This window comes from Electrona antarctica (genome assembly GCF_951216825.1).
Source record: "Electrona antarctica genome assembly, contig: scaffold_25, whole genome shotgun sequence".
NCBI classification, from domain to species: Eukaryota; Metazoa; Chordata; class Actinopteri; order Myctophiformes; family Myctophidae; genus Electrona; species Electrona antarctica.
The window spans coordinates 12,618,580-12,690,668 of record NW_027637034.1 but is presented as its reverse complement, the minus strand read 5'-3'; the positions used below and the strand labels follow the sequence as shown (position 1 = coordinate 12,690,668).

General features: G+C 43.8%; 2 protein-coding genes across 2 annotated transcripts in view; both read right to left on the bottom strand.

The window, feature by feature from the left end:
* Window positions 1-26,996: 26,996 nt before the first annotated feature.
* Window positions 26,997-62,000, bottom strand: LOC306919436 (uncharacterized protein). The gene is made up of 9 exons (XM_079532220.1): window positions 61,928-62,000; window positions 46,033-46,157; window positions 43,061-43,162; window positions 39,231-39,383; window positions 38,786-38,913; window positions 36,354-36,497; window positions 34,036-34,103; window positions 33,229-33,419; window positions 26,997-29,281 (listed from the first exon to the last, which is right to left on the bottom strand). The coding sequence occupies exons 2-9, from the start codon at window positions 46,094-46,096 to the stop codon at window positions 28,116-28,118; spliced, it is 2,016 nt and encodes a 671-aa protein (XP_079388346.1). The 5' UTR covers window positions 46,097-46,157; window positions 61,928-62,000; the 3' UTR covers window positions 26,997-28,115.
* Window positions 62,001-66,686: 4,686 nt separating this feature from the next.
* The window catches only part of LOC306919342 (uncharacterized protein), an 18,456-nt gene continuing 13,053 nt past the window's right edge, over window positions 66,687-72,089 (bottom strand). Inside the window, exon 3 of the mRNA XM_079532137.1 lies at window positions 66,687-67,970. Within this exon, the coding sequence (XP_079388263.1) occupies window positions 66,820-67,970 (1,151 nt within the window). The 3' untranslated portion in view covers window positions 66,687-66,819. The remainder of the gene's footprint in view (window positions 67,971-72,089) is intronic.

Sequence of the window (72,089 nt, the reverse complement as noted above, 5' to 3'; positions counted from 1 at the left end):
GCAAAGGTTTTAAATAGCAGATCTACAAGCTCGTAGCGCGCCACTCGGTGTAGTGGAACGTTCGCGCGCGCCATGTCGACTAGAAAGGTCGCCCGAGGACGTACTACAGTTCCACGCGTGCGTCTCGTGGAGCTCTATAACATATCCGTAAATCAGACCGGAAGGCCTTACCGTTGTGGCGTTCTACAGAAGCAAAGGTTTTAAATAGCAGATCTACAAGCTCGTAGCGCGCCACTCGGTGTAGTGGAACGTTCGCGCGCGCCATGTCGACTAGAAAGGTCGCCCGAGGACGTACTACAGTTCCACGCGTGCGTCTCGTGGAGCTCTATAACATATCCGTAAATCAGACCGGAAGGCCTTACCGTTGTGGCGTTCTACAGAAGCAAAGGTTTTAAATAGCAGATCTACAAGCTCGTAGCGCGCCACTCGGTGTAGTGGAACGTTCGCGCGCGCCATGTCGACTAGAAAGGTCGCCCGAGGACGTACTACAGTTCCACGCGTGCGTCTCGTGGAGCTCTATAACATATCCGTAAATCAGACCGGAAGGCCTTACCGTTGTGGCGTTCTACAGAAGCAAAGGTTTTAAATAGCAGATCTACAAGCTCGTAGCGCGCCACTCGGTGTAGTGGAACGTTCGCGCGCGCCATGTCGACTAGAAAGGTCGCCCGAGGACGTACTACAGTTCCACGCGTGCGTCTCGTGGAGCTCTATAACATATCCGTAAATCAGACCGGAAGGCCTTACCGTTGTGGCGTTCTACAGAAGCAAAGGTTTTAAATAGCAGATCTACAAGCTCGTAGCGCGCCACTCGGTGTAGTGGAACGTTCGCGCGCGCCATGTCGACTAGAAAGGTCGCCCGAGGACGTACTACAGTTCCACGCGTGCGTCTCGTGGAGCTCTATAACATATCCGTAAATCAGACCGGAAGGCCTTACCGTTGTGGCGTTCTACAGAAGCAAAGGTTTTAAATAGCAGATCTACAAGCTCGTAGCGCGCCACTCGGTGTAGTGGAACGTTCGCGCGCGCCATGTCGACTAGAAAGGTCGCCCGAGGACGTACTACAGTTCCACGCGTGCGTCTCGTGGAGCTCTATAACATATCCGTAAATCAGACCGGAAGGCCTTACCGTTGTGGCGTTCTACAGAAGCAAAGGTTTTAAATAGCAGATCTACAAGCTCGTAGCGCGCCACTCGGTGTAGTGGAACGTTCGCGCGCGCCATGTCGACTAGAAAGGTCGCCCGAGGACGTACTACAGTTCCACGCGTGCGTCTCGTGGAGCTCTATAACATATCCGTAAATCAGACCGAAGGCCTTACCGTTGTGGCGTTCTACAGAAGCAAAGGTTTTAAATAGCAGATCTACAAGCTCGTAGCGCGCCACTCGGTGTAGTGGAACGTTCGCGCGCGCCATGTCGACTAGAAAGGTCGCCCGAGGACGTACTACAGTTCCACGCGTGCGTCTCGTGGAGCTCTATAACATATCCGTAAATCAGACCGGAAGGCCTTACCGTTGTGGCGTTCTACAGAAGCAAAGGTTTTAAATAGCAGATCTACAAGCTCGTAGCGCGCCACTCGGTGTAGTGGAACGTTCGCGCGCGCCATGTCGACTAGAAAGGTCGCCCGAGGACGTACTACAGTTCCACGCGTGCGTCTCGTGGAGCTCTATAACATATCCGTAAATCAGACCGGAAGGCCTTACCGTTGTGGCGTTCTACAGAAGCAAAGGTTTTAAATAGCAGATCTACAAGCTCGTAGCGCGCCACTCGGTGTAGTGGAACGTTCGCGCGCGCCATGTCGACTAGAAAGGTCGCCCGAGGACGTACTACAGTTCCACGCGTGCGTCTCGTGGAGCTCTATAACATATCCGTAAATCAGACCGGAAGGCCTTACCGTTGTGGCGTTCTACAGAAGCAAAGGTTTTAAATAGCAGATCTACAAGCTCGTAGCGCGCCACTCGGTGTAGTGGAACGTTCGCGCGCGCCATGTCGACTAGAAAGGTCGCCCGAGGATGTACTACAGTTCCACGCGTGCGTCTCGTGGAGCTCTATAACATATCCGTAAATCAGACCGGAAGGCCTTACCGTTGTGGCGTTCTACAGAAGCAAAGGTTTTAAATAGCAGATCTACAAGCTCGTAGCGCGCCACTCGGTGTAGTGGAACGTTCGCGCGCGCCATGTCGACTAGAAAGGTCGCCCGAGGACGTACTACAGTTCCACGCGTGTGTCTCGTGGAGCTCTATAACATATCCGTAAATCAGACCGGAAGGCCTTACCGTTGTGGCGTTCTACAGAAGCAAAGGTTTTAAATAGCAGATCTACAAGCTCGTAGCGCGCCACTCGGTGTAGTGGAACGTTCGCGCGCGCCATGTCGACTAGAAAGGTCGCCCGAGGACGTACTACAGTTCCACGCGTGCGTCTCGTGGAGCTCTATAACATATCCGTAAATCAGACCGGAAGGCCTTACCGTTGTGGCGTTCTACAGAAGCAAAGGTTTTAAATAGCAGATCTACAAGCTCGTAGCGCGCCACTCGGTGTAGTGGAACGTTCGCGCGCGCCATGTCGACTAGAAAGGTCGCCCGAGGACGTACTACAGTTCCACGCGTGCGTCTCGTGGAGCTCTATAACATATCCGTAAATCAGACCGGAAGGCCTTACCGTTGTGGCGTTCTACAGAAGCAAAGGTTTTAAATAGCAGATCTACAAGCTCGTAGCGCGCCACTCGGTGTAGTGGAACGTTCGCGCGCGCCATGTCGACTAGAAAGGTCGCCCGAGGACGTACTACAGTTCCACGCGTGCGTCTCGTGGAGCTCTATAACATATCCGTAAATCAGACCGGAAGGCCTTACCGTTGTGGCGTTCTACAGAAGCAAAGGTTTTAAATAGCAGATCTACAAGCTCGTAGCGCGCCACTCGGTGTAGTGGAACGTTCGCGCGCGCGCCATGTCGACTAGAAAGGTCGCCCGAGGACGTACTACAGTTCCACGCGTGCGTCTCTGGGAGCTCTATAACATATCCGAAAATCAGACCGGAATCAGGCCTTACCGTTGTGGCGTTCTAGTGAAGCAAAGGTTTGACGTTCACGTGCGCCTACGTCGATGATCGTAAGTCTGTTCGGGGTGGGCCTTATATCTCTGCGATCGCGGAAACGAGACGATCGTCGTGATCGTCTTTCTGCGACCTTGGGAACCTCAAATCTAACCCGTACACACAGAGAAGTCTTGGGCTATTTCTATGAACACCTTGCTGGGTTAATTTCGTTCAGCCATTATTCTGGTTTATTTGGTTACTGTAAACACACTGCTGGGTTGTTCTGTCTACCCATCACCCTGGGTAACCCCTGGGTCAAAGCGCTGGGTTATTTTAACCCAGAGGTTGGCTTTATTGATTTTCCCGCTTGATTGATTGATTGATTGAAATATTTATTAACAGTTTGCAGAATTACAGTACATTTCAAGCACAAACTCAATACAAAGGCTGTTAAGTGTGTGAGTGGACGACGACGGGGGGGGTGGGGGATCTCAAGGTTCGGGGACCCCTAGGGACCCCCAGGGACCCCCCAGGGACCCCCCACATGGTAACTTAAGGCACTTCTGGTTGTCGGGTTGAGATATAACCTACATATTCTGATTCAGCGCCATTGGTTTAGTGGGGGTAGAAGGAGTTTTGGAGCAAAATGACTAAAATTCGAGAAAATATGATTTTTTTAAACTTTCAAACAGCAATTTGACCCATTTCTAAGTCTTCTAGACAGTTAAAACTAACACCATTAGATTTCCCTTACTTGACATAGGGGGGAAGTGTATTTAGAGGAATCCTTAAAAAATTGGATTTTTAGTGGCCTCCAACGCGTTAAAATCAATTAAAAATCCAAAATTTGTCAGTTTGTTTTGAGCAGGCAAATTTCTTCTTCGTCTCATCAAGCTGAATCCATTGAACTTGGTCATGAGTCTCTACGACACTTCTAACTATTAAAGGTCACGCCCATGACCCCTGTGCGGCGTCGAGCCCCTTTTAAGCTATAGACGACAGGGAAAAACCAATTTTTCTAAAACAAAGGGTGTCTATCCATGTCTGAAGCACGGGGAATCCAATGGAATTGGTTTCAAGTCTCTACGACACTTCTAAATATTTTAGATATCTTTTTTAGACACGTTTTTTGGACCCCACAAACACAAATATTTTTTTATTTTTATAAAATCTACTTATTCTGACTCACTTTTTCACGCTGGATTTAATGGAATTGGTCCCGTTGAAAAGAAATGTTTTGTTATTTTTCTAGCCTCTCTAAGGCCACTAAGTCAAAAATCATTAGATATTAGAGGCCCATATTTTAGTATGTTCTATAGCTTGTCAGGACGAACAATCTGATATGTGTTTCTCCACACACGGTCATGTGGTTCTGAAAACTAGGGTTAGACTTTGAGGCGCGATAGCTCCTCCCACAAAGGTCGAAAATGGGCGTGCCTTACATCCACGCATAGCTATCGATTTGACGAACGCGCCAATATGTGTCTCCCCGCACACGGACCTGTGGTTCTCAAAATTAGGGTTAGCATTTCACCATTCAATACACTCTAAGGTTTACCATGTCTATAAAGCTTGTGGATTACAGGTCAGAGTTGGAGAACTCTTGCTACGGGTGTCGCACGAGAAGGGCGGACCTATCGGAGCGTAGATCTTGGAGAGCTGTACGGGCCCATGTGAATTACTTGGCTGACGGACCTATCGTTCCCGAGCTATCGCACATTGAAAACTAACCCTAACGCTAGCCAATTAAGAGAACCGTAAGTCCGTGTGCTGGGAAACACATATCAGCGTGTTCAGCTTGTCGTGCTGAGTCCGAAAATGGTCTCACTTTTTTCCAGACGTGTTTCGAGGGCAAGGGACCGATAGTAGGCGTTTACACCCACTTCCTGACATTGTAGAGAGATGAGACCACAACCATTGGAATCGGGTCGAAAAAGTAAGTGGGGATACATACCCCTTGATTATTTTAAAACATTTGAAATATATCGTTTCTGGGTGCATTTGTGACACTGGGTGCATTTGTGTCCAAAACGGTTGAGAAATTAAAGAGTTACCATGTGGGGGTCCCTGGGGGTCCCCAGGGGTCCCCAAACCTTGAGACCCCCAAAAACGCCCCCAGCGGGGTGACACGATTCCAATGAACCCACCCCCGTCAAAAACGGTTGAGAAATGAAAGAGTTACCATGTGGGGGTCCCTGGGGGTCCCCAGGGGTCCCCGAACCTTGAGACCCCCAAAAACGCCCCCAGGGGGGTGACACGACTCCAACAAACCCACCCCTGTCCAAAACAGTTGAGAAATGAAAGAGTTACTATGTGGGGGTTCCTGGGGTTCCCCAGGGGTCCCCGAACCTTGAGACCCCCAAAAACGCCCCCAGGGGGGTGACACGATTCCAACAAACCCACCGCTGTCCAAAACGGTTGAGAAATGAAAGAGCTACCATGTGGGGGTCCCTGGGGGTCCCCAGGGGTCCCCGAACCTTGAGACCCCCAAAAACACCCCCAGTGGGGTGACACGATTGGATATGTACTGTAATTCTGCAAACTGTTAATAAAACAATCAATTGATTAATTGCGTACAAAAGGAAACAAATTAACAGCCTGAACAGAAAAACACATTTGTGACATTTGCCAGTGGGACTGTGTGTGTACCTTTAAGTTCCCAGTATGCCACTCGCGCGCGCTTTGGGATTTTCTGTTTATTAGATCTAAAAGCTTTTCTTCAATATAGCTGTTGTCTGAGGAGGCAATATAACTCTGTTTTGTACTTTCTACGTCACTTCCCAGCACCCGCGCGGCGCGCGCACACAACACACGTGACACACACACACACACACACACACACACACACACACACACACACACACGTTACAGAAAAGCGCGGGCTGACTCGGCTGAGCAGTGAGTACAAACCACCACCACCAACAACAACAACAGAGTTCAGCTCAGTTCACCCGACCGGCGTTTATCCATCGTGAGTTTTCTTTTTATTACTTGTATTAAACTACTATGAGGCCTAGCTTTGCTTTAGCCTCCATGTTGGCAAAACAGAAACGAGACGTCATGGGATAACTATCATAGCATATGATAGTTATGATTCATAGGCTACTATGAGCAGAGGGGCTAATGGCTAGCATGGTTAGCATGGTGTTATCCTCGGTGACCGGCAGTGTTGACAACATAGCATGCATGGTTAGCATGTTGCATGCATGAGAACAGGGACAATACACCGTGAATGATTACATTGACTTCATGTAAAGATAGTTATTTCGTCTGCTTTATACTGCTTTTACTATATACGGCTATATTTTTGTATTCTACCGGCAGTTAGCCTCGGTGACAGGCAGCGTTGTGCCTAAACTAGAATAGGCTTTGCAAGCTAGAACCAATTTCGATAGTTATTTGTTTTTGAAGTGCAAACGCAGGTTGCCTCTGTGGTATATTTTGGAACCACATTTCATTAATATCGCTTAATAATGTTAAAACTATAGACAGACTAAATTCACATCTAAAATAGTAAGCCTGATAATACTATGGTCTCACCTACAGGACCAAAAGGCTAGACATTCAGTCACCATTCTTCACAGCTGGCACCTATGCTAAATAGCCAGGCCTACTTTGATTTAGGAGCATTCAGACCAGAGGTCTCCTGTTGTGCTTCCTGTGACCTGTCCAGACATTTTGGTTGAGTGTTAACGACTGTCTGTTTCAAATGTGTATTGGGATTTGAGCTTGTATAAGACTCCACTCAAATGTTGAATCTGTAGTAGTGTGTCCTGCCGTCAGGCTGGGTGCATGCATGGCTGAGGGAAGTAGGGGTGCTGGGGGGGCTAGAGCACCCCCTCCCCCCAGGCACAGCCCCCCCTCGGACGGGAGGGGGAAAATAATAATAATTTTAATCAAAACAGATTTCTGTTACTAGGCTTAATAAATATGCTGTATCACAGTATCAGCGCCTTATCCTGGTTAATTGCCTGTGTCAGTTTTCTCATGCGTGTGGAGAGGGAAAGTAAAAGCCACATTTCTGCGTGAAAATGCGCGTGCACGAGGCGCGTGCACGCACATTTTGCGGCGCGCGCTACCGCACGCGCACCCCCTACTGAACGTTCAGCACCTGCTAGTGTAAACATCTTCCCGCGGCCCTGGGTGCATGCATGGCTCCGGCCATGCATCTGAGCTGTACTTTGTCTCTGCAATAAACCTGGACTCCAAAACCTTCATTCATCTGTCTGCCTCTGCGTTTATCCTGAGTACTTTTGCCTAAGTATTAGAAGTTTGTTCATGGGCTTTATAGAGAGAAAAGCACTCTCTCTTTGGAGTTTTTATACTTCAATTGGTGCGACGTAACCGGTGTCTTTGATGCATTTTTTTGCGTCAGGCAGAAGAGAGCCGGCGGGGCTTTTTGGATATTTCAGTCTAATTTTGGCGGTTGGTGGTTGGTTTGATTTTTTGGCGAAACGGCGTTCAGTCTACAGCGGGAGGAAGTGGTCTTCTCTTCGGATGGGGAACAACGGCGCAAACGGTGCGCTCCGGTTCTCCGATGTGGACAGCAACCTGGACTCGACGGAGTGCAGCGGGCCTCCACAGCGCGTCTACGGGAAACGTGCTTCTCTTCACGTCTCGGCGGGGAGCAGCGAGTCTCCTACCAGAGGGGCGGCGATGCTCAGCGGCGATTCGAGGGGGATCCTTGGCTTCATCTACTCGGCGATCAGCGGTCGAAGGGAGGCGGAGGACCCGCTTCTTCGGCTCTGCTCGGCGACGGCGAGGCGAGGCAGTTGCTCTACGGGCTACGCGGTCTGCTTTGGGGGCCGTTGCGGTTCTCGTGAATTCGCTTTGTCAGTCATGTGTTGTGATTCATGACTGAAGGAAGGGAGGAGGTGTGTAGAATTCATTTCGAAATGGACAAGAGGACAGTGTCAAACAGCGGCCGTGTAATATGCAATGTACTGATCACACATTTGCAGACGACACGGGCCGAAAAAGGACACATCTCCGTGGCGGCGCGTCGAGGAACTGCAGCCTTGACTGCCCGTGCGTGGTGACTGATGGACAAAGAGGTTATGTATTATTGTGAAAGTGTTTTTAATTGCATACTAGACAAATTGGAAGAGAAAATATATTGTTTTCAACATGAATTAGTAGGCATTATGTTGATTGTATGTTTTTGTCGTATAATTTGATAAGTTGAGTCATGAGTAGCCTACTTATGGAACAATGAGGTAATTTCCTAGAGACGTGTAGAGAATATTAGTTGAATATTGCTTAGACTCTGGCCTGTTAACGTATTTTTACCTGCGTTATCAACTGGACGTGATGCGTAGTACTACCTTAGTAGAGCAGAATTTTATTTCAAGCATTATAAACTTATATGTTATAGCATGTCCTAAATTAAGCAGTGTAGTATAGGATGTTTTTTCGCTTTATAGTGGTGTCTAGTTTTTAATGTGTTGGTTAGCAGGGTCGGGTCTTCTCATAAACACGCCCGATCTCGCTTATTTGTAATCAATCAACATTTCAGATTAGATTTTAATAGAACACTAAAAGATTCTACTGATGCTGAACCGAAATTTAGTTATGTGTAAAGTACGTAATGAGAATTGCCTGAAGAAGTTATGTAACCTTGATTCCGTTTGTCTCTGTAACCATTTGAATTCTAATATAATTGTTTGTTTGTCTTAGGCCTATCTGTTGTTTTTAATTTTATCTTTTCGTAGTGTCAAGGGAGGAGGTCCAAATGTGGTTCCTCTTATTTTGTGATAAACGTGTAGTACGTTTAGCAAGGGAGGAATGTGGTATATTTTGGAACCACATTTCATTAATATCGCTTAATAATGTTAAAACTATAGACAGACTAAATTCACATCTAAAATAGTAAGCCTGATAATACTATGGTCTCACCTACAGGACCAAAAGGCTAGACATTCAGTCACCATTCTTCACAGCTGGCACCTATGCTAAATAGCCAGGCCTACTTTGATTTAGGAGCATTCAGACCAGAGGTCTCCTGTTGTGCTTCCTGTGACCTGTCCAGACATTTTGGTTGAGTGTTAACGACTGTCTGTTTCAAATGTGTATTGGGATTTGAGCTTGTATAAGACTCCACTCAAATGTTGAATCTGTAGTAGTGTGTCCTGCCGTCAGGCTGGGTGCATGCATGGCTCCGGCCATGCATCTGAGCTGTACTTTGTCTCTGCAATAAACCTGGACTCCAAAACCTTCATTCATCTGTCTGCCTCTGCGTTTATCCTGAGTACTTTTGCCTAAGTATTAGAAGTTTGTTCATGGGCTTTATAGAGAGAAAAGCACTCTCTCTTTGGAGTTTTTATACTTCACCTCATCACAAATTATTACTACATTCGCTAAGTTTACAATAAATGTCAAGTCATTCTGTTTTCTAATTTAGATAATCTGATTTCATTCTAGTCATGGAGTTTCACCATGGACAGTTTTGTTGCAGAGATGCTGACTGCATGGCAACTCTCTAATTTAATTGAGACATTTAAAGGTAAATACATTTTTATTGAGGCAATGTTGTACTATAAACTATTTTGATATATTTTAAGGAAGCCATATCCAGTTTGTTACTAAATCCACACCATTTGTTGCTAAAAAACAAAATTGCAGATTTACAAGCTCACAACAGATTGCATTGTGAGCTTGTAGATATTTCTGGCTGCTAATCCTCCCAAAAATGTGGACGACTATGTAAATAAAATAAAAAAATCATTGTTTTGATTTTTTTTTTTTTTTTATATTAAAAAAAAATCAAAACAATGATTTTTTTTTTTTTTTTTTAATACGTGGTGCCAAAGTTTGTTTTCGCCATTGAGAATGCATTTGGCGTTTAAATTCAATAACTCAGAAACTATAAAACATTTCAAAGTAAAAAGTTCCAGCATGTGTCTCCACAGTCAGCTGAATTATAAAAAATGTGAATGGATTTTCTAGGTGAAAGTGATTTTTGGGCAGTTTTGCATGGGCTCTCAATGTGTTTTAAAATTGTAATAATTGTGACTGGCCTACATTTGTAACAACATTTACTTATTTCTTTATTTTCATTCTTGAATTTCAGAGGAGGAGGTTGATGAGGAGAGTTTCCTATTGTTGGACACCAATGCCATTGCAGCACTAATACCAAAAATCGGACAGCGTGTCAAGTTTCAGAAACACCACAAGGAACTTGTGAGTAAAACATTTTAGGTTTGATCGGAAGTTTTTGTAATGATGGCATATACATGCTTCCGCTGCAAAGAAGCCATAGCTTGTAGTTCTGCTATTTTTGATAAAGAGAATTTGAGTAGAGATTTAGTGTTGACTGGAAAAGCGGTCCAATTACATACAGGTTACATTTGTGTTTTTGTATGGACATAGTGTTGGGTGCTGGCACATGCACACATGGCATCAACGCATGGTGTTGTGTGCTGGCCCACTACGTCTTTCTTTTATCTGTTCTGTGTTTTTATATGGACATAGTGTTGGGTGCTGGCACATATGCACACATGGCATCAACGCATGGTGTTGTGTGCTGGCCCACTACGTCTCTCTTTTATCTGTTCTGTGTTTTTATATGGACATAGTGTTGGGTGCTGGCACCAGGGCTCCAGCGTGCGACCTATTAGGTCGCATATGCGACTTAATTTATTAAGGGTGATACTTAAAATTGAATGAGGTCGCACAGGTGCGACTTGCTGGAATGATGAGTGGAGGGGAAAAAAAACATCCCGCAGTGCTTGCCCGTTCCATTGATTGAAAACATTGGACGTTCGCCTGACGCCCAGTGTTCAAAGAACGATCATTCACAAAAACCCACAAATAAGCCCTTCAGACTTGGATGGTCAGAGCGGCGCGATTACATACAAAGTCAATTCAAAGACGAGAATTGCGCAAACGGGCGCGGCGCGACCTGCCGCGGTACAAACTGGACGAACCGAGGCGAATATATATTCAGGTCTGAACGCAGCTTATTCTACACAAATTAACTAATCTTTCTCAGCTGTACAATTTCACTGGAGCGCGCAGCGCGCATATCCAACTGCATGATGATCAGTCATGATCTACACAGACAGCCGACTCCCGACCCAAACACTGAGTGAAACTTAGTAAACGTGTTGTTTGATTAAACATGTGCCACGAAAAATAGCTTCCAAAGCTTGTTATGTTTGCATCGAGGAGGTAGTGTCCATACCATACGTCCATACATGATGATCGGCCAACAAAATACATTAATCTCCCTGATGCCTGATTTATTCTTCGTGTTCCGTGCTGAAAATAGCTGATCTACAAGCTCACAACGCGTCGCGTCCGTGACGCGTTGTGAGCTTGTAGATCAGCTATTTTCAGCACGCGGAGATATGCAGGCTCTGAGAGCATTCAGAAACTTTTGCCTTCACAATAAAAGCATGCAGCTTTCACAAGTTGGCCCATAAAGAAAAGGATTAAGAATTTGGTGGCATTTCACAATGCAAAAGATGTTTTCCAAAATGTAAAAATATTATAATAAGGAATTCATTTGGATAATGGTAATGGAGATATTGTACAAATTGTCACTTTATTAATCCAAAAGGTTTGGACTGCATTTAATTTTCAACACAAAACCTTAAACTGACTTTCTGTGTGTGGAATATAAATATTGCCTTTATTGACTGAGTGACTTTGTGGTGGGTTGAAACCATCTACAGTGTTTTGAAGTATAACCAGGTAGGTTGCTGTTTTTTACACAGTGACCGTTGTAGGGGGTTTTATGATTCAAACCTTATGGTGGAAACCACTACATAAATAAATGGCGACCGATGTGGGGGCATGATAAGATCATGTATTAATACCACGCTATACAAAGAAAAAAATGGTGCTACCTAATTTGTGGTGGCGCTACCAAATGAAAAGGTAGGTGGCACCAGTGCTACCTGTGAAAAAGTTAGTCTGGAGCCCTGGCTGGCACATATGCACACATGGCATCAACGCATGGTGCTGTGTGCTGTCACACTATACACTCTGTCTTTCTTTTATCTGTATTGTATTGTATTGCATTGTACTGTATGTGTCATTGTATGTTTAGTTTTACTACCATTTTAAGAGCCTGCTCAGGGACTACAGATGTAAATTAGCTTATGGCCAACTCTGGCACATTTACATGGAAGTGAAAACTGAAAGCACTGCTGCTGATTACTTATACTGATTACTTACTACTTAATTACTTACTTACATGTGGCTAGACAAATTTAGGACATTTGTGATGGCATTGCCTGATCCCGCAACTGTGAATACAGTTGACGGAAGTCGGAAGTTGGCTCTGTCTCATCTGTATGTAAAAATATTTTATAATATTATTTTTTTTAATTTTACAGTACCACACAGTTCTTGTTGTCCTAGTCTAGTCTTTGTCTTTTTTCTATGCCCTTTCTCTTGTCTTTCTTTTCTTTCTGCAGACTGCACTCCTGAGCCAGTGTAACTCCTGAACCTAAACATTTGAGAAAGAAAAAAGTCCTCAAAAGAATTTGGCAGTTTTTCATTGTGATTCATTATGTTTTATAGTCAATACGCCAGATTCTGCAAGACACACTTCAGGGGAGGGAAATACTACGGCGTTTGGATGTACAGAGCTCCATCAACACCAAGCAGAGAAAGTCCCTAGCGAGACTTCTTGTAGCTCACCTGATTTCCACCCATGGTGAAACGTGAGTGAGCTGTATATGAATTGTTCTGTGAACATACACTTTTATACATTATGTTATTGAATCGTATATTTGACAATGATAACCGTCTCATCTTTACACTCTTCTTTGACAAACTTCAACCGTCTATTTTAACAGGCCAAACAGAGACATCAAGAAAGTCCTTGCCATGGCATTGGTGCATGACTTTCCCTGTCTTCTAGCTGCTACAGGCAGTGGCTATGTAAGTTAATCCGTCAGCACACAAAACAGAACACACACACCTACCAAGTTTTTCCTAGTACACAGTCCCGCACACATTTGTGGACTGCTCATCAAAATCCCATGTAACCTTCATGGTTTATGCCAATTTAAGATGAATAAAATCTGTTTTACAGGGAGCTTGGTACGCAGTTGCTCGAAAAAATAAACCTGCTACAGGTTTCCTGGAGGAGCGCTTAAGGAACATAAGGAAGCGCATCAGAAAACAGAGACAGCTTGCACACGCCCATGAGCATCAGGAGGAACAGACCGTCCCTGGTGTACCAGGTAATATTAATAACCATGTAAAGTATTCCCAGCAGGCCAGAATGGACAAATGCAAGTGATTATATAGACTTCTGAACAGACCTTATACACTGATGTGATGTAAACACAGGTGCTGCTATAATTAATCTGATGACCCCTGTACTACATTCAACAGAACCCGATGTGTCCTGTGAAAAACTGAAAGAAATGGTGGAATGGCTGAAGAACAATAGATTTCCAGTGTCTCAAGTTGAGGAGTACATGAAACAGACAGCTATACAAAGAGGCAGGTGGATTAGGGATGCCCCGAGGAGCGTCCAGGAAGTCTTGACGGAGTTCCCTAGGCTTGTAGATCCCGGCATGGTAAGAAATTATTTGAACTGTTGAAGTCTGTTTAACCACTCCTACAGTATATACTTTGTAGAGTCTGCCTGGGATCTATACTTGGTCCACTCCCTCTACACCTGCCGAATATTTGCAATATAAATGTGCATCACAGCATGACACATTGTGAACTTGTTTCACTGAATGTTCACCTATTTTTCCAAAATGTTTACCTATTATGACCTGACCAGAAGTATGCTATAAGTTTCATTTGGTTAAGTAATAATACACAATCTAAGAATCATAGTATTTAGGTCACAGGACGGGTGTTGACAATCACAAACATTGACTGACTCTTACCCCTAACCCCTTTCCAGGTACAGTACAAGTCCATATAATTTCTTTAAACACTCTTGTACTATTGTTTTTCCAAAATGTATCAGATATCACAAGACTTCCAGCAGCTTTATCCAGAGGCGGGGGCGAAACTGTTCGAGAACTGGCCTAGTATGAGTGACCGAATCCTTGAAATGGCCCAGCGAGAGGGTAAACTGCCCCCAGTGTATGATGACATGACACCAGGTAAGCCATTTCTTGCTTTGTTACGAACTCTCACACAGGTTTGGGGTCCTTACGAATTGTAACGATTGCGGTTCATTAACTGTCTCATTCCTTAATTGTGCCCTTTAATGATTCCTATAGTGGGTTCCAAATGAATTTTAACAGGTCTGTAACTCTTGTGTACAAATATAACTATTTGTACACTGATGGAACGTTTCAGGTCCATTTGGTTCCATTTGTACACACACTGAGTTATGGTTGTCCTTGAAATTGAAATAGTTTAAGAACCAACAGTATTGCAATTGTACAGCAGACGGACGTGAAGTCCACATACCAGCTCTGACAATGTGATTACAATCTGGTTCCTCTTATTCCTCCGATTCCGAATCTCAACCCTACGTGTGTACACACACACAGACAGATGTGTTTTAGCACATCTACAAGCTTGCATCACGTCCCAATGAGACTCGTGAGTTTGTAGATCTGCTATTTTTGAGGCGCTAGCCCCTCCTATGCCCAGCTTTGTGTCTGTGTGTACCCCAAATCTGTGATGTGACTATAAAGATTCTGATTAGATGTCACATCTAACATGTCATCAACATTCAACACAAGGGCATAAAATATTGCTTCAGAAATGTCTCTTTATATTATTGGCATACTATTTAGATATTGATGTTAATATGTGTTCTTCTTATATTGCGTAGAAAGAGCTTTGAAGGTCCTGCCGTGTCTGCTTCCTCCATCGTCCTATAAGATTGGAAGAAAAAGCCACAGACCCACCATCGAGTCCTGCAAGGCCTTTATTAACATCCAACCAGTAAGTTTTACTTTGTCTACTTCAAATAACACAGGGAAGCTGGCAGAACCTTCACTAAAACCTGGGACAATGCTCCACACATCCAGACTCTTCTCCCTTCTTGGTCCAAAACTATGTAATGAACTTCCCATTGCAATCAGAACTGCAGACTTGCACCCAACCTTCCACCATTGTCTGAAAACCCACCTCTTCAGACTCCATCTCAGCCCGCACCACTGACCATAGCACTTAAACTAGCTTCGAAGACCTTGCAGGCTTATGTAAAGGCTAATTGTGTAATTGTAGATGGGTTGTTATGTAGACAAATGCCAGGTCATTATTGATCTGGCATTCTAGTGTCTATGTTGTGTTTCAATGTATGGATATTCTTCTGTTAGACGACAGATGTTAATCTCTTATACTTATGATCCTAGATGAGTATTTCTATGTTTTTGATGTATTACCTTGTATTGTCCTCGCTTGCTGTAAATCACTTAAATTGTAATAATGTTGGGTGTTTCAGTGTTACTATTAGCATTTTCATATCTCTCTCTCTCTTTCGGTCTCTGTCTCTGTCTCTCTCTCTCTCTCTCTCTCTTTCTCTCAACAGGTGGGGACCAACATGGTGCAGTATCTCGAGACAGCAGATCCCTTACCGCACATTTTGTGTCTTGGCGATGAGAAGACCATAAGCCAGGCCTTCGCCATTGTGTCGGACAACGCAATCGAAACGGACACTTTGTTGGGTGCTGTAGACCTTTGTTTTAAGGCTTACTATGTGTTTCAAATGCATTACACAGTGAAGTGTCGCCCCACCTGGGAGTTTATCCAAAATGCCATGTATGACATTGCTGGACAGGAGTCCTCAATTGTGAAATTTTTGAGGACATCAATTGCAGCCTAGTGTTATGTTTTCGTTTATTTTTTATTTTTTTGTATTGGGGAATTTGAGCATCAGGGAAATAAATTGTATGAAAAATAAATTAGAAAAGCAATTAAAAAAACGGGGCAGGGCAGCAAATGTATATCTAAATACTAATTTGGGCAACTAAAAACAGTCTGGGGTACTGACAAAAGCAGGTTAAACATCCCTTTAATTTATTGTAATTGTATTTACCTCATTGTGTTTATTTGATTGAATATACTTTATTTGTATTTATTTAATATACTTTATTTTTATTTATTTAATATACTTTATTTGTATTTATTTAATATACTTTATTTTTTATTTAGCTTGTTCATTTAATTGTTCCTGTTCGTTTAGCTCTTTTTTTGTAACTGAGGGAAATTAATGGAGGGTGTGCTCATGCACACACACACTCTCTGTGGATGTGTTTTTATTCATTCAGAATGGTCTCGATTCTGGAGACAATGGTGGCGGGTTATGAAAAGTGTTCAAATGTGATCTTTGTACATACCCTATTGTGCTGAATATAAGACCAAAATTCGGCACAATACGGTAACATGTTTTATTTTCTTGTAACAAGTTGCACAAATAGTTGATCTGCAAGCTGGCTGTCGTACGCCTGGGAGGTTTTCTACTGTTACCTCATTACCAAAAACGTGTTTTTAGTGAAAGGCCGGAATGCCAGGGATGTGTTTACGTGTTTTGTGTTTTTATTCATTCAGAATGGTCTCGGTTCTAGAGACAATGGTGGTGGGTTATGGAATGTGATCTTTGTACATACCCTAGGTATGTACAAAGATCACATTTGAACACATTCCATAACCCACCACCATTGTGAACTGAATGAATAAAAACACGTAAACACATCCCTGGCATTCCGGCCTTTCACTAAAAACACGTTTTTGGTAATGAGGTAACAGTAGAAAACCTCCCAGGCGTACGACAGCCAGCTTGCAGATCAACTATTTGTGCAACTTGTTACAAGAAAATAAAACATGTTACTGTATTGTGCCGAATAAGACCACCCCCATTGTTCAAGACTCATTTGTGGAAAAAGAACATTGAATGTCAAAAAAATTGGTCTTATATTCAGCACAATACGGCCTATTGTGCTGAATTTAAGACCACATTTTTTCTCTCCAATGGAAATATCTAAAAAACAGGGATGTATTGTAATCAGGGATTAGAACATTTGACATTCAATGTTCTTTTCCCACAAATTAGTCTTGAAAAATGGGGGTGGTCTTATTCGGCACAATACGGTAACATGTTTTATTTTTTTGTAACAAGTTGCACAAATAGTTGATCTGCAAGCTGACTATGTCATGCAGTTTTGGGTGTCGTACACCTGGGAGGTTTTCTACTGTTGCCTCGTTACCAAAAACGTGTTTTTATTGAAAGGCTGGAATGCCAGGGATGTTTTTACGTGTTTTGGGTTTTTATTCATTCAGAATGGTCTCTAGTCTGTACTGGAGACAATGGTGGCGGGTTATGAAAAATGTTTCATATCGTTGCTGTCCGGAGGAAACCTCATAACTCAATTTATTTTACTTTTCATAACTAAGTGCTATTGAACACCCTAAAAGTAGTAAAAAAAACGCATTGGACAAAACCCAATTCCATTGGACCCTCAAACTGTCTGCTAAAACGGCTAACTCCACCACCTCGCTTTGTCATGCAAGTAATTGACAATATCTAAAGTCACAACACCCACTTTGATGAGGCAGTATTGCATCGTTTAAAAATATGAGGTTTTCTTCATTTCCTGAAAAATGAGTTTGGAGTTGGGGTTTCCTCCGGACAGCAACGATATGTGAAATTGCTTTATATATTTTATGACATTTCTGAAAAAAGCACTAAGTCTGTAATCCACTTAACCCTTAGAGCCAATGTCCAGGCTCTGCCATGAGCCAATTGATTGCCATGGCCGGCACATGCTGGTCTAGTAGACGGCAAAGTCGTACTATATTTCTGACCCCCTCGGGGGTGTGTGTCATGTAGTCTGGTGGACACTGTAAAGTGTAAAATAATTAATGGAGATTGTTCAAAATAACAAATAAATAATTTGTATACATTCATGGTTTGGTAATAATGTTACACTATTATTATTATTATTAATTTAAATCACTAACTTGGGTTAAATGAACAACCCAGTGTATGGTTTATATGTAACCCAGTGATATGGTTGATTTCAATCACTAACTTGGGTTAAATGAACAACCCAGTGTATGGTTTATATGTAACCCAGTGATATGGTTGATTTCAATCACCAACTTGGGTTAAATGAACAACCCAGTGTATGGTTTATATTTAACCCAGTGATATGGTTAATTTCAATCACTAACTTGGGTTAAATGAACAACCCAGTGTATGGTTTATATGTAACCCAGTGATATGGTTGATTTCAATCACCAACTTGGGTTAAATGAACAACCCAGTGTATGGTTTATATTTAACCCAGTGATATGGTTAATTTCAAACACTAACTTGGGTTAAATTAACAACCCAGTGTATGGTTTATATTTAACCCAGCGATATGGTTGATTTCAATCACTAACTTGGGTTGAATGAACAACCCAGTGTATGGTTTATATTTAACCCAGCGATATGGTTAAATGAACAACCCAGTGTATGGTTTATATGCAACCCAGTGATATAGTTAATTTCAATCACTACATTGGGTTAAATAAACAACCCAACACATGAGTTGAAATGATCCAACTCAGCACATGGGCTAAGCTAACCCAGCATGTGTGTGGTCCAAAACGAAACCAGGGGCTGGGTTAAGGTTGGGCTATTTTTTAACCCAGTAGTTCTAAGTGTGTAGGCCCAGGTGGTCCCCAGCTAAATGATGGAGAGTTAGTAACCAAATGGACCCTTATAGACCTTTAACTCTTAAAAATGAAACCCTACACAGGGTGAACAATGAACCAAATGGACCCGCAAGGGTCCATTTGGATTCATGTTACGCTCTCAAGAGTTAAATTATTGTTAAAGATCTGCGTTACTTAATTTACAAGAAGTCTTGTTTGCCTGTTGTCTCCTATGGTACAACATCAATACAGCATGGAATTGTGGACAAAATCTTATCCAACGATAACTAAATCATCTTTATTTTTGGGTCTGAGAGGCTAAATGTCATCAAATGGTTGTCCGTGGTGGCTCAAATGCAGAATAAATAATGGCCCTTGATATGAAAAGGGTTGAAAACCAATGTTCTAACATGTTATCCAGGGGTTGACAGTCACACTAAGGTCTCAGTAAAACCAATGTTCTAACATGTTATCCAGGGGTTGACAGTCACACTAAGGTCTCAGTAAAACCAATGTTCTAACATGTTATCCAGGGGTTGACAGTCACACTAAGGTCTCAGTACAGGAACATGTTATCCAGGGGTTGACAGTCACACTAAGGTCTCAGTACAGGCCGTCTTCTACCCGGAAAGTAAATGCTTACTCTCTCTTGTAGAACAAATTCATGTTATATCCAGTCAATAAACGGAATGAGTGCATGGCTGCTAGTGGCATTGTCCTTCATGAATAGCCAATAATATTTAATGAAGACCAAATGCACTTGCCTGCCGGACCGGTCTCACATACTGTACCTGTGCTCTCTCTCTCTCTCACATACTGTACCTGTGCTCTCTCTCTCTCTCACATACTGTACCTGTGCTCTCTCTCTCTCTCTCACATACTGTACCTGTGCTCTCTCTCTCTCTCTCCCTCTCACATACTGTACCTGTGCTCTCTCTCTCTCTCATACTGTACCTGTGCTCTCTCTCTCTCTCACATACTGTACCTGTGCTCTCTCTCTCTCTCATACTGTACCTGTGCTCTCTCTCTCTCTCACATACTGTACCTGTGCTCTCTCTCTCTCTCTCTCTCTCTCTCACATACTGTACCTGTGCTCTCTCTCTCTCTCACATACTGTACCTGTGCTCTCTCTCTCTCTCTCTCACATACTGTACCTGTGCTCTCTCTCTCTCTCTCACATACTGTACCTGTGCTCTCTCTCTCTCTCACACATACTGTACCTGTGCTCTCTCTCTCTCACATACTGTACCTGTGTTCTCTCTCTCTCACATACTGTACCTGTGCTCTCTCTCTCTCTCTCTCACATACTGTACCTGTGCTCTCTCTCTCTCTCTCACATACTGTACCTGTGCTCTCTCTCTCTCTCACATACTGTACCTGTGCTCTCTCTCTCTCTCTCTCTCTCACATACTGTACCTGTGCTCTCTCTCTCTCTCTCTCTCTCTCTCACATACTGTACCTGTGCTCTCTCTCTCTCACATACTGTACCTGTGCTCTCTGTCTCTCTCTCTCTCTCTCTCTCTCACATACTGTACCTGTGCTCTCTGTCTCTCTCTCTCTCTCATACTGTACCTGTGCTCTCTCTCTCTCTCTCACATACTGTACCTGTGCTCTCTCTCTCTCTCTCTCACATACTGTACCTGTGCTCTCTCTCTCTCTCTCTCTCTCACATACTGTACCTGTGCTCTCTCTCTCTCTCTCTCTCACATACTGTACCTGTGCTCTCTCTCTCTCTCTCTCTCTCTCACATACTGTACCTGTGCTCTCTCTCTCTCTCTCTCTCTCTCTCTCACATACTGTACCTGTGCTCTCTCTCTCTCTCTCTCTCTCTCACATACTGTACCTGTGCTCTCTCTCTCTCTCTCTCACATACTGTACCTGTGCTCTCTCTCTCTCTCTCACATACTGTACCTGTGCTCTCTCTCTCTCTCTCTCTCCACAGGTTGATGTCAAATGACCTCATGGAGAAATTCAACATGAAGGGGAAGCTGGGAAGCAAAGACAGAAAACTGTCTTTCATCAAGCTCCACCTGTACTCTGTGGTCATAGGTAAACGGCATATATCCAGTACCCATGTTGACACAGTGGCCACTTGTGAATAACCAGGCAACTACCCACATTTTTTTCAAGCGTATGCATTCTAGATGGTTGTCTTATGTTCTTTGACACCTTTAAAACTGATATCTCTGCTGGCTTTCATTTTGTAATGATGTAGCCAGTGTCCAAACTTGAAATCCCTTTAAAGCTGCTATAAGCAATAATATGTCAAAATATGAATGACCTTTTTATTTTTTTGGTATTCAGACAGCCAGCAATGGGTAGAACGCTCCCAAAAATAATTTAGTCTGTGACACATCTAGGGGCCGCAATCTGCATTCAAAGATGTTCCTAGAAGCTTTGTCATTGGTCGAAAAAAACCCGGTCGCAGTGACTAACCAATCAGGAAGCAGACCGGCAAATCGACCAATGACAAAGCTTCTAGGAAAATCTTTGAATGCAGATTGCGGCCCCTAGATGTGTCACAGAGACTAAATTATGTTTGGGCGCGTTCTACCCATTGCTGGCTGTCTGAATACCAAAAAAATAAAAAGGTCATTCATATTTTGACATAATTAGTTATAGCAGCTTTAACTTTGAGCATTAGATTAAATGTTTGACCCCTTAGAATTTCTGCAGCTTAATGGTTTTACTGCTTACTGTAGCCTATCTTGTCTGTCCAGAGGAGCACCCAAGAAATGGAGGCTAAAATCTCTGATCAAATTGCTTACTGCTTGAAATATGCTCCAGACAGGCTCGGTGGAGGTGGCAGGAAAAAGACACTGCATGGAGACAACAGTAGGCTATTTAATTTTATTTTGCACAAGGAAGCGGTTTTATTTTGCACAACTACAAAGAAAACATCATGGATGCACCTGGGACGTGTTTCGGGTCTCTGGGACGACCAGGTCTAGCAAAATGGTCCTCATCTCGCCTATAATGAAAAGGTAGAAAATCACTAAATAAACTAGAATTTTTTTTTTGTGTGATTTTCGTTTTTTTCATATTAACACAGTTTGAATGTTGAGGTTTTCATTCCAACAGATTATTGATTTGGGTAAATTAAATGTATACATTTATAAGTCAAAGTAGGCTTGTTTTTTCGGTAATTTTACCTCTGTTTTGGGGGTGGAGAAGAGCAGTTCCGAGATTTGCATGTAGCTTTCGATTGGTCTTTGGAATGTCTTTGTCCTCGTTCACGCTCGGAGCACCGCCCATTAGCGTGCTTGTGTGTTTGTAAACAAAGAATTCTTCAACATGGCTAACATGGAGCCGCATTTGGGATTTTATAGCTACGGTGGGCCGTACTGAAGTACTAACTCGGCTGGAGATAAATGGACACACGATGTCGGTGGGAGAGCAGATACGGTGGTATAACGCCTCTGCTGCTCACAGGCAAAATATTCCCCTGCCGTGCGAGGGGTTATACTTTGAAGACCTAGGAAAAAGTCTATTCTCCGGGCTGGGAAACGTCTCAGGTCCCCAGTTTCTCGATAAAATGCATTTTGTGCCATTTTAATAAAGTCATGTACCGGACAGATTAATTTATTCTACTACGGCATTTCAGGGTTGTGCCTGCATCCAATCCACTTCGATGTATTTCATGACAAAAATCCCCAGCCTGGAGAATAGACTTTCACCAACACAAAACTGGCTTTGTTTCGGTGATTAGCGGAGTAGTTTTATTTATTTTCAGTAAAGTTGGCCCCCTCGCATAGCAGTGGAATTTAGTGTAGTGACTGTGAGAGAGACCACGGCTAGAAGCTAGCTGTATGTGTGTTGTGTGTTAAGTGTTGTTAACAGAGACATTTTCTGGATGGCTTCAACACTTTAAAGGTGTAGTGAAATGAAAAATACGTTTTTCACACTTTTAGACCATCTCCGTGGTCATCATATGAGCATACCTAACAATGGATGCCAAAAAAATGGGAACATTCTCATTTTTGTGTGTTTTTATATCAAAAGTCCATACAAATATTTGTTGTATTACTTCCTGAAAACGAAAACGTGCTGCGTGATGACGTGTCGAGGCCAACATCGATAAAAGCCAATAAAAATTAAGCTCACCCGTATCCTCTCCATATGTGCGCATCCGTGCAGCACAGCTGCTATTGATTACAGAAATCCTCCGTTTTTATTCCCATTCCAGATAACATCCAGACAGTGTATTACTCGGTTTCAACTTAATCATCACGCTAAAATATGTATCTGAAAACATTATAGGGTAGAAATAAGCCACATAACAGTAACACTGGTACAGTTGGCTGTCTATTTGATTTGTAAACAAACACACACCATGCTGCTGCGTATAGCATAGCAACAGTCCCTAGCTACCGTCCCATCGCCTGAAGGGATGCGACGCTCTGATTGGTTCAGAAACTTCAGACCGGTGTTTCAACTTGAAACCGTTTGAAACTTCATAATAAAATGTCCACCATTTCCGTTTCATTACACCTTTAATGTTATTGTAGCGACCCCAGGGCATGGATACAGATACCTAGGCACACGTGGTGTTTGTGCTTTTATAGACAGCATTTGTGTAAATTATTGAATACATCGTTCACATACGGCAGTCAGCACTGCTAGTTAGCACTGTTAAATCAACATCCGGTGAGGGGAGGATACGGATCGTGTATGTATGTGTATGGAAATCAGCACATACAGTGGGTGGGCTTTAGACCGGATGTAAGCCCTGCACACTAAATAGAAACCAGGCTCCACAGATTGCTTAGTTCATTGTTGTGACTTGTTGTGGACATTATCTGTTTATTCGGTTTTATCTTAAAGTCTCAGGGAATGTGCAATATTGTATGGCCATTAACATGTAGAAATTCTAGCATGATTTGCCATTTATTTTCCCTAAAATTAAGCTTCGAGTGTCATTATCTTTGATTCAGTGATTGTGTCACTTCAATAAAAAAATACTGGGTTAATTGTTACATAAAATTCTACTGTACTATACTGTACATTTTGCAATTAAAAGCAGGTCTGTCTGATCTACGGTTTCTAGTGTTGCACTGTTGACAGCTAAAACCACCCCATTCGACTGGTATCACCCCATATAATCGGCGAAATCATCCGTTCTCAGCACGTTTGAATGGGGCCAGAATGTCCATACTGGCATCCTCACTGTTCAGTATGTCATTATCTGCGATTGTAGCATTGTCATTATCACTGATGTCCTGACGGAGGGGCGCCGTGTCTGGTGGCCATGAGCTACGTGAGGCACCGCCGAGCGAGGCGCTAGCCGAGCGAGTCGCCGTGCCGAGCGTTGCGAAGGCCACCAGACCCGACTCAGCGCCGTTCGAGTTATGTCCTGATAGACAGAGAATAGTATATATTAGTAGCTCCTAGTTCCATCATGCACCAAAATGACACGTCCACCAGGGGGAAACCTTGACCAGGCTATGTGGTGAGGATGCCAGTATGGACATTTTGGCCCCATTCAAACGTGCTGATAACAGATGATTTGGCCGATTATATGGGGTGATACCAGTCGAATCGGCTGGCTAAAACATGGGGGTGGTTAAGGTGGTCATTGTGGGTGGAGTACCCATTGTCTTTCCCATTGACACACCAGCACTAGGTGTTGAAATGTTGTGAACATTCAAAGGGGATTTTCTCAGCTTTGGGTAAAACGGCACAATCATTTTAAAATGGTCATATCTCCTTCAAATATTTTCCAATTTCATTGAATGATACATCATATGAAAGCTTACATTCTGCACTTTAATAATCTGTAAAAAACTGAAAAATTACTCTGGTCGAGATGAGGGCATATTTGCCAGACCCCGTCACATTTAACTATGATTAAAAAAAGAAAAAAGGTTTTGGTGTTTTTTGAAAACCTTATGCCCATACCTAACACCATGCCAAATTTTAAAAAAGTAGTTACCAAGTGCATAATTGTTATGATTTTTTATGATGTTCGTTTTTCCAACAATTGTTGTACCGGGTATGTTATTTAGCACACCAAATGTAAAATCTCTTTTATCAATTATTTTGGTTTTTAACCATAACTATACCTATGTAATATTTGAGATAGTGCCAACAGACCACTAGGGGGCACGCCCAACTCGTTTGCACAGCATTTTTGAAAACCATATACCTATACATAACTTTGTTTAATTTATACACTTTCTTTTTCTTAATATTTTTATCCCACAACCCATTTTTTCACCCAGTGTCTATTATCTAATGTAATCCTGGGTGCTACTAACTTGACTCCGCCAGATGGTGGCAGTAGTGAGTTCCCTGCTCCCATCTGGTCTCTCTCGGGCAGACATGTACTCTGATCAAATGCTGATCAGAGCGATATGTGGCCGTATGCGGCCACTAGAGGCGAGATCAACGCGAGACTGGTGATGTATTGAAGCGTGCCACAGCGCAAATGTAAACACAACCTAACAGGATTATAACTCAAAATGATTATGGAGTTATCAGATTTGTCCCGCTGCTTCCGGTTCATCGTTTCTGCTTGAGAGAGACCAGATGCAGGTAGGAGGAGGGAACTTGTGAACTCAATACTACCTCAATCTGGCGGAGTCAGGTTAGGGTGCAGACTGAGCAGACTGACTTCATGCTTCCTACTATGCATGAGGAGTCAAAGCTGCTTCTTTTTCACCTGACAGGGGGGAGTTTCCCCGGCTGGACGTAGCGCTTGGAAGGAACATGTTATTCGGACTAGAGACTGACATTTTGTCGGGACTCCCGCGGGTCACGGGATTCCCGCAGGATTCACGCGGGATGGGATTAATATTTGTATTAATCCCGTGATCGGGACGGGACGGGAATGTAAATCAACAGGAGCGTGCAGGATCGTGAATGACATTTTCAACTGGTCGCGCTGCCAACCAAAAGAACAGAAGCGCCCATCTTTGTTGTAGTCATCTTTCAGTGAGCCAACACTCTTTTGACTTGCTGACGCAAGTCAAAAGAACTACATACCCCATCAGTGCTAATGCTTCCAGGCTCCGCTGAGTCCGCTCCAACCGGGAGAGGATGAAAACTTCCTTCATGCAATCCAGTGGACGTTTCATTTAATATGAAGACATCGCAGTGCGGCCTTGCATGATTCTGCATCGCGCCGGTGATGTGATATAATCGATTATTTATAGCCAGATCATCCTGATGCATTTGTTTCCCCTGGCAGTGGCAACTTGCAATTGTGATGCTACGTTAGCTACATGCTAACGCTGTTACTGTTGGCACTTGCTTGGCTCCCTGAACAGCTGTCTTAGGCTGAGCGAATGTTCAATACATCGTCTCCCTTCTTTCTCACAAACGAGTCCCATACACCAGTGGTTCCCAAACATTTTCATGTTAAGGACCCCTAAATCAACATTTATTAGCCCGCGGACCCCCATTTGAAAATATGCCAGGGACCCCCATAAGAGAAGATCTGTATTACGTTTATTACTGTGTGTAAAAAATATTTATATATGTTTTTATTGGCTATTATATATCTCAAAAATTGACAAAGCACTTGTCAACAGTCAGAACTGTTCTTGGTTTTGTTTTAATATTGATATGAATAGGATATACTGTATTTGGTAGTCAAAGTTAAATCCACCATTGCCCACTTTATTTTATTTTTTTGTATTGGTAGGCTATCTGTCTTGAGAAGCAGGAAGCGATAGATAGATACCGGTAGATAGATAGATGGATAGATATAGAATAACTTTTCCTAGAAAAAAAAAAAAACAGGAGCGGGATGGGAGCGGGAGTAATTTCGAGTGGGAGCGGGATGGGATCAGGAGTCATTCTACAGGAGTGGGACAGGATGGGATTTTGTTTTTTACTCTGGCCCAGGATTGGGACAGGACAGGATTTTTTCTGCAGGAGTGGGATGGGACAGGAGTGAAAATCCACTCCCGTGTCAGTCTCTAATTCGGACCAGTTCCTTTCCCCTCCATCAGCCGGGAGGTAGTTTTGAGACCAGGATTACTGCATGTTTTTTGTGATGGTACCTACTACCTACCCTAGGGGACACGGGGAGAACATGCAAACTCCACACAGAAAGGCTCTTTTGCCAACCCCGCTTCGGGTATGGGCACTGATGACGCGGAGGAGAGAAGATCCCCAGCGGGGATCGAATCCAGGCACCTTCTAGCTGTGAGGCGACAGCACTACTGACTGTGCCACCGTGCCCCCTCAATCTTACACTCTTCCATTTGGTTACCAACTTCCCATCATTTAGCTGCGGACCACCTGGAACCCCCTCAAGGACCACTGGTGGTCCCTGGACCACTGTTGGTCCCTGGACCACTGTTTCAGAACCACTGCCTTAAACAGATCTTAAAACAGATGTTAATAATGTGAGTAGACAAATGCTTGCTTTATGCAAATGTATGTTTATTATTATTGGAACCATGACAAATACTGTCCAGAATCCTCTCTCTCTCTCTCTCTCTCAGACACACTATAGAAGTAATTTGTTAGCATTAGCATGTTTTGTAGCATCAAGCATTCAGCATTCACAACTAACTGCTATCTTTGTCAACCAAAACTGTCTGAGATTTTGCTTTTGCCCAATGCCCACTTCAAAGAGCTTCTGAGCTCTTTGAATGAGAACGAGAAATGCACTCTGTCGAGCTGCCAACTTGCGCCATGCACACAAGTAGGCCATCATTAATTACCTACTTGTGCGCAAGCAGAGTGCGCAAGTACTGCAGACTTCTACAAAGTTACTCTGTTACGTCACCAACATTGAAAAATATCTTAATTACGTCACCATCAACAACCAATTAGGGACAACCGAGGACAGGCCTACATACCATACATGTATACGCTAGGGCATTAAGCAACTAGTCGACTAGTTTACTAGTCGACTAGTAAATCCACTAGTCGACCTTGATGGTACTAGTCGACTAGTTGATTTTTTACCGATTTTGTAGGCCTCAATATCAGGTAGATTATAGTTATAGTCACCAATGTACACAGTTTTTAAATGTACAAATATTATTTCCAAAAATAAATAAAAAAGAAAACGTTTTTTTTTTTTTTTTTTTTTTTTTAACATAAAAGGTGGTTTAACAACTAGTCGACTAGTAAACTAGGCAACTAGTCAACTAGTAAAAATGACTAGAAGTGAATGCCCTAGTATACGCAGCCGACCACAGTACTTGCGCGCTATGCTTGCGCAAGTAACGAGCGCAGCGGAGCGATTCAGCCTAACTGACGACTAGCGATCGAAACAAGCTCAGCTCTGACAGCAGGCTACCAGCAGGCAGGCTGACTGAGGAGTGTGAATGAGTGACAGAGAGGAGATGAGAGAGAGAGGCGGGCCTATTGGCCTGGGGAAAACTCACTGACTGCAACATGCATGTGTCTCTCAACTGCTCTCTCAAACTCCACTGTGCGTTAATCAGGCGTCAAAAAAATGAATTTGCGGTAATCGCGTTAACTTAGACAGGCGTACTGTAATTAGTGTGAATATGCAGGTACAATTACAGTGGACGTAACTCAGTTTAACTCTTTACAGATGAGAAGTTTTTTCTCTGGTGTGGACAAGCTGGTGTCTGTTCAGGTGTTCTGACTGTCTAAAACTCTTGTCACAGTGAGTACACTGGAAAGGTTTTTCTCCAGTGTGGACAAGCTGGTGTCTGTTTAGGTTTTGTGACAGACTGAAACTCTTGTCACAGTGAGTACACTGGAAACGTTTTTCTCCAGTGTGGACAAGTTGGTGTGTCTTCAGGTTTTGTGACTGACTGAAACTCTTGTCACAGTGTTTACACTGGAAAGGTTTTCCTCCAGTATGGACAAGCTGGTGTTTCTGCCAGTGACCTGTCCGTATGAATGTCTTGTCACAGTGAGTACACTGGAAAGGTTTTTCTCCAGTGTGGATACGCTGGTGTATGTTCCGGACACCTGACTGACTGAAACTCTTGTCACAGTGATTACACTGGAAAGGTTTTTCTCCTGTGTGGACAAGCTGGTGTCTGTTCAGGGTGCGTGACAGACTAAAGCTCTTGCCACAGTGAGTACACTGGAAAGGTTTTTCTCCTGTGTGGACAAGCTGGTGTCTGTTCAGGTTGCGTGACAGACTAAATCTCTTGCCACAGTGAGTACACTGGAAAGGTTTTTCTCCGGTGTGGACAAGCAGGTGGTTGTTCAGGGAGCGTGACAGACAAAATCTCTTGCCACAGTGAGTACACTGAAAAGGTTTTTCTCCAGTGTGGACAAGCAGGTGTATTTTCAGGTTCTGTAACTTCCTGAAACTCTTGTCACAGTGAGTACACTGGAAAGGTTTTTCTCCAGTGTGGACAAGCTGGTGTGTTTCCAGGTGACCTGGCCGACTGAAACACTTGTCACAGTAACTACACTGGAAAGGTTTTTCTCTGGTGTGGACAAGCTGGTGTCTGTCCAGGTTTTGTGACCGACTGAAGCTCTTGTCACAGTGACTACACTGGAAAGGTTTTTCTCCAGTGTGGACAAGCTGGTGGTCTGTGCCTCCTGGTTTCTGCCTGGTTACAGAGCCATTGTTTGGCTGACAGGCTGCTGCTGCGGTGATGTGTTCCCTCCACAGTGTTTGGCAGTAGACATCGTTGTGGCTCCTCTTGAAGTGTTTATTGAGGTAGCCCTGAGATGTGAAGGAATATGGACACTCAGAACAGGAGAAGACCTCAGTCTTGGGCAACATTCCTGAGAGAGAGAGAGAGAGAGAGAGAGAGAGAGAGAGAGAGAGATCAGTCAAAACTAGACATTTTATGTTCTAGAGTCTATAATCTATACCACCTCATCCCCAACCCAGATTAATGCACAGGCTTGCATATGGCTGCAGCACTTGGCCCGAAGTTACGGGTGGCCCGGGGCAAATTAACTATGTTTCCCTCCCCCCCATCTCGTGCCTGCCTCGTGCCTCTGTACCTGGCTCACCGACTGGTCTGTCTGAACTAAGGTATTGGATTATATACAGGGCGACAGACAGACATTGTAACCCAGAAGAGGAATACCACCGCGCCTCAGCCAGAACAAGGAAGCACCTTCAAATAAAAAAAGCTGGCGCGCACATGCCACATATAGGCTTTGGCCTGACAGTGTGCCGCGTGTTCGAGTCCCGTTCATGACGACCTTTGCTGCATGTCTCTCCCCTTCTCTCTCTCCCCCTCTTTCCTGTCCATCTTCACTTGATACTATCAATAAAGGCAGAAAAGACAATAAAACAAATAGTCAAGGTCGTCAAGGGTGATTGAGAACGTGCCGTGTAATTTTCTGTCTTGTAAATATAATTGTATTTTGAATAAAGCGCTCTGACTTAATACGTATAAGCTGTATCCATTTATTATGCCATTCTGCTTGTGTGCAGCTAAAGCTGTATCAATTAACCCAATAAAGGCCAGGAACGTGGGATTCCATTTTATTCTCCTTCCCCCGCCTGTGCCAGGACGTGAAATCACATCTTTCTTTAATGTAATTTAATCTGGTAATTAAACATATATTTACCGTTTTATTTTTTGCGGTCACACACGCACTTCTTACTTTTTTTTCTGCTCAAAATGAGCTAAAATCCAGTTTTGGGAAGGTTATTATAGTCTGTTCTTACATCGCACGGTCAAAAGCTCTGCCATTACTGTTCCAGCCACACTGTACACATTGGGCTGGGGGCATGCACTTTCTGGTTGCAGAGGATCTCTTCTTCTACTTTGGAATTTTGCGCATTTCACTGGCACTGGCCGCACGATGCTGCCTCTAGTGGTGGTATGGACTTAATTATACTGACAATTATACTTTGTTAGCAACGCACAGGGGCTGGACCTGGGGAGAGCAGGTGTAGACCTAGTGAGACGTAGGACGTAAGTCGGGACTTGATCACCCCGGCTGGGTCACCTGAGTGAAGGGTATGATGTTGGGAAACCCGAAACCCCGATGACCTTGGGATACATCACCGAGGATACGTCCCAGGTGCATCCATGTGATGTAATTTTGTTTTAGTTATTCTATTTATAGTGACTCATAGGAATAGACTACATGACAACCAGGAATAGTCTGGTGACCACCGGAGAGACGGGTGGCAGCCGGAATGTAGACGGCATCCGGCAGCAGTATGGGTTGGCGCCTCAGCATGTGTCTTCCGTGAGGAAGAAGCCCAACAAACCCACGGTGAGGCCTTTAGGAGGGCCATTCAAGCCGCAAGCGGAGCCTGCAGCACCATCATGGGCAAGGTGGAGCCAGCGGAACCGTTGCGGCTCGAGAATCCACCATTCCTGAATGAAGTCCCTGGTGCTGGGAGTCTGGTGCAACACACAGGGGCTGGACCTGGTGAGAGCAGGTGTGGACCTGGCGAGACGTAGGAGGGGCACGGACAGGAGTCAACCCACAGAGCCTAGTCTTTCCACGTGCCAGAATAGTGCCTCCCAGTCCCGGCAGAGTGGTTCAGGAGGAATGGATTGTGTGGCCCTGGTTTTTCCCCTAATGGGACTGATCGAGGGTAGCTACCGGGACATAAGTCGGGACTTGAAAACCCTGGCTGGGTCAAATGAGTGAGGGGTATGATGTTGGGAGACCCGAAACCCCGATGACCTTGGGATACATCACTGAGGATACGTCCCAGGTGCATCCATGCGATGTATTTTTGTTTTAGTTTTTAGTTAGCTGAGACATGGCCAAAGCATTTTCGGGGGTCCCCAGCCAAAAACGTTGAGAACCCCTGCGGTACAGTACAGTCTAATTTTGGTGGCAATATTGAAATGAATGGCCGCCATATTGGATTTTTGGTTGACTCGCTTTAAAAAGTTATTGCGATAACCCAGAGGATTGTTCATGCCAAATTTCACGCTTGTATCACCAAGTGAAAGATCGTTCCTATTATCTGCTGTACTACAGTTAGTTGAACCGATTCATAACCAACAAGTGTTGTGATCTCGTGTTGTGTTTATAGCTATCTAGCTATATATATCTCGTGTTGTGTTTGACTCCTCACTCATATGTGCACTTGCAGTTTGGGCAACTCGAAAACGAACTCCAACATTTTATTTACCTGCCATAGTGTCAACCCCTTACCCATGTTCCGGATCGGTGGTTAGACTGGCATTTTTGCCGATACCGATATGAACCGATATGACAAATAAGGGCTGATACTGATACTTTTCCGATACCGATACAGTATCGGGACATCTCTAATTGCAACATAACATAACTACAGTTAATGTGAGCACCACAACAATGTTAAATACTTCTGTAAGCAGCACATGCTTTTTTTGATGCATTTCATACATTACATATGGAGTACACAAGTAGGCGTGTGACATCATACCTACGCCAGGCGCTTAAAATGGCACCCCTCTTAAAATATGAACTATTTCTAACTGCCAGTGGCGTAATTGACGTAATGAATTAATTAATCCAAACCTCCCGTTTCCGTAATTGATGTAATTGTTTTATTACCTATAATCGGGTGATTCTTTTAAAATGTATTAGCATGTTTTAGCATTTTTTGCTAACGGCCGATCTCGTCCACCTAAAACCGGCCAAAATCCTTGCGTGCACGCTCGCGCACGCACGCTTGCGGTCTTTATGTGCATAGCTGCTCAAAATGCGATATTCGGGGCTTGATTAGAGCTTAATTTGACTTAGATAATGACAAAAACAATGATCGCACGGAATGTGGGACAGATCACTGTAACACACAGTGAAGAAAGCTAGTGGATGTTGACACCCGTTGAACCGGAAACGATTGACTGTCAGATTCGGAATTCGTTCAAAAACGGCATAATGGTGCCGCCACCATCAAGACTGGGTGTCTAATACTATATACTTGCCGCATTAAAATGAGATGTTTTCTATTTCCATTCAAATGATGAATTAAAATCATGAATAGAGCTGGCAGACGGCAAAATCCACTGTTAATTAGGGTGGCAATCAAGGGGTTAACACCCTGAGCGTCAAGGGCGGAGTTCTCCGTTCAATCAATTAGTAATGCCCAGCACTCAGGACGGAGATTGATCAAAAGGACGGAGATTATTGATATCAAAACCGATCGCATTGCTCCACAGGCTGGGAGCGCCTGTTGCACAACATTCAATGTTATTTTCTGGTGGGACGTCATCGACAATTTTAGCCATTTTACCCATTTTAGCAGACAAGATCGAAAATCTTGAAAAACGTGAATAACTCTTGATCTAAATCATTCCGTCCAATTCTAAGAAAATAGTATGTGTTAGACGGCCCATCGCGGTCCCGTTGCTAGTCACGTTAGAATTAATCATACCTCCCGTTGTTGTCGATCGCATCGAGAGTGTTTTGGCTACATCAAGCTACTTCAGCCACAACCGGGATAGCATCCGGTCCGTCGCTAAATGTGCTACGCTGCTATAAATCGCTGGGCGCTAAGATTTAATGGATTAAATAACCCCCGGGCGTTTGGGGTGTTAAAGGGTTAAAGTGAAGAAGAAATCGTATGTGTTTTGCATTTTAAATGTTAGTTACAGAGGGCAAGTATAATGTTTTAAGCCATATAAGTCTTATCAGCCAGGGTTCCGTTTAAGTCATTTTCAAAGCTGAGCACCCACTGCCTTAAACAAGGGCAGTTGTCCAGAAGAAGCGCACCCGTTTTTCTTTCTTTAGCTTTAGCAGATAGATGGGTAGCCTACCTTTGGCAGTGCTCTTGTTGTTCCACAGCTCGTCAAAGATGATTCCTAGTTCCTTCGCATACTCGTCCCCGTACCAGACCAGCAGTTCCTCTCCCCTGGCCACAGGGCGGAAGCAACGGTACAAGATATGTCCTCGATGCTGGAACGCCATCAGGTTCTGTTCCTTTTCATGACGAGCACAGTTCACATACCTCACACACACACACACGCACACACACACACACACACACACACACACTATAGTTAGTATTCTAGGATATTACTGATATTTGACAAGCCTCAGTGGCGTGCACAGATAGACACTAGGGGGTGCTAGAGCACCCCGTGCCCTTTTGGCAATGTGCCCTTTTGAAAAAAAAAAGAAAAAAAAAGAAAAACTTTTTTTTTCTTTTTCTTTTTTTGATTTTTCAAAAATAGCAGATCTACAAGCTCGTAGCGCGCCACTCGGTGGCGCGCTATGAGCTTGTAGATCTGCTATTTTTCAATAGCTAAAGCATAACATAATGCTAACACCAAAAGGGGTTCCCGCCCAAAATAGATCCACGCGCTGCACAAGGTGCCCTTTTTTTAACTTGAGCACCTGCCCCTCTAAATGTCTGTGCACGCCACTGACAAGCCTGTGTGCAGGGGTTAGGCAGAAACCTGTTGTTCCTGAGTGGAGGCAGTAGGTACAGTATGTCTTCATGTGGCTGGTACAAGCTCTACAAATATATGTAACTATAATCTAGATCACTGAATTTATAAAATTGATGATAAGCGGTGATCTACAAGAGTAAGAGTTTGCAACCAGATAATTATGTCCTATACCTCATCCAGTTGGACCAAGTCTCGTCCTTAGCGTCAATGTAGTCGTAACGGTTTCTCCCCCTGCGGATCTAAACACAAAGAAACATGATGTATACTGACATACCAGCTGAGTGAGAAAGTAGGCTCCTGACCAATGTTCCCTCTAATTTTGTTTCGGTCTGAGCAAACACTCCCGAGCAGACATCAGCAACTACTGAGCAAACATACGTCACCTTGACACCAACTATCCAGCCGTTAGATAATGCGAAGTGAGCGCCCCTCACTTCACACAGGTGTGATTTTTCCCTTTTTTTATGTATCTCTACTTGTTTTATTTGCATTCCAATGTTTTACCTTCTATTGTTAACATGATTGTTTTACCTTGTTGTACAGCACTTTGTAACATTGTTTTGAAAAGTGCTCTATAAATACAATTTACTTACTTACTTACTTTTTTCCAAATGGATTTTGGTATACGAGTGAATCAATGAATAGTTACATAAGGTTATGCACTACAAGTTACATTTTTATTTTATCAAGGTGGTAGTGACCCCCCAAAGTAATCATATTTGAACTGGGCACCCCCCACCCAGACAAGCAACAGAATGGTTCCACAGATAAATATTGTGAAAATAGCCAATCTACAAGCTCGTTGTGAACTTGTAGATCGGCTATTTTCACAATTGTTGCCTCTTTCTTTATTATTTAATAATCTGGCCAATGTGTGACCAGTTTGTATAGCATGGTTTGCGGATTACTTTTGATGCAGTAATGGTATTTTTCTTTTAGAGCCTTTGAGGTATTATAAAAGTCTTAAAAGTCCTTAAATTGTCACTTCACTGTCATCTGGGGTCCCCCCCACACCCCCAAATCATGTGGGGGGACCCACAGGTTGAGAACGACTGGTATATGAATACTCAATTGTGCTTTACATGGGGGGGGGGGGGGGGATGAGAAAACGTAAAAACTTTATTGGGACACACACACACACACTAAGACGAGTTTGTTGGTGTGTCTTTGAACTCCTAGTTTCTCAGATTGTCGAACGTCAGCAGCCCCTTATGGCCCCTACTACGCCAGCTATGGGCTATGTAGCTCTACATAGCGGGATTGATTGATTGAAAGATGTATTAACAGATTGGAGAATTACAGAGAGGTTCCATATGGGGCTAGACCGCTAGAGATTAACGTTAGCTTCCACATGTTTCATTCACAAGTACACCGGACTGGAGGCTTGTTGTGCTGTAGTGATAACCACGTTAGCTAACCAGCTAACGCGAAGCTAACGTTATTCCCCCTGTCGTTGTTGTTGCGCACAGCAGTGCTTTTATCCACACTTCCATCCGTTCGCCTTTTAAATCTAAATGTCCCATCAACGCGATCTTATCTGGTTCTTGGGGTTTGTTAACACTGACTGCGCTGCTGCCTGCTCCTGCTGCTGCTGCTGCTGTTACGTCTCCAGTCTCCACTCCACTCGCTGCGCAGTCACACACAGGAGGAGAGGAGACCATAGAGTAATAAAAGGAGGGGAGGAGACCTGTCTGTCGCCTCGCCTGTGTAATCTAAATAAAGTGTGGGCAAATGTCGACTCGGGATAGGATAGGTATTATACTGTAGTGTAGATCAGGGGTGGGCAACTTTGACGATGGAGAGGGCCACTATATTTCCACACTCACTCCCTAGGGCCATATATTACTGTCGTAGCAAAAATATGTAATAATTCAATAATATTTTTGCTATATTCGAATTTAAATCTTGATTTTTTGCCATCCTGAAAATTAAAATTTGTATGTCATTTCAAATGCCTTTAATTATACTTGTGTTGCGCAATGAGCTACTAATTTAGACTGAAGTAATTAAAGCGGGTCATGTTTGCATGTTGTGGAATTATAAACAGCTGATACCAATATTATATCAGTATTCTGACATTAACCTGAGGGGCACATTAAGTGAAGGTGGGGGCCGCATGTGGCCCCCGGGCCACCAGTTGCCCACCCTGGTGTAGATGATACTCGGGGGGGGGGGGGGGGGGGGGGGGGACAATGTTTTTTTACACCAGCGTTTGTGTCTGTGCACGACAGATTTCAGATGTGCGCGAGATAATTTGGCCATGTGCATGGGCGCGCACAGGCGCACCTTAGGGGGAACACTGCTCCCGACCTAAGGCCACTTAAGTATACGTTATGCTGACATAAAACCATCTGACTATATTAACCTAGGGGGCCAATATGGAATCCTCACGACAGAAATCCACACTCACAACGCACTGCAACGCGTTGTGAGCGTGTAGATCGGTTATTTTCAGCGAGTGTAACATCAGTCATCACACACACACTCACCACCCAGGAGTATCCACTCTTTTCAGCTTCCTCTTTGACAGTCTTCACTCCCTCATATGGACCAAAGTGAATTCCCACAGGAAGCTTAGAGTGTCCACAATAAAATACTCCAAGACCTGCACCTTGAATATTTGACTTTCTAATCTGAAAACACACACACACACACACACACACACACACACACACACACACACACACACACACACACACACACACACACACACACACACACACACACACACACACACACACACACACACACACACACACACACACACACACACACACACACACACACACACACACACAAGGGGGGGGGGGGCAGTGTCTTGAGTGTGGGCCTTAATTTCCGGGCCTGTTGAGAACTCTAGTTTTTGCCGGCTGCCAGGCGCGGCTGCACTAATAACTTTGAGGCAGGCCTGTCTACAGTTTAACACTAGCATGTCTAAGCAGTCAATTTGACCGATTTTGAAGTGGATTTTCTTTGCCCATGAAGTTCACATCTCCGTCCCGTTTATCAATCTCCGTCTGGGGCACTTGACCATGAACTTGAACTTGACGGTGATCTCCGTCCTGGGCCCCGGTGGTGTTAATGAACTATACATGTAATGATAGTATACTCTAATATACTTAGTGACACCAGCAAAGGTGTACTGTGCTATACTTTATTTGTAATTAAAATATATTTTTTCGGGGGGGAAAGTAGATTACAATATATTCAAAATATGTTTTAACATATCTTTAGCACAACTTTAGTGCAACTAAGTACAACTTAATTTTTTTGAAAATAATACATTTATATAATAAATGTACTATATTTTAGTACAATTATTTTTCACCTCGGGGGAGCTGCCTATGCCATAGAAGGCATAGGTGGACCCCAGGCTATGCCTGTATAGGCTGATATGTCTGAGCTAGCGGAGGCCTCAGGCCACCGTGTCACCGTGTGTGTGTGTGTGTTAAGGCTGTACCCTAGCCCCCTTTTTGAAACTAGCTCCTCGCCACTCGCCCTACACACTTCCACTCGGTTTGAGCATAGATATATAAATAATAGAGACGGCACCGGAATCCCACTCCCATCCACTTGCATTGCATTGCGTCTCGGTTATTTATATATCTATGCTCAAACCGAGTGGAAGTGTGTAGGGCGAGTGGCGAGGAGCTAGTTTAAAAAAGGGCCTAGGACTGTTTTTAGGACTCGAACTTCGGCAGGAATTTTCGAGCGAACCTTCGAACCATTCGTTTCTAATTAATTTTAAAAATAACCATCGAGCTCCGAACCTCGGCGGGGGGGAGCACATAACTTTGGGAAAGTGTCATAAATAAGAGCCACATGTAATGATTAGTCAACACTAGTTTTATTTCTAAGTCTACTTACAGGACATTAACATCACATTTGAGTTCCTTTTGAATGCCTGTCAGATTTCTCTACATAACTGTCTCAGCTTTGGTGCGCAAATGCGCATTGCATGCCTTTGATCTACGCGCAGAAAACATTTTGACGACGTATGCGCAGTTTGCGCACTGGCGCATCGGTTGTGTGCCCCCTGATTATTAATAACATCTAAACATGTAACATGTAAACACAACATGAACATAGTGCTCTTATTATGCATATCGCATTCTCGCAGAGAAATATTTCCGAGGGGAAAAGGGGTAAAAAACATTTGTTAAGACAAGACATTTGTTTCTTAACAAATTACTAAGATCTAATGAGAAAAAAACGGCTGCCTGGAGCAATTAAGCTCGCTTATAAAAAATGTCGGGTTTCGGGGTGTGTCGGTCTCACTTTGTCAATTATGTATCGGGCTTCGAGCCGGGCTGGGGCTGAACTTCTGTCGGACTGGGCTCAAAATGTTAGGCCTGATTAAAGCTCTAAATGACACAAACTTGTAGATCTGCTATTTTCAAATAACCTGGTCGCTTTTGAGCTTGTTTTTATAGACCTGGTTGCTACAATCTGCCAACACTGCAGCCGCTGTGAGACGTAAACAAGAACAGACACTAGTTGCTGACGGTGGTGGTGATAGGAGCCGTACATTTTGTTGTAAAAGCCTTAACTATTAAAACTATTTTCTGCAGCACGTATGCAAAGAATGCAAACAGTGGATGCCACCATCTTTGTTTATTATTGTTCAGGGGTGGCACATGCGTGTTAAGGCACAGGTCGGGATTTTGCGTCATCGGTTCAGGAAATATACGGATTTGGATGTCCACACAGTGGCGCAAGAGTTGCGTTTTCATATTTATCCACTCTGGGACCTTGTTGAAAAAATGAACGGATTCGTTCACCGTTTTAGTCGGCTTAGTATGGCTGAAACGGCAATTTGATTAAAAACTTCTGTTTGTCTGCTCGTCTCTGTCTGGACATAGTCTTAGACTGCATATAGTTCAGTGTTTCTAGTGAATGTGTGGTACGCCATACGGTATACCTCAAATTCAGGAGGCAGGGTCTTCCAGGCTCGGTCAGTCTCTCCAATTTCTACACCCGAGTGGTCCTCGATGAATTTAGGTGCTCCATGGACCTCACATTCCTCCTCAGGCTCAGACTGGTCAAAGACTGGACACAAGCACACACGCACACATGCACATAGCATAAGTCACATTTGTATGTTCGAAAGCGTACTCAATAGAATGTGGATGTGTGACCTCACCCTTCAGGCGTCTTACTGGTTGTATTAAATCATTTACCATATCACAACCATTTACCATATCACAAGCCACGTCCCCTTTGATGACAATACGTTGCCAGGCCCCATTAGCTCACTGGCACAGACTTCAGCACTTGTGCAGGACAACCGGGTTTGAATCCACGGTACAACAGGACAGTTACAGAGCAGCACATGTTTAACTAGCTGTAAATAAAACGGTACATACCAATTCTGTACAACTTTACTACGGGTTGCAGCGTTGTATCAAACAGACCATGTCCCTGGTCCATCTCCCGCTGTTCCTCTGACCGTGCTAACAATCTTTTGGAGGCCATCTCTCCTGATGGCGCAATACCTCTGTGGTGCTCTGTGGAAATCGCTGACAGAAAGGAATGTTTAATTATCATTCAGAAACCTGCATGATAACAGCATCCTGACATGCTGTGATGGGCAGGCACGCACACACGCACACACACACACTTACCCACCGATAGTGAGAGTGTTTCCACTTAAAGGAGAATTCCATGCTAGAAGGCTTTTTTACCTTTCTTTGTAGTCGTTATGTCCCCACCAAAGAGGTCCAGGTGTTTTTTTGTGCATACACTCCTTATTGGCTATTTCCCCTACCATAAGCCCTCAATGAATTGCATTGAATGGGAATTGAATGGGGCTATAGGGTGTTGTGCTAATTCGCTTATTTCTATCGAAATAAGTAGTAAAGTGTGCCGCTTGGGATATTATTTACATTATGAAGAGAGGATATATACAAAGAAATTATAATTTTGAGCGATGGAAATAAGGAAATTAGCACAACACCCCATAGCCCCATTCAATTCCCATTCAATTAAATTCAATTAGGGCTTATGTAGGGGAAATAGCCAATAAGGAGCTTTTGCACAAAATAACACCTGGACCTCTTTGGTGGGGACGTAACAACTACAAAGAAAGGTAAGAAAGCCTTTTAGTATGGAATTCTCCTTTAAGATGAATTGGTTCAGAACTAGGGATGCACGATTAATCGGTAGCATAATCGGAATTGGCCATATAAATGGTCTCAAAATAATACAGATTATTTAATCGGTTTTCACCAGCAAAAATGTAAACAATCATCAATGAGTCCAATATGAATCAAAAGTGTCTAGTACCTCTAGTCTAGAACAAAAGGCAAATCAAATATGATACAAAATCTTAAGTAAAAAGAAACTTAACACATCATTTGCTAACCACGTATCCGTACGTTATTAATTAATCAAACGTCCCGTGCGAATCACGTATCCATACGTTTTAATCACTTTTTTTATAGAATACTTTCATTCATCTTTTTACCCACCCGGACAATGAAGAACCATCCCCCTGTCATTGCTGCTTAGTCCCGCTCACGTGATCAGCCCCCTCCCCTCCTGAAAACAGGAGGTTGGGCCGCTTTACGTGTAGAAGCCAGGGTAAAATGGACGCGCCCATAATCTAGTCGGTGTGTGAATAGAAGAATCAAATTTCACCTAACCTCGCCTCACCAGGCTTTCCTCCACCTCGGACATTTCACCCAACACTATAATACTCGATTCCCCCCTCCCCTCCTGTTTCTCATGAGGAGGAGGATCTTGCGAGATGGGGGCTCTGTCTCTCGGGAAAAAAAACATGATGAACGGAACGCTGCCTAAACACATATGCACCGGATCGGCATTGCATAATGTCTGCAACACACATGGACAGATGCATGTTTCCTTCTTCATACTGTAGCGACCAAACGATCCCCGAGCCTACAATACTACGAACTAACAAACGAACCACGGTATCGAGGGGCCTCCATGACAACAGACAGTCTTCCGTTGGGCGATCACGTATCGCCATGCAGAGCCGTCATAATCGGAGATCGCTCGGACGTGTGATTGTAACGCTTTTTTATTCATTATAATTGTAGTGATAAGACCTCAATGAACGCGTCGGGGACGTAATCGACCCGGGTGTAATGTATAACGAACTTTTCCGCGTCCTAAACCGTGGTGTTGTGATCTGTGGAAGTAATTTTTTCCTTGTCGTCGACATCACAGCCGGGCTTAGCACCTCTCTGGACACTCCCGGTGAAGCTTTTTTCCATCGCTCCTACGGGGGAGCGATGACAAGCTGCATGCCCAGGCATGTTCCCCTATACTAGCTTGAAAAACAAAATCAGCTAATGATGACAACGCGTCTCACCGTTATACTATAGTTCTGAACCGAACGGTGGAATGGGACTTTTTATAGCCGTACGGATCAAGACCTTTGCTGCCCAATGTGCCCATGTTACTGCGATCAAGACAATGAAAGCAGATCTGTGAGATAGATTAGGCGAGGCGAGGCGATCATCATCATCATCCTCATCTAAGAAAGCAGAGTTATGAAGGTTTATAGTCAGACATTGACAGGCAGATATAAAAATAAACACAATAAATATGCTATACATCGAATGAAAGCCCTGAATGTGTACTTTTACGAGGAAAAGAGTAAACATTGATCCCATGTACAGTTTGTCATAAATTGGTTACTGGATGCACCTTGCGCCCACCAGATATAACTGCAGAGAAGACATGGACCCGAACTCAAGATTCACAAAATAAGGCCTATTGCGACATATAAATACTATATACCGTATGAAACAGAAGACTCTCTGCTTTCATAAGAAAAAAACTGTAGTAATAATAAAAATCACACCCCTGTGAAGTGAGTGGTGCAACTCTGTCCCATATTCTGTTCTCTGCTTATTCAATACAGCTCGCTATATACGGACTGAGGCAGAAAGTCATGTAAACCTTGCACCGCGCAACTGTATAGAACAGTTGCACCGCTCACTTCACAGGGGTGTGATTTGTATTATTACAGTAGAAGTTTACAGACCAAACTGTAAATAAAAGGTTTACATGACTTTCTGTCTCAGTCCGTATATAGCGAGCTGTAGTGAATAAGTACAGAACAGTTGCACCGCTCACTTCACAGGGGTGTGATTTTTATTATTACAGTAGAAGTTTACAGACCAAACTGTAAATAAAAGGTTTACATGACTTTCTGCCTCAGTCCGTATATAGCGAGCTGTATTGAATAAGCATAGAACAGAATATGGGACAGAGTTGCACCACTCACTTCACAGGGGTGTGATTTTTATTATTACTACAGTAGAAGTTTTTTTCTTATGAAAGCACAGAGTCTTCTGTTTCATACGGTATATAGTATGTATATGTCGCAATAGGCCTTATTTTGTGAATCTTGAGTTCGGGTCCATGTCTTCTCTGCAGTTATATCTGGTGGGCGCAAGGTGCATTCAGTAACCAATTTATGACAAACTGTACATGGGATCAATGTTTACTCTTTTCCTCGTAAAAGTACACATTCAGGGCTTTCATTCGGTGTATAGGATGTATAGCATATTTATTGTGTTTATTTTTATATCTGCCTGTCAATGTCTCTGACTTTAAACCATCCATAACTCTGCTCGCTGTTCAAGAGAACCACTTCCAGGCAAAGGCAGGTGTTGCAAAAAGGTCAATATCTCCAGAATGGAACATGGTAAAATCAAAATGTATTTTTTAAATTGAAGTGGACAAGTTCAGCTTTCTTTTGATCTATGCGTGTGATTCTCGCTATAAGAGAACATTTTGCTGTGGGCCCCCGAACAAGGCCTTCGTGCAATGTTAAACGGTAGCAACATCAGAATAGGCCTGGGTAGATTCTGTAGCAATCAAAGTGTTAAAAAATAAATAAATACTTTGTGTACTAAGTAGTCATTCAGTTGTGAAAACAGACACTTGGAAAAGAGTATAGGCTATGTATTGATTGATTGAATACTTCATTAACAGGCTTTGGGCCAAGCTAGGGGCTAGGCTCGTTTCCATTGTGGTCCTCTGTATAATATCGGAATCGGTCAGAATCGGTATCGACAGATATGACCCTGCAAATAGTCGGAGATCGGATATCGGTCATCATTTCATAATTGTGCACCCCTATTCAGAACCCTAAATGTTGGCTCAGAAGTGGAACCAAAACAATGGCTGTCTGTTCCGTGGAAACACCAATGGTACATACCTATCCTGCACAACCTTACTACGGGTTGCAGCGTTGCATCTGACCATGCCAAGTATCTTTTGGAGGCCATCTCTCCTGATGGCGTGATATCTCTGTGGTGCTCTGTGGAAATCACCAACAGAAAATAATGTTTAGTTATCATTCAGAAACCTGCATCCTGAGATGTGTCCATCATCACCATCGGACGCGCGCGCACACGCACACGCGCACGCGCACGCGCACACACACACGCGCACACACACACACACACACACACACGAGGGATGTAAAGCCCGTGTCATTTCAGAGTGTTTCCAGGATTAGCCTGATTATCAGACTGTAGCATTTCAAGGGGGAGGGGATTAGAATTTCCCTCAACCAGTAGCCATTGGTGTTGTTTTTCCCTTCTTCCTCTGTGTGTTGCGCTGCGTGATGACGCTGAAAACGGGACTCGGCGCTGATTGGTTGTTTGTTAGATCCACCCCCACCACCGATTCTCATTGGATAATACATTTTTGTACCGAAGAAATTATAGGTTCACAGTGCAACACCAGACCAAGAGACGCAGTCCACTCAGAGAGTGGGCGGGGTCTTTGGGCTGGATCCAGGCTACAGTTGGCTTGGATCTGGAACCAAAAAAAATGGCTGTCTGTTCCGTGAAAGCACCAAAGAAGGTTCCAATTAAGGCCCTCATGTATCAATGTAGTGTAAAATCTGCCTCAAATTCCGATCGTTGGTTTTGGAGTGCACTCACGTCGGCAATGGCATTCATGAAGTTATCCCAAACAGCTGATCCTTCCTTAATTTCGTTCCGAGCGTTTATAAATGTGACGACATGAAAAAATTGCGACATGAACAACTGCAATACAAAGTAAGGAAACCATAGATGATGGAAAGCCAACAGCCGCTTGCCTTGCTGCCCCCCCCCCACCCCCTCACACACACACGCATGCGCGCGCGCAACTTGCAAACCCAACTGGTGTGTCAACTGTGTTGTATCTTAAATAAATAAAGAACGAACACCTGCATGAATTACATTATAGCTGTAGGCCTACCCTACATTGTCTGTTTCCCTCTCGCCTCGCTTGTCTGGCTGTCATGTCCACACACGCACGCACCAAGGCTACATGGTTGCATCGCCATGAATGGAATACGTTTGTAGGCTATTATATAAAATTTTACCCAGTCGTGCGCAGTGCACATGAAAGCAGTCGTGTAGCCTAGATAGGCGAAGGCGATCCCAGTGCAAACTGCTCACTGCTGCAAGTGCTGTGGGTGAGTGATGCCTGCACCCACGTTAATGAGAGATAACCTGGCAAGGCAGTCATAAATAATCAACGTTTATGGAGTGATTGGTGAATGAATCAAACATATGGATGAAGGCTGGTGTGTGCTGGTATGTGCTGGTGTCGCCGTTTAAACGACGCCCGCCGCGGTCCCGTCCCATCTCGCATAAGCACTCAGCCTATCTGACCCAGATGACCAGATCTGCCTTTTATCTGAATGACTGTTAAAGCACTTATTTGAATGGGTGAATGATTAAGCCCCTTACACCTATAGGCCTATAGCCTACAATTGCAAATAGGCAAGCTATATGCTTGTCTTTGAATAAAGGTGTGCAGTCTATTTATGTCTAAATATTATTTTTGAGTGGTGCTCCTTACGGAGCTATGTGGGTGGGTGGCTGGCTGGGTGGGTGCGTCTGAGCACGAAAACAGCATGGTTGTTTTTCACCAACTGTGCGCAACCTAACACACACAAACACATTAACTGTATATATGGGGATTTTGGGTGTGCCAGTACAGTACAGTGACTGTACAGTACAGTAGAGGTTACAGTAGAGGGACCCTCACACGGTAACTCAATAATTTCTCAACTGTTTCGGATGTTTTCTTTTACATGTATACAGTTTTAAATTAAAATTTAGGAGTGAATACATATGTTTAGATGCCTGTGACAGCCTGTCAGCTGGTCAGACAATGCTGCTCCGCTTTTCTACGACAGAAAAACAGGTGAGGACAAAGCCCACGACAGCTCCCGACCTGACATGATATTTGGCCAAGAATCTAGAATGGAACCATTTCTAGAACCAAAGTTCTATTGGTGGAAACGGGGCCACAGAGATGTTGGTTGATTGAAGAGCTAATTAGTGGTTCCCAAAAATGTCCATGTCAACCTACATTAATGTGTATTTGGCCGCGGACCACATCTGAAAAGATGCTGTGCCAAAGACCCCATACGAAATTTGTGTTGTTACAAAGGACAACATTTTCAAAGAATGTCAAGATTTTCTTTTTTTAAGTAGCTAATCTATGTAGGGCAGTGGGGGGTCCACAGACCACACTTTGAGAAACCCCGCTTTAGACCACATACCACCATAACTCTAGGGCCGATCCGACCACGTGATGGGTAATTTTCAAATGATCGGAATCTGATCGGTAGCAAGAAAAACCTGATCGGGACATCATATCATGATATTAGACTGGATATTGTCTGTGATTTTTGATATTGTACTATGGCATAAGTGTTTTATCAAAATATAAATATCGGATCGGGAAAAAAATCGGTATCGGCAGATACTCAAAGTCAAATGATCGGAATCGGACCAGGAGCAAAACGTGATCGGGACATCCCTATTAACCCATTTTGGGGCGGGAACCCCTTTTGGTGTCAGCATTATGTTATGCTTTAGCTATTGAAAAATAGCAGATCTACAAGCTCATAGCGTGCCACCCAGTGGCACGCTACAAGCTTGTAGGTCTGCTATTTTTGAAAAATCGAAGAACGACTGACATAGAAACATAGCTTTTTCAGAAAACTGTCAGGATGTAGAAGACATTTTTAGAATTTGATCTCAGGTCAAAATGGGTTAACTATCCATCATATATCTGGGGACCCCCTGGGACCCACTCAAGGACCCCACTTTGACAGTGACAACAGGACAGTTACAGAGCAGCACATGTTTAACTAGCTGTAAATAAAACGGTACATACCTATCCTGTGCAACCTTACTACAGGTTGCAGCGTTGCATCAAACAGTCCATGTCCCTGGTCCATCTCCCTCCGTTCCTCTGACCGTGCTAAATATCTTTTGGTGGCGCGAGATCTCTGTGGTGCTCTGTGGAAATCACCAACAAAAAATAATGTTTAGTTATCATTCAGAAAACTTGCATGATAACAGCATGCTGTGATGTGTCCATCATCACCATCAGACATAGATGCACATGTAGCAGAGTGGCTCAGAGCCTCAGCCTGCTGGCCTCAAAAGTATGGATTTCCCCGATGAGGTCCCGATCACCGATCGTTTTTCTCATGATCGGCCGATACCAATATAGGTCCGATACCGATACCGATCTGGTGCGTAAGGGGAAAATTTGAATATTTCCAAAATGTCAAAACCCACGTCAAAACTGTCCCTGTGTGTGGGGAGGAAGGGGAGAATGTTTAGGCCTGTCACAAAGATGCAAAATGATATTATACTATATATCTGATTGACATTTATACGGTTTCTCTGGAGAGGGTAAATTGCCGATCACCGAACCGTTGGCCAATTATCGGAGCATCTCTACTCAGGCCATACATGTAGTAGTTAGTGATCTCCTCTGGCTTTTCAGACGTCATAGTGTTATTGTACCCATGCAACCAGCAGTGACAGTGGTACGGTTTCGCTTGTGTGTTTTGTGTGTTGTTTTACGTCTTTAATGTCCATGCTGACAACGGAGCCTGTGGTCTAAGTGGTGGTGCCGGCCTGTGGTCTAAGTGCACCGGTTTAGACAAACCTTCTGCCAACTTCCCCCCAGCGTGGCTCGTCTTTAGCCTAGGTCTGGGGGACACGGTCGCCGACAGGAGATACAGAGACCTGCTAACGGCTAACGGCTAGCCACTAAACTAGTCGGAGCTAGGCTAACAGAGGGAACTTTCCTCTTACAGAGCCTGAACTCTCTAGCTTAGAGCAGGAACACTCCGGTTGACCCATATGGATCTACTAGCTCTGCTCTCGACGTTGCTGGTGTTTCAGCTGACATGGAGCCTGGGACACTCACTGCTCGGACAGCTCGAACCCAATACACCACGGAGCAGCTACTGCTACTGCGCTGGCGCAACAAAGGAGCTACCCGCGGACCTGACTCGGCCGAATCCTGTGGAATTACTGACACCCTGCGACCCGTCCGGAGCCCGTTGGTCGGGAAAATGGGTCAGAAAGCGTGGGAGAAGAGGAGGCACTCGCCTAAGGAAGATACAGCCCCTTTCCCGCATTCCGCTTCCTTCCATCATCCTCTCCAACGCACAGTCCCTACGGAATAAATCCGATGAATTGCAGGCTCTAGTCCGTTGCAACCACGACTTCAGGAACTCTTGCATTCTAGCCTTCTAGCTAACCGAACGTGACTTCGATCTGGAGATTGATGGCTTTGGGTCACCCTTTCGTCTGGACCGGGACGCCTCAGTTACGGGCAAGTCAACTGGTGGGGGGGTATGCTTGTATGTTAACGAGCGTTGGTGTAGTGTTAAATCTGTCATTGTTAGGGAGAGTTTATGTACCCCTGACGTTGAGTTGCTCTCTGTCTCTCTGCGGCCAGCATATCTGCCGAGGGAGTTCCCACAGATATGTATTACAGTCGTTTATATACATCCAAAAGCTAATGAGGCTAGCGCCTGTGAGCAAATTCTCAGGGTTGTACAGAAACTACAACTAATCTCCCCCGGCGCACCAAATCTCATTCTTGGTGACATGAACCATGTGTCCTTGAAAAAGACTCTCAGAGACTTCCATCAATATGTAACATGTCCGACTAGGTCCAACAAAACCTTAGACACGTGTTTTGGTAATGTCAAAGACGCATACAAATCTGTACCCCTCCCGCCCCTGGGGGCCTCCGATCATAACTGTGTGCACCTTTTCCCTGTTTACCGCACTGCTCTAAAACGTGGTAAAGTTGTGAGAATATTGTTATTCCTGAGAACACTATCAAAGTGTACCCTAACTCTAAACCATGGGTATCTAAATCCCTTAGATCTCTTCTGCAGAAGAAAAACAAGGTCTTTAAGGAGGGAAACACAGTAGAACTGAGAAGTATACAAAATGAAATTAAAAGAGGTATGGGCTAGTAAAAAGATATACAAGGAAAAAAAATCAAGAGCCAACTTAGAGCAAATAACCTGGGCTCTGCCTGGGATGGTATGAAAACCATAACAGGGCTGAAGTAAACGGCAGGAAAAAGGTTATACTAGCCAATTACAAATGTGACCGAGTACAGTAGTTTGATATACAAGTCATTTTTCAGTTTTTTACATATTATGAAACTGCATAATGTAACCTTTCATATGATGTATTGCTCATTGCAATTGGGGGGAAAATGAAGACGATATGACCATCTGAAACTTGTTGAACCAGAAATCCCAAACTAGAGAATTTCCCCTTCAAAGATTTCAAAGATTTTAGCACCTCTGAGGCCAGGAATGGGTGTGACAATAGATACTTGTCTCCACCCCTAATGGCTTGCATAAACACTCCCCCCACTAGGTTAGCTGTCAACTGCATGTGACATTCAGTCACACTTTTACTTTACTAATTATCCTACTGCCTACAAATTAAAACGAATAGTTTAATAAATCAGCTAAATCAGGTTTGATTTGGACGACATCTGTTAAAGAGGAGGCAGGAGAGAGACGACATACAAACAGTAAACAGTAAACGCAACTACGTGACGAGAGAGAAAGAGAGAGATGGGGAGGGAGAGAGCGAGAGAGAGAGAGGGAGGGATGAAGAGGAAGAGAGAGAGAGCGAGAGATTTCTTACTTAATGTGACACTTGAGTCTGCATTTGTTGCCACTCCTCCAACAGTCGTGCATGCATGGGCCAACGGTGCTTGTCAATGAAAGCGTTGCGCTGTTTTGACTATAATTCCCATTGTTAAGGCACTTTCACATACATAGGTTGATCCTTTCCGAAACAAGCCAGGAGGATCTTCTTTGCACAAGCACAAAACATGCCGTTTTCTGTCTGCGCCCATAACTTGTTTGCACTTCCTCCTCATGACGATGTTGTTTACCGAACCGGAGCCGATATACAACTGCTCAACGCATTGTGGATGCATGCTGCAGCTGTGCGTGTGGACTTGTAAATCGACAACAACATGCCCACTTTGTCAGCAAGAAGAACAAACAGCTCAGTAGCGCATGATCGCATCGTGTGGTTAGAAACGCTAGAAATGACTTTTCCTCACTAAAAGCAGAACAAAAATATGTTGTATTGGTATGACCATGACGGGCAAGCGGGCCGCACAGACATGTTGCCGCGGGTTGAGTAGCGCTGATTTAAAGCGTTAATCAAGCGTTCTGATTCAAAGTTACTAGCCATCACAAACAAACAACAAGAATGATGTTGTGTTTACTCACTTTACTGACAGCCTGAACATGGCGGTGATCGGCTACGTGAAACTGAAGAACAATACATAGGTATGGCCAATCGAAACAACTCTATGTAAATACGTGCAGGAATGTTCACACCCCCAAAATACACAAATAATCTTAAATTACAGAGACATTGTTGCAATGTAATTACACACAAATGTGTCACAAATGTGACCAGCAACTGGCTCAGAGCCTCAATGATTTCTATGTTAGATTTGATACCCACGACTTTAGTGAAAATCGCTGAGATCAGAAACAGACTTCTGTCTGCCCCCCCCCCCCCCCCCCCCTCCAGATCTTTCTTTGATGAGCAGGATGTAATTAACTGTTTCAAAAAATGCAACCCTCGTAAAACTTCAGGCCCGGACCACATCGGTGGTCGCCTACTAACTGTGCTGAACAATTAGGTCCTATTTTTAATTCTATCTTTAAATTATCTCTTAGCGAGCAGAGAGTACCCTCCCTTTGGAAACGGTCCACTGTTGTACCCATAGCCAAGAGCAGCAATCCTAAAATACTCAACGATTTCAGATCCTCTTACTTCCCTGGTCATGAAACAGTTCGAGAGGCTCGTCAAGTCAGAACTTGTGGCTAAAATTGAGAGCCTTCTTGACCCTTTACAGTTTGCTTATAGGGAAGGTAGAGGCGTCCAGGACGCAACAGCCACTCTTCTCAACCTAGTTTTCAAGCATCTTGAGGGCAGTAAAAAGCATGCCAGGTTACTTTTTATTGATTTCTCCTCGGCGTTCAACACGATCCAGCCCCATGTTCTGGTTGAGAAATTAATGAACACCTTCAGTGTGGACCCATGTCTGGTGGGCTGGATCCTCGACTTTCTAACCAACAGATCTCAATGTGTAAGGGTGAATGACACAGTGTCTAACCTTCTGCCCACCTCCACTGGTTCGCCACAGGGCTGTGTTCTTTCTGCGTTTGTTTATTTTATACACTGATGACTGTCGCAGTAATCACGACAACCGCTTTATCATAAAGTACACGGACGACTCAGTCATTGTCAGCCTTCTCGACAATGACGAGGTCGGGCATGGCCAGGTCACAGATGACTTCTTGTCCTGCTGCAATGATGCGTTACTTGAATTAAACATCTCAAAAACAAAAGAGCTCTGTATTGACTTCAGACGTGGTCCCCATCCCACCCAGAACACCGATATCTGTGGCCAGCCAGTGGAAATCGTACCCAGTTATAAATACCTGGGCACGATTATTGACAGCAAACTGAAATTTGATGTAAACACAGACATGCTGTGTAAGAAGGGCCAGCAACGCCTTTTTTGCCTAAGGAAATTAGCCAGATTGAATGTCGACAGAGACCTGATGAAACTGTTTTACAGTGCCTATGTACATTCTGTTATCTCCTTTTCTATCATCTGTTGGTATGGTAACCTCGCCATTAAAGATACAAATTATCTTAGAAGTATTGTGAAAACTGCCTCCAAAATGACTGGCAGTCAGTTGGAGAGCCTCGATCCTTTCAACAATAGACAGCTGCTGATGAAGGCCAGGGCCATTCGGCAGGATAATGCCCACCCACTCGAGTCAGAGTACAGGCTGTTGCCATCGGGCCGTCGTCTGGGTGCCCCCGTTGTCAAAAACAACAACAGATATAAGCACTCCTTTGTCCCTGCCTCGATTCGTGCAGTCAACGCTGCCAGTAACATGTAATGTGATGATGACGATGCTGAAACAAGCACTTTATGCCGGCACTTTATATCCTAGCACTTTTTCTTTGATTCTATAGCAGGGTTCCCCAATAGGCGGCCCGCGGGCCATTTGCCCCCTGGCGGCCCGCGGAAGAATTTCCCCCCCAAAAAAAAAAAAAAAAAAATGTTTTGGGGGGGGGGGTCCCAGATATAAATGGCATTAAATGGGGGTCAGTAGCCTATGCATGTCAAACTGGGCATCCTTTTCAAATGGGGTCCTGCCCTGAAAATGAATTTTCAGGGCAAGACCTCAACCTCACGCGTGCGTACTCGGCCCCCAGCCTGGTACCCTAGTCAAAATATGGCCCTCGAGGAAAATTAATTGGGGAACCCTGTTCTATAGCTTCACTAGATGCGCCCAGACCTCTGTTTATGCTATGGTGTCTCATGTCTGTTGTTGTCCTGTATTGTTTGTATGTTTTAAACCACTACTTTTGCTGTAAACCTAATTGCCCTGGGACATTAACCCATTCAGGCCTGACGTCGAAATTTAAAAAAATGTCTTCTAAATCATGACAATTTTCTGAAAGATTTGAGGCACATTTTAACGATTTTTCAGAAATAGCAGACCTAGCTTGTAGATCTGCTATTTTTCAATATCTAAATTATAACATTATGTATGTAACACCAAAAGGGGTTCCCGATCAAAATGGGTTAATAAAGACCTTGAACCTTGTATAAACCTAATATTAGGGATGCTCCTATCAGGTTCTTTGAATATCGTCTGATCACCGATTGATCGGAGCATCATTCTCTACCTAATATAATAAAATGTGTTTTAATACGTTTTTCATATTATTAATATTTTTTGGTGGAAATTAATGTCAGACAAAATACTGAATTGAGCAACTTAAAAACTGCCTTGGGTATAAGATGAAACGACCCAAATTAGTTTTGAATGTGAAATATTTCTCTGTAGGCTTCACTGTAGGCTAGCTAGTCACTGTAGGTTAATTAATACATACTAGTTCTAATATATGAACACCAAATAATATAGAGTGTGGGTAATGCGATATATATCACATTATTGATTGGTAAATGGTAAATGGTGCATTTATATAGCACCTTTATCCAAGGCGCTTTACATAGATTGTGCATTACATTCACCCAGTCGCACACCGATTGCGGCGGAAGCCATGCAAGGTACCAACCAGCACATCGGGAGAAATTTGGGATTCAGTGTCTTGCCCAAGGACCCTTTGACATGTATACAGGAGGAGCCGGGATTTGAACCGCCGACCCATGGATCATTGGACGACCTGCTCTACCTCCTGAGCCCATTGGGAGGGAATTGTGAAATAGATGAATGGATCGGAAGTTGGGATGGGCACAAAAGTAATATTATTATTAGGCAAGTGGTCTGGAAAGCATTCCCTGGGGGGCCGGGGTCTGTGTATGCCTGGGAATCACATAAATGCGTCTGTGTGTATCTTGCACACACACACACACACACACACACAGGTCCCAGAGTTGGTTTTGACAAGGCCACAGTGCCCTGGACAGCATGTGCACAGTACTGACAACTGGCCAAAGTAACCCCCCTGCACAAGAAAGTAGGGTTGGGTGACGATACGAATATATCGGCAATCGTGATTTGGATGAGTCTATCGCCGAACATTTTTATGAGCTAATGATTTGTTGGTGGTGTTAGCTTAGCTAGTTGCTGCTGATTCAACGCACTGATTGAACTTCACTTAATGACTGTCGCAGTAATCACGACAACCGCTTTATCATAAAGTACACGGACGACTCAGTCATTGTCAGCCTTCTCGACAATGACGAGGTCGGGCATGGCCAGGTCACAGATGACTTCTTGTCGCCTGTAATCTAGGTTATTTTGTTATTGACAACGTGAACCCCGACACCAGCGCTGCAAAAACAGAAGGATCTACAAGCTCTCAACGCGTTGCAAACGGCACTGCAGAGACAGTCACGTATGCGGTTCTCAACGCGTTTGTTTTTGCATCGCTGGTGTCAGGGTTCGTTCACGTTGTCGATAACAGACAGTTCTACAAGCTCTCAACGCGTTGCAAACGGCACTGCAGACACAGGCATGTCTGCGGGTTCTGCGCGTTGAGAGCTTGTGGATGTATTTTTTTTTTTTTACTCGTGACCCGCTGTAAACTGTAATCACATTGCACGAATATCGTCTATCTGCGATTTTGGGCCAGACGATGGGCGATAGGAAAATGTTGCTATATCACCCAACCTTACAAGAAAGGGAGCAAATTAGACCCCGGAAACTACCACCCTATTTCTATTCTTAGCTCCATCGCGAAAGTGATGGAAAGAATAGTCTATGAACAGGTTGAAAAGTATCTTGCCACAAAAAAAAAGAATGTACAAATTCCAATCCGGCTTCAGAACATCCCACTCCACTGATACATGCCTCCTCTATTTGAGTGACCACATCAAACAAGAGGTGTATGCTGATGATGGTATCTATTCTATGCTGTGTGATTCTATGTGTTGCTATGACAACCAGTTAGCATATAGGCATGTAGGATGTCACATGACAGGATCTTTGTGTACCGTGTGTGAATAAAGCCAACAGAACATTGACGTTACCTGTGTGGATTATTACATAGTACGGAGAACACGACATGGTGTCAGAAGTAACGGTGAAGAAGAATCAGCACTAAAGAGGTCTACAGTGACAGCGTGAGAGAAAAAAAAAACGCTCAGCGAACGCTATGGTAGACGAGGAAGTAGGAGGCGGCGGCGGTGTTGCTGCTGCTAACAGAATGAATCATCCTGGAGCTACATTCAGCATACAGCCACCGGAGCCCTTTGATTTCTCCAAACCGCACGAGTGGACGAGATGGATCCGACGGTTCGAGAGGTTCCGTGAGGCAAGCAATCTATCGGCAAGCTCCGACGACAATCAAGTCAACACGCTGATATATTGTATGGGAGACGAGGCCGATGACGTATTACTTGGCTTGAAGTTATCCGACGCGGACCAACACATATACAGCAAAGTAAGGGATGGATTCCAGAGCTTCTTTATTGTGAAGAAGAACGTTGTGTATGAGCGGGCGCGCTTTAACATGCGCCGACAAGAGCCTAATGAAGCTGTGGATACTTTTGTCACTGCCTTGTATGCACTAGCAGAACACTGCAATTATGGAGCTTTGCATGACGAGCTAATTCGAGACAGGATTGTAGTAGGGCTGGCTGATGTACGTCTGTCTGAACGCATGCAAATGGAGAGCACTCTTGATCTGGAAAAAGCCATTAATATGGCGAGGCAGACAGAAGAGATTAAAAAGCAGCAAAGCACACTGAGAAGTGAATCTAGTGCTTCTAAAATGTTTGATGTGAGCTTCGTGAACAGGGGCTTTAAAGGCAAACAGCAAAGAGGAAAGTCAAGTTTCAGAAACATGAAAAACAATGACTACAAGCCACACAGCTTTCAAAAAAAAAATCCCAAAAAGCTCACAGTGCTACAAATGTGGAGGAAATTATCACCCTAAACAGGAATGTCCTGCTAATGATGCAAAATGCCGTACATGTGGAAAAAAAGGCCACTACCAACGTGTGTGCCGTGCGGGCAAAGCGGTGCATGGCATAGAGGAAGAGGAGGAAGAGGATGGCTTCTTTCTTGGCTCTGTGTCAACCGATGCAGAGGAGGACTTCTCTATTGGCTCTGTGTCGGCAGAGGCTGTTCCATGGACGGTCAATATAAACATTATGGACAAAACCATTAATTTCAAGCTTGACACTGGAGCGGATGTTACTGTGGTGTCGCAGGCTGTGTTCAATAGCCTCTTTGCAAACTCTCAGCTGCCGTTTCTCCAGAAAGCAGAGAAACCACTATATGGTCCGGGGAGGGTTCCACTGGATGTCTTGGGGTTCGCCAGGCTGCAGCTGCGAGTCAGGGCCAAGCAGTCTATAGAAAAAGTCTACGTGGTCAATAACCTTGGCACGCCTTTGCTCGGGCTGCCAGCTATTCTAGCCCTGGGCTTGATCATCCGTGTCGATGGCATAGACATGGGGACCCTGACAGAAATGTACCCCACGTTATGCACCGGCCTGGGTGCGGTGCAACGACCGTATGCCGTTAAGCTGACACACGGTGCTGTGCCATTCTCCTTGAAAACCCCACGGAGAATTCCACTGCCACTGGTGGACCAGGTCAGGGAGGAGCTACAACGCATGGAGAGCCTGGGCGTCATCAGCCGTGTGGTGGGGCCAACCGACTGGTGCGCCGGCATGGTGGTCGTGCCTAAAAAGGACAGCAAAAAAGTGCGCTTGTGCGTGGACCTGACTGGCTTAAACAAATATGTGCGCCGTGAAAAGTACATTTTGCCATCAGTAGAGCAGAGCCTTGGAACACTGGCTGGAGCAGCGCTCTTCAGCAAACTAGATGCCAACATGGGCTTCTGGCAAGTTCCATTAACAGAGGATTCAGCCAAATACACCACATTCATTACACCCTTTGGGCGGTTTCATTTCAACCGTCTGCCATTTGGCATTGCCTCAGCACCCGAACATTTTCAGTGCATGATGGCTGAGGTCATTGAAGGACTAGAGGGTGTGGTCTGCCACATTGACGACCTGTTGGTGTGGGGGCGGGACCAAAAGGAGCATGACGCTCGACTGCATGCTGTGCTACAACGTGTACAGAAAGCAGGCATCACATTGAATGTGGATAAATGTGAGCTCTCTAAGACTGAACTGTCGTTCCTGGGGCACATCGTGTCCGCCGCGGGCATTCGCCCTGATCCAAGGAAGACGGCGGCTGTGTTGGAGATGAAAGAGCCAACAAATGTAGCAGAGCTACGGAGCTTTCTTGGAATGGTCAACCAGCTGGGGAAGTTCTTGCCGCAGCTGGCGGAGAAAGACAAAGCGCTCCGTGACCTACTCTCCAAGAAGAACGCCTGGGTCTGGGACGTAGACCAGGCTGCAGCATTTAAGACACTGAAGGAGGCACTGGCTTCTGCGCCTGTACTGGCAATGTATGACGCAAACAGAGACACCAAGGTGTCAGCCGACGCGTCATCGTATGGCTTGGGAGGTGTCCTTCTACAGAAGTGGGGAGAGGAATGGAAACCTGTGGCTTATGCGTCTCGGTCACTCACTCCAACCGAGCAACGTTATGCACAGGTAGAGAAGGAGGCTCTGGGCCTCACATGGGCCTGTGAACGGTTCAGTGAATTCCTTTTAGGGATGCATTTCTGTCTAGAGACAGATCACAAGCCTCTCCTCAGCCTACTTGGATCCCAAGCATTAGATCTGCTGCCACCGAGAATACAGCGTTTCAGGATGAGACTGATGCGTTACTCATACAACATAATACATGTGCCAGGAAAGTCACTCTGGACAGCAGACACACTGTCGCGCTCACCTTGCAAGACACGTATGTCCTCAGAAGAGGAGGAGCTCATGGAGAGCACTAACATCTACGTGGACACCGTGGTGGAGGGACTCCCCGTCAGTCCCACATACATGGAGATTCTAAAAGAGCAGCTAAAAACAGACAGTGTCTGCTCACGTGCAATGGAGCTGTGTATGAGAGGATGGCCAGCACATGCAAGACAGGAGCCTATGCTGAGAAACTACTGGACAGAGCAGGCTACGCTCACCGTACAAGATGGCTTACTACTAAAAGGTTCACGACTCGTAATACCCTCAGTGATGCGGAACGACGTGCTAGCCAAGATTCACGAGGGCCACCAAGGTGTGGTAAAATGTAAAGAGCGTGCACGCCAGTCTGTATGGTGGCCGGGTCTCAGTCAGCAAGTGACTGAAATGGTGCTGAAATGCAGGACTTGTATCAAAGAGAGACAAAACCACAAAGAGCCGCTTATGGTCACAGAAAAGCCTGAAAGACCATGGCAGAAGTTAGGGTGTGATCTGTTTTCCTTGAGAGGCAAAACCTACCTGTTAGTCGTAGACTACTTCTCTAGGTATGTGGAGGTCGCACTAATGTCTCATACCAAGTCCACCGATGCCATTATTCATCTAAAGTCCATCTTTGCCCGTCACGGGATTCCAGAGGTTCTGCGTTCCGATAATGGACCTCAGTATTCTGGACAAGTATTCGCTTCCTTTGCGGCTGATTATGGATTCAAACACATCACCAGCAGCCCAAGGTATCCCCAGAGCAATGGGGAAGCGGAACGGGCAGTCCAGACGGTCAAAAACCTACTGGAAAAGGCAAGTGACCCCTATCTCGCCTTACTTGCCTACAGAGCTACTCCTCTTCAGAGTGGCTACAGCCCTGCCCAGCTCCTGATGGGCAGACGCCTTCGCACTACGGTGCCAACTCTTCCATCTGAACTTGACCCTGTACTGCCGGACAGTGCCACATTCGCTTGGAAGGAGAATGAAAAAGCTAGAGCAGATGTGGTGAGATACAACAGGCGTCACCGGGCCAAAGCCCTTGGTATTTTGTCACCAGGGGAGCAGGTATGGGTAACAGATGCTAAGTCATCAGGAACTGTTCTCCAGAACCACTCCACACCGAGATCTTACTTGGTGGATCTACCTCATGGGGTGGTGAGACGAAATCGTCAGCATCTGATACCTCTGCCCTCACCGACAAACAGTGGAGGTTCTACACCACAGCAACGATCTCCGGATCCTATGCCAAAGCCAATGCCACCTGCTGTGGTACCACCACAACGTTCACCTACAGACACTGTTCTCAGAACCCGATCTGGGAGAGCTGTAATCAAACCTGATAGACTTGGGATAACCTAAAAAAAAAAAAAGAGAACTGCAAGTGAAAAAATGAAAAGTAGCAGTATAAAATAAATAAAAAAAAAACAAAAAAAAACAACCAAGAGCATTAAAAAAAAAACAAGAGCATTAAAAAAAACAAAGAAAAAGAAAAAAAAGAAGCATTAAAAAACAAAAACAAAAAAAACAACAGAGCATATTAAAAAAAAAAAGGAAAAGATGAATGCTTAAATGCTATTGATCTGTGAAATTAATCATTATTGATCTGTGAAATGAAAATCTGCTTGTTGATATGCACTGGTGTATTGAAAACTTGAAGTGATTTATATAGGTGTAGGAATTGCAGTTGCACTAATCCTTCTTATTCCCTACAGCATTGGACATGAGCCAAAGTCTACCTTTGCTCTCTAAAGAGGGGAGATGTGGTGATATCTATTCTATGCTGTGTGATTCTATGTGTTGCTATGACAACCAGTTAGCATATAGGCATGTAGGATGTCACATGACAGGATCCTTGTGTACCGTGTGTGAATAAAGCCAACAGAACATTGACGTTACCTGTGTGGATTATTACATAGTACGGAGAACACGACAGCAAATACTGCAGGATGGTCATGCTGGACCTCCAAAACGCTTTTGACACCGTGAACCACTCCATACTGGTTAACAAGCTAAAAGCAATTGGTTTTGATAGCACATCAGTGAGCTGGATGCAATCCTACCTGGAGGGGAGACAATAGATGGTGGAGGTGAACGGAACACTGTCCCCTCCCCTCCCAGTGAGCTGTGGCGTTTCACAAGGAAGCATACTAGGGACTTTACTGTTCAGCGTGTGACTGCAACTTGTTCCTGTTCGCAGATGACTCAGCACTGCTGGTCTCGGACAGGAACAAACTGCAGGTTGAAAAGGCCCTCAACTCTGAACTCGGTAGAATCTGCACCTGGCTCACAGATACCTGGGAAAAACTAAATCCATTCTTTTTGGATCAAGCAGTAATCTCAGCAAGGCAGAAGGCTTCTTGATTATAGTGGGTGACAATATTATCACACAAAAAGAGGACATTTCCTACCTAGGTTCCATCCTGGAGGCAAATCTTTCCGGTGATAAAACGTACCAACGGAATAAAAAAAAGTCAACCAAAAGGACAAGATTCCTATACAGGATCTCCTCACTGGTCGACAAAAACGCCTTGAAGACCCTAACAGGAGCCCTCGTACAAGGTTTCTTCGACTATGCATGCAACTCTTGGTACCACAGCACCTCAAAGGCCCTTAAAACAAGGCTCAAGACTTACCAAAACAAACTGGTCAGGCTTCTACTTGGCCTCTCTCCCCAAACCCACCTCACCCCTGCCCACTTTGACAGGCTGGAATGGCTTAGGGTTGACGACAGATAACAGCATCTTGCAATGGGTCTGGTCCACAAGATTCACACTACACTACCAAGATACCCATGTACCCGTCTACTTCCTTAATGTCAATGATGTCCACACCCACAACACCAGAGGGAGCTGCAATTCGAAACTGGCCCCGTAAAATCTGAATCCTCCCCTCCCACCCCCGTTTCCACCCACCCTATGTTTTTTCCCTTTATGCCTCTATGATTTCCTGTTTTTGGCTATATAGAAGTGTATAGTTGTACGTCGTTTTTGATGAATTGAAAACGGTGGGCCCTATTGTAAACAAGTGTAATGCTTTTATGGTGTCGTCCACTCACAGTTAACAGTTTTCGTATTGAGTTGTGCTTGAAATGTACTGTAATTCTGCAAACTGTTAATAAATACTTCAATCAATCAAAATGCCAGGTGGGGCGGGTCTTTACGCAACCCTGTCGGTATTTGAAATGACGTGCGCGCGTCCCGACACCCGTGTGTTGCTGATTGACAGATAATCAATACAATTGTATCCTGCTGTTCATTGTATCACATTCGGTGCAGTAGCCTATTGTAACATTCTCCTTGGCTTGGACTACTTCAGACAGGACATCCGTAACCACGCGTCACCAGGCTTTCAGTCTCCCATGCACCCCCCACCACGATGCCTGCGCTGTTTCACCCGTGTTCTTAATTATATAATCCTACATACAGTTATAGGCGTATAGGAGGACTGTAATGGTTTAGAAAGTTACAAATATTGCAGGCAATCCTTTTCTTTACAATGTTGAGGGTAAAATACCCTAGCTTAGACTTCAGATGTATTTGGCTGTGGTGTGTGATTGAATAGTTTAGCCAGCAACAGAGTACAGTCAAACACTTAAGTCTAAAAGGGTATTAGGCCCTGCACAATCAACTCATAGACATGACAAATAACATGCTGCATAGGGATGTTATTAATGTGCTATTATTTTATTTTATTTGCCGAGTGTCTATTGTACATGTGCAACTCTCAGCAGAGTGTAAGGGGAGAGAAATTGCTCATTCTTCAAAATTGCAATATTATTTGTGGCATCAGGATTCGTGGTCAAAAATACCAGCAATTATGTGATTGTATCCCATGGATTTAGAATAGTTTAATTGCCCCCTGCACTTAAAAGTTCCTCCAACAACCCCCTCAATATAGAGCGTCGCAGTCCCGCCTCCTACCCTGGACCAGGAAATGAAACCCAATGCATTATTCTCAGACATTTCTTAAAGTATTTATTTAAAGACGGTTACGCCGCGGACAAAGCCAACTCGAGTCGTGACAACTCATGACAACACAAACAATATTTTGGACCAAACAAATAATTACAAAGAAGAAAAACAACAAAAAAAGTGTTGTAACCTGCCGTTTTTTTCTTCTTTCTAATTATTTGTTTGGTCCAAAATATTGTTTGTGTTGTCATGAGTTGTCACGACTCGAGTTGGCTTTGTCCGCGGCGTAACCGTCTTTAAATAAATACTTTAAGAAATGTCTATGAGAATAATGCATTGGGTTTCATTTCCTGGTCCAGGGTAGGAGGCGGGACTGCGACGCTCTATAGGCCTAGTGTGTAAATACAATAGGCCTATAAGTTAATTAAACTTGGAAACTTTCTTAGTGCATTCAAAACGTGGTGTATCAAATAGTGCCTGCACTGATCAGTGGCTGGCTTTTCAGACGTCTATGTAAACATTGCATTGATATCTGCTATGCGTAAGTCTGACGAAAATCCACATAATTAGCGTGTCCACTGCTGTCCCGTGACAGTAAGTATTTCAACAGATGTTACGTTCGTTTTCGGCTACTATAATAGTACAGGCTACTTACTTTAGCAGAGAAACAGCCGTGATCGATGGACTTAGCTTAGCAGAGAGCTGTTGTTGTCCGTGTGTGAACCAGTGTCCCGTCAGCAAATATTAGCTAGCATATATACGACTTCCGGCGGACGATCTCTTCAAAATAAGAGTACACTCTAGAATATAAACGGAATCCATTGAAAAACTATTAATTTGCCAATTAAAATTATACCTTAGGCATTTAGATAAAAAATATGGATAATGCTGTTCACTGGAGTGCATGGCATTTACAAATTGGACGCTGGACAAAAAACGGAGATGTCCATCATGTCCTCTACCACACCACACTCCTAAAGCGAGAGAGATGTATATAAAAAAAAGCTTGGCGGGCATGCAGTGCAGCCAGAACTCACTAAAGCCCAGCATGTATCCATTTAGTTATATTTATTATTTTGTCCCACAGTAAGATAGTGTGTTGTAGCTAGAGCATCGTTTAAATGCTTAATGTATAGTTTTAATGTGTAAAATGTTTTGTTTTGCCAATGGATTCAGTTACTCTTCTGATGATGAATTGAAAAGGGTGGACCCTGTTGTAAACAAGTGTAATGCTTTATCAGTGTGTCGTCCACAGCAGTTTTTTTGTAGGCCTATTGAGTTGCACTTGAAATGTACTGTAATTCTGCAAACTGTTATACTAGAGGGTACTCTTACTTTGAATAGATCAACCGGAAGTCTTATATCTGCTAGCTCAGACCAGTTGAAAGAACACTGCCGTCCGCCCGTCTTTCCCTCGCTGTGAACAGCCAACAGGAGAGCCAAACACAGAGTAGAGAGTGACGTGATGCAGTCTGTGAATGTAGTCAACAAACCTTTGTGGAGCTTGCGCTTGCAGTTGCACGACAGTCTGTGTAAAGAGCGACAGACTGGCTCGTTCTCCCTGGAAATAAAAATGTCTGGGTTTCGAGGCTAGGCTCGTTGTGAAAACGGGAGAAATGTCCAGTTTTCCAGACGAAGTTCAAAGACAGTTTGCTTTGTATGCTAACGCTATTGCTTGGCTGGTTTCAAGTACAGTCGAGACTATAGAGAACCCAGAACTTACCCACTTGAGGTGTTATTGTCTCCACCAGGCCGAAGGCATGGGGAGAGAGTATGTTTTGCACTCCGTCCGTGTGTAGCCTGATTATCAGACTGTAGCTTTCTTGAAGAGATGCAGTCCACTCAGAGAGTGGGCGGGGTCTTTGGGCTGGATCCAGGCTAGTCCGTGTGTGAGTCCATCTGTGTGTGCGTCCATCCGTCTGTTACCAGGTAAACTCCGGCACCGGCGTTAACCCGGTCGATACCAAACTTTGCACGCACACTCTCTGGATGCCAACGATGAACCTCTGCCCCAATTTTTCCAGAACGGCCCGTTATAGCGCCACCAGGAGGCCAATTTTTGAAAAACATTTGTTTTGCTATTTTACTCCTGCTTTTTACTGCTTTACTCCTCCAGATTATGTCCACAAATCCCAGAAATCGTTACACACTATCTCTAGTCATGTGTTCAAGACGGATCTGTCCGATATTTCATATCCCATCCCAATTGGAGGAATATATCCCACCCTTTTCACACTGTTTTGTTTTGTACAATACAAATACAATACGAATGTAACTTGGAGTGTTGGCCTGAAACTATACAGATTGCATATCAGAATGATAATATAGCTAGCCTATAAGACGGGGTCAAGCCCGAAGAGAACAGATCTATTCAATATACGCAATGACTTGTTTAAAAACTGATGACAAGTGATAAATACAAATCTAAAGTAAAGTAACAAATAAAGTCACACGCATGTGAAGTGAGGGGCGCTTTCATACAGTAAGTCATCATACATCATCTCATTCCAGTCAATCACAATTTGCGTCCTCACCTTCATCTTCAATGTTTGTGTTTACACAATGTTTGTGTTTACACAAACACTCAAAGCTGACCATTAATTTAGCCCTTTTCGGGACTCGTTGTTTTTGGATATATACACAGCACCAGATACAGCAACGTGCAGCTTCCACAGTCTACGGCTGCTACTTTATGCATCTTTGAAACATCTCATCAACACTCAAGCAACGCTAGATGTGTCCGTGACCAGACAGTGGTACAGTTGCATCCTATGGAGAGTGGATTAACTTTCAAGGGACCCCTAAGGTACCGCCATCCAAAATAGGTGACCGAGGGTCCCGAAAGGGGACATTCATTGTCATTGTTTACACAAACCCTCAAAGCTGACCACACCCATGTAAAGTGGCAGGCGGGCTTATCATCATAAATCATCTTATTCTGGCCAATCACAATTTGCATCCTCACTTCAATGTTTGTGTTTATACCACCCCTCACTTCACACCCGTGTAGGGGTGCTCTTATCATCATACATCACCATACACATTTTGTCATTAATGTTTATGTTTACACAATTGTGTGTGAAACCCTCAAAAGTTGTCATAGGAAACATCATATGTGAAGATGTATGACGATAAGAGCGGTCCTCACTTCACACTAAGGCTGAACGATTGAGAAAAAAATCGAATTGCGATTTTTCTGACCAATATTGCGATTGCGTTTTGACTCGCGATAATTTTTTTTTAAATCACACCCATGTGAAGTAAGTGGTGCAACTCCGTGTGGGCGTCCCCGAAACTTCCAGACCCACAGGAACACGCCCAGGGTGCCGGCCCGGTTCAGGCGAGCCGCCCTGTGTCCGAAACGGTCGAGAAATGACAGAGTTAACGTGTGGGGGTCCCCAGGGGGTCCCTATACTGTACAGTCACTGTACTGTAATGTCACACCCGAAATCATCATATAGGGCCTATACAGTTAGTATGTGCCCTAGCTTATTGGCTGTTGATGGTGACGTAACTAAGGTAGGTTTCAAGGTTGGTATAAGGTAAATAACAGGTCTAAAGGATTTAGAACAGCAGTTGTAATAGACAGTTAGTAGCAGTACTTGCCCGTTCTGCTTGCGCACAAGTAGGCCATGTATGGCCTACTTGTGTGCAAGGCGCAAGCTGGCACCTCGACAGAGTGCATTTCTTGTTATTATTTTGGAGGGGCGCTAGACCATCCTATGCCCAGCTTTGTGTGTACCGCATAGTGATGATTTGATTGGCTGAGCAATGTACGTATTGAGGATAAAAAGTGAGGACAGAAAATAGAGAATGCAGGGGCACGGTGGCAGTCGGTAGTGCTGTCGCCTCACAGCTAGAAGGTCCTGGGTTCGATTCCTGCTGGGGACGCTGGGGGCATGTTCTCTCCTCCGCGTCATCAGTGCCAATACCCGAGGCGGGGTTGGCGAAAGGGAAGGTGATGGGTAGTGACGTCGCCATCACAAGACAATGAGAGGCAGTCCTGCTCCTCTTTTTTTTTGCTGTTTTTTGCTGTAGTAACGAGGTCACGCTATCTGCAGCTGCATAGCAGACTGAATCAAAAAACATTGTCCTGGAGAGAAAATGCAGTATTAAAGCGCTCTATAGACAGTATGGCGACATAGATATCAAAAATGATTCTGGAGCCAAACATAGGGGACAAAACCACAAACAGCTAGGGGCTAGGTCAGAGTTAAAGGGATAGTTCACAATTTTTTAACTTAAGTTGTATGAAATACTTGCCATTAATATAGTTTGCAACTGTATTAATTGATTGCCCGAGTCCCGTGGTGGGAGTTCTGCTCTAGTTTTGGTGAAAATGAAGTAGTTCAATGTTGTGGGGGGCACTGGGGCCACGAATTAAACGTAAATTAATCCACAAAACTAGCATCATTTGTATTGTTGGCCTATTAATTGAATGCATCCAATCACGCCTTTAGCAGAAAATGAGTTAAAACTCATTGGTTCTTCTACATTGGCAAGGTGTAGAAACGTATTTCCTGAAGCCTCATTCATTCACACATGTAATAGTTTTACTAAGATTAGATTTAATTTTAGATGTAGGCACAATTTTACTGAGATTAGATTAAAAAGGTATTTCTCTAGAAATACTTGATTCATTATTTAGTTATTTGATATTCATGTTAGCTGCCTCACCCCCTTCCTATACAAATCCATTGCAACTTCAAACTCCATTATAACCGTGATAGATTAATCCAAAGCAATTACTGTTTTCATTTATCTTTAAGAATTGTTTTGGAAAGAATGTCCTCCAGGGGGAGGACGGAGGAGACAAAAAAAAATCAAACATAATTATTAAAAATAAATGAAAACGTAAATGGGGGGGAAAAAAAGGGGAAAAAAACGGACCGTATTAGGACAATATCAGTCACCAGGAAAAAGGATGGGTATTTGAAGTTACAATGGTTTGTACAGGAAGGGGGTTCGAGCAACTTAAAAACTGTCTTTTTTGTGAAATGTCCATTTAAGATTAGATTTAGCCATAGTTTTACTGAGGTTAGGATTAAGATTTGCCATACTTTTAATGAGATTAGGTTTAAGGTTAGGTTTAGTTATAGTTTTAGGTTCAACTATTTCTTAATTGCATGGTCTTATTTCTCTCAACTTCAGTCTTTGTTTATATGGCTTATAGAGAGTATGCGCGTGACATCATCATCAACAAACTTTCTGGCCTTGACAGCCCATACATCCACACAGAAAAGTCATATCTGATTGCATTAAACAACATTAAACAATGTTAAACTCACTTTGCATGTTGCTTTGCCACTCGATGTGCCATTCACTTTAAGCATGCGCATACTCTCTATTGTGTATATTGTCCTAATTGCTTTCCTGCTCGGCCACCATTATCACTGCTTGCAGCTATTTGTATATTAAAATGTTCTACTTCTAACTACTAGTCCAAGTAAGTTGAAGCATAAGTAAGCCTTGCTGAGCCACGAGGCCCATAGGGCATGCGCCTAATCTCCCCTTTCTGTAGCATGAGGCAGCTTGATGTACAAGTACACCCCCTGGACATTAGGGGTGAAATATCGATATTGCGATATATATCGATACGTCCTCCCGCGATAAATAATCAATACACCAGCAATTTTCTTTTTTTAAATTTGAAATAAAATAATGTTCATAATGAAGTGATGAACAGCATGTTTAGAAAAGGAGGAAATGACAGCTAAAATAAAGCAAATCCCACAGCAACCATAAGTACAGAATTACTACTACTTGTAGTAATTACTCTAGTGATAATGGTCAGTTGGTGGTGTTTGTGAGGTATTATGATGAGGGTATGAGGCAAAGGGGGAGTTTGAGTATTAATGTAGTGTTTGAGTGGTGCAACCACTCCTATAGACAGCTATGTGTGTCCCTCCCTGTGTCCGAGCACAAAAAATGCGTTTTTTTCAGTTACAAGTATTTTGTAGTTGCAGATATCGTTGATGAAATTTCATACAATATATCGAATATATGACAAATATCGCAATATATCGAATATCGTGATATTATTGTTATCGAGGGCCTAATATCGCAATATATATCATATCGTGAGGTACCCATATCGTCCCACCCCTACTTGAACATATGACTAAAAATCACACCCGTGTGAAGTGAGTGGCGCTAATATATTAAAGTCTGACTCTTGTTGATTAGGTGTACATTAAATGCCATTAACAATAAAGAGACAATATGACGTAATGAGGGACAATATGACATACATTTTCCCTTCATTGTCAATGACGTTTTTAAAACAAACATTGAACTAAAAACAAACATTAATCCTCAAAAATACAAGACAAGTCTATCCAACTCCATGACAACATACAGCTGTTTATCCTCCCAGTGAGGTAATTTATAGTGGACATTTGTGTGTCTTCAGGTGACATTTCTCACGGAACCTCTTGTCACAACGTTTGCAGTGGAAAGGTTTTTCTCCAGTGTGGATACGATGGTGACACTTGAGAGCACCTGCCACACGGAAACTCTTGTCACAGTATTTACAGCGGAAAGGTCTTTCTCCCGTGTGGATACGCTGGTGTCTCTTCACGTCAGTTAACCCTTTGAAACTCTTGTCACAGTATTTACAACTATAAGGTTTTTCTCCTGTGTGGACACGCTGGTGCGCCTTCAGCTTAGATGACGTACTGAACCTCTTGTCACACTGTGTGCAGTGGAAAGGTTTCTCTCCAGTGTGTGATAGACGGTGTGTCTTCAGCTGGTGTAAATAATAGAAACTCTTGCCACAATGTTCGCATTGGAAATGTTTCTCTCCAGTGTGGACAAGCTGGTGTGCCTTCAATTGAGCGGACTGATTGAAACTCTTGTCACAATGTTCACAGTGGAAAGGTTTTCCTCCAGTGTGGACAAGCTGGTGTGCCTTCAGATCATACGACCGAAAGAAACTCTTGTCACAATCTGTACATTTGAAAGGTTTTTCCCCGTTATTATGGATCAACGCGTGCCTCATGAGGTTAGTTGACCGATTGAAACTCTTGTCACAGTGTGAACAGCGGAATGGCTTTTCTCCAGTGTGGACAAGCATGTGTCCCTTCAAATGACCTGGCCGATTGAAACTCTTGTCACACAGTTTACAGGGGAAAGGTTTTACTGTCTCCCCGCAATCATCTTCGGTGTCAGATTCAGAACAGTGTGAAGAGAGCTGCTCATCACTAGTCGATTGTTGTGATGCAACCCAGTAGTTTATATAAGCTTGTGTTTTCATGTGTTCAGTTGAGGTGCTGGCTAGAGCCTCCGTGTCTCTGTTTTCTTCATCATCCTCATCCTCATCTCCTCCTCCTTCACTAGTCAACGTTGAGGCTTCAGCCTCCCCTGTTGTTTCTAGTAGCTCCTCGTGTTCCTTTTTAATATGTGAAGGAGGCTCTGGTTTGTCCTGGACCAGACTGGAGCTCCTCTCATGTTGTGTAGGTTGTGCTTTGTCCTTGACCAGACTGGAGCTCCTCTCCTGATGTTGTTCAGGGGGAAACAGGGAGGGGTGCAGGGAGTCTAGAAAATATACAATGAGAGAAAAATAAATACAGTGCTTGACATTAAGTCTTATCCGCTTGTCAAGTATTAAATCTTCCCGGACAAGTGCATTACAATTTTACTTGTCCGTTGGACAAGTGACTCTTGGTTTCGCTTTTTCTGTGACGCTCATACCAGCCAACAATATTGTCTGTTATTGTCTGGCTTTCCTAATCATCACCTTTCCAATAATTGTTAACTCACTCAGTGCCACAGGACGCCTTTGGACGCCTCCCCCTTATTAGCCCTAGAATGTCTGTAATCTGACATACATTTCATGTATTCCAAATACCAAATACACAGCCATATATCAGTCCAATCAGAGCAGTTAGCAGACTGACCACGTCAGCATGTAAACGTGTAGCACTGAGTGTATACTCACCCAGTAATTAATTCCTAAGACTTTGAATCAGATATTGTCCTCTAGTTTCATATCCATGTGAAAGTTATGGCAGAAAACATATATAAAATATTGCCACTTTTACATGAGGAAAAGCTAGACCGAAAATATAAAAACTTCCTTTGGGAACAGTCGATGTTTGGGAAGCACACACAACAGGACACGACAGGTGTGTTGCGATTGGTGTTGGGTAATTGATCACAAAACCTATTTTGTATGCCCCATACATTTGTGCTTCCTAAAGTTTTGTTCAGTCCTGCACTCACCTCGCCGGACAGAATGTCGTCTGTGTGCAGCTCGTGTAAAAGTGGAGATATTTGACTAAATACACATTTTCTGCCAGAACTTTCAAATTAATATGAAACTAGTCCCTAAAACGACTCAAATTCTTAGGAATTAATTATTGGGTGGGTGCACAGGCTGTGCTATAAATTTAAATTAGTGGTGGGCATATTCATTTTTTTTTTAAATCGCGATTAATCTCACTGCAATCCTGGAGTTAATCGCGATTAAAATGGCTCATTTGAAGTCTGCCAAAGGCATTCAAAATATGTGTGCGCTACCTAAATGATGACCAGAAGTAAGTCCTTTGAACGCGTTTCTCAGGTCAGGTGGCCCATTAGACCAGGTGCCCTAATTATGGATATTAACAATACAACTAGCCTATTAATACATTATATATATTTCATATTGTGAGCTTGTGGAACTGTTCAGTGTTGCCAAGTCTAGTCATTATAAGCTACTTTGGACTTGTTTATCTGTAAAGTTTCTTTAAAATATTGGTGGTTCTTGAGATGAAAATGTTTGAGAACCACTGCTCTAAAACAACATTGGACAATGATGTTTGACAGTCAGCACTATAGAGCGTCGCAGTCCCGCCTCCTACCCTGGACCAGGAAATGAAACCCAAAATGTATTGGGTTTCATTTCCTGGTCCAGGGTAGGAGGCGGGACTGCGACGCTCTATAGTTGCTAATTTTAAACTTATTTTCTGACTTTTCGGATTTCCTGACTTGATCTGGCCTGTTAACATTTTCATAGACCTGGTTGCTCGTTTCTCTCTCAGTCACGAAATGTGGCAACCGTCAAAGCTAGTCCTAGAGTTTGTTTTGGTTGTGATGCATGGATGACGACATCATGATGCTACCGCACAGACCACACAGACTACCGGAGGCGCGGACCCCCACGCAGACTATCGTGGACCCCCACGCAGACTATCGCGGAACCCCACGCAGACTATCGCGGACCCCCGCGCTGACCTCCGCGGGGGTCCGCGCCGACCTCCGCAGGGGTCCATGTCTCCGCGGTAGTCTGTGTGGGGGTCCGGATAAGGGGGGGTCCCCACGGAGGAGTCTAGTCCATTTGTACAGTTTATTTTTTAGAAAAGGGTCCTTTGGTTCCATTTGAAGCAGGCTAAAGCTACACTCGCAGTTACAGAGATCCAGCTCCCAGACCCAACTTTGAGAATAGATTAACGGCGATATTCTTTTTCGCGCGATAAGAGTCTTGCGTTAATGCAGCACGTTAATGCCGATAACGGCCCAGCATTAGTTTAAATGCAGACGAGGTCAGTCTGGTAACCGTGCACAGATGGGACCGATCTATGGCTGTGTATTTGGAATACATGAATTATTATGTAAGATCATAGACATTCTAATCTAGGCCTATTAACTTGCAAATTTAGAATATTCACCTAATATTCACCAAGTAAAACCAACTTACAGTTAGTTGATTTAAAATGTAGGCCTATTTGTGTGCTCGTGCTCCGGACAAGTGACTTTTGTGCCCGGGACAAGTGAATGGGAAATGTACTTGTCCGAAGGACAAGTGCCTCAAAAACGTAATGTCAAGCCCTATAGACAATGCAACACATTGTACGGAGCCCTGGAGTGGCCATTGAGAGAGATATATTTTTGAGGGGCCCTCCTATATTCAGCTAGTGTAGATTATTTCCTAACAGAAACTAATTAAATGCCATTGACAATGACATGAGAATTTACGTCATGTGTCTGAGCAAATTGGTATTTTTGTCCTAACAGAAACATTAAATGCCATTGAAAATGAATGGATAATTTACATCATTAGTCAAATGACTAATTTGAGATCTTGAATGACTAATTAGGGATCTAAATTTACTTGACATCGAATTACAGTACTAGTTTTACTAAGTCGAGATCTCGACTTACAGTACTAATTTGAGATCTCGACTTAATATACCATAATATAACTATAACTGTATTTACGCACGGTGAATCATCAATTGGTTGTAGGACACTGGTAGTTTAATTCAGTCATACTCCTCCAATACTCAAGCTATTTGTGAGGCGCGCTAGCCCCTCCTATAAACAGCTGTAGTGTAGATTCTGTCTTAACACAAACATGAAATGCCATTGACAATGAATGGAGAATTTACATCATATGTGTCTGGCCAATAAGGGACCACCATTATTGGTGACGTAACTAAGGTATATACGTTTCAAGGTTGGTATAAGGTCGTTTTAAAAACGCCATTACGTAAATTTGTCCCTAACAAACATTAAATCCCATTAACAATAAAGATAAATTTAATGTTTGTTTTGACACCGTTTGTTTTACATCATCTGATCATAGCATGATAAGAGTGCCCCTCACTTCACACGGGTGTGATTTTTATAATTCAAAGTTATTGTCATTGTATTCATTGTTTTTATGATGCCTCTATGAAATAATCTGGCGTGTGTACGCAGTACATAAGCATGGCTCCGTGTATTTAACCCATTGCCTAGGACAGGGGTTCTCAACCCGTGGGTCGCGACCCCTCGGGGGGGTCGCCAAATTATTTTGGGGGGTCCCCAAAATATTTTCAAAAAAAAAAAAAAAAAAACATTTTTTTTAAATTTTTATTTTCACGATTTTTCAAAAATAGCAGACCTACAAGTTCATAGCGCGCCACTCGGTGGCGCGCTATGAGCTTGTAGATCTGCTATTTTTCAATAGCTAAATTATAACAATGCTTAAAACATCAAAAGGGGTTCCCACCCAAAATGGTTTAAGGTTATTGTAGCAGTCAATTTATATTGGGGGTCGGGAGGGGGCGGGGGTCCCGAGACATTGCCAAAGCATTTCCGGGGGTCCCCGGCCAAAAACGTTGAGAACCTCTGGCCTAGGAAACCAGTAAGACGCCTGAGGGTGAGATGTGCACTGGCCATATATGGAGCGTATCTCGAGTGTACAGGTCAGATCAAGATTATGGAATGACAGAACAGGTCAGCTCCGTATGGAGATCTAAGGGTGGCAGCGGGGGCAGTGTATTGAATGTACAGGTTTTAATGAGGGCCCAGGTAGGGCCAGGCCTTCATTTTCGGGGCCTGTTGAGAACTCTAGTTTGAAGTCTAGTTCTGGCCAGACGACGACTGTGCCGCTCGTCGGCAGTCTCCTCCGTTGAGAGTGTGGAGGTCGTACTACTGGGACAGATCGGCGTGTGCACGCATCCGCCTGGGTGACATCAGACTGCTGGGCGAGTGTGGTCGCTTTGGCATGTGATGAACTTTTACCAATAAATCACAATGACCTGGGAACCAGTGTTGTTTTTGGCAGCAAATTTTGATTTCAGTTTTAGTCATAGTCTTTTGAATAGTTTTAATTTAGTTTTAGTCACATTTTAGTCACCTGGAATGTTTTAGTGTTAAGTCTAGTTTTAGTCGACTAAATGTCATAAG

What these genes read in the sequence shown, in the direction of transcription:
- LOC306919436 (XM_079532220.1), bottom strand. Translation starts at nt 46,096, where the DNA reads ATGGACCAGGGACATGGACTGTTTGATGCAACGCTGCAACCTGTAGTA. An exon ending in AGTAAGGTTGCACAGGATAG is followed by an intron (nt 43,163 to 46,032) that starts GTATGTACCGTT and finishes TGATTTCCACAG; the next exon opens with AGCACCACAGAGATATCACG. An exon ending in CCCTGCCTCCTGAATTTGAG is followed by an intron (nt 36,498 to 38,785) that starts GTATACCGTATG and finishes GTGTGTTTTCAG; the next exon opens with ATTAGAAAGTCAAATATTCA.